Raw genomic sequence first — 72,089 nt, 5'->3', positions numbered from 1 at the left:
GTCTTGGGGTTTCAGAAGGTCTCAGAGGGTTAGGGTGGGAGCATCTGGCAGCATCTCCTATATCCTGGGTGGATCTGTGGGGTCATTGCCCTTATAATGTTCGATCCCCAATCAGAGATATTTCCCTACGTTTGCATCATCCTTCTCAGGTCAAGGGCGAATATCCCTTGGAAATCCTGTGGTTGGCCTCTCAGTATGATTTAGTTAAACCTAATTATTAAATTTCAACCCTTTCTTGGGATCCTCCCTGAAAAGCTTCGTCTGACTAAGGGGGAAAGAGGGGATCTAAGAGGAGCCCTGCAGGGCGCACAGGCATGGGCCCTGCTGTAAGAGCCTTTCAGCCCCTGTGAGGCATGTCCAGTAAGAGCAATTCCACACTTATTGAGAAGGTGTTGTTCACAAGGACTGGAGAACTGGGGAGTGGACGGGAGCGGTGGGGAGGGGACGGGAGCACGGGAGAGGGGACGACAGCGGTGGGGAAGGGACGGGACCACTGGGGAGGGGACTGGGTTAGTGAGGTGGCAGAACTCTCTGACCTGGAGGTCTGCAAGCTTCTCCCAGTTTAGGTAACAGGGGTTTCATCCATAGGCATGAACAGAAGTAGACAGGTCCGCCTGTTCTCAGGAGGGGCCATTAGCAGGGGTCTGTGCATTTACTGACCAGTGGGGACCAGCAATTCCGCTGATCCGTCCTGAGACAAGGGGCGTGGCTGGAGGGTCAGGGTCTGACCTTCCCCTAGGGAGGGCGGGCATCTCTCTGTCTCCTCTGAGTCATACAGGGCGAGGGCTCTTTGCAGGAAGTTGCGTTCTGCTCAGGAAAAGTGTAAGGGGTTCCTTACCTTTAGGTAAAATCAACATCCTCATGTGGGACTTTGTCCCATGTCACAGGTGGGGAAACTGAGGCTCAGAGAGGCTTATGAGTGAGTTGGGTCCCAGTGTGCACATAGGAGAGCCAGGGTGGCCTCCTCCTACGTGGTGGGGGAGAGGGGCCCCTGAACCAGTGCTCCCGAGCACTGTTGGGGGGCCCGGCTCTCCTTGGAAATGGGGGCATTGTGGCTTAAAAGTGATACACCTTCAGCGTTGGGGTGGAAAAGGCAAGCTGGTGGAAAGGGCAGCAGCTTTCTTAACCTTCCCCTCTCTGCCGAGGCCACTCCGGGACCACCAGCCTGTTACTGAGAGGGGGAGGGGACACTTGGAGACTCGGGGCTGCCCCTCTGGCCATGGGCCACCTCTCAGCGTCTCTGCGCAGCTGTATGACAGAAAATGGGAGAAGTGTATTCCTCCATGTCTTGTCCTTCCCAGGCCCGCGTAGAAGGACGGCTCCCTGCCTGGGCCTCCCTGCAGTACAGGGACGCCTGGTTTTCTCAAAAGAAGGAGACTGAGGCAAGCCAGTGGCCACTGGGGTCCACCCACTGCGTGTGGCTCCATGGGCTCTCAGGGGCCCTCCCTCCCGAGTCACTGCAGCACACCAAGGGCCACTGTGGATCTGACAGGACTCGGGGTCTAGGAGGGAGTATGTCTGGGAAGACAGAACTGCAGACAAAACCTCCAGCCAACCAGAGACGCTCCACAAAGGTGGGAGAAGGTAACCAGCCTCGCAGAGGTGGACAACCGCACCCTTGTCCGCAGCCAAGCAGTGACTTGATTCACAGCTCCTGTGTTCATGACTGATTTGTCTTATCTTTATGACCAGAGGTGACTTCGGACTTTCTTCTCCCGGGAACCAGCCATTTGTTGTGTTCTCTGATCACCGCGTTCCTCAGAGGTGGCTCCCAGGATACCCGCAGGAAACGTTCCTGAGCTGCGGACCTGGCCGAAGGCTCGCTCCGCCGGTAAGAGACTTAAGGACGTTTCAGAGGAAGAGCTTACGAGGGACCGAGTCACCCGAGGTAAATGCTTTGACAAGGAAGTCTGTTCCCTTAGTCTCGGCCGGGAGGACCGAGCCTCCTGTTTTCAGTTTCGACAGCCCTTGTCACCAACAGGCCAGGCTCGGCTTGTCCTCTAGCATTAAACAAATGACTGGAAAGTCCAGGAGTTTGTGCAAGGCTTAAAGGTTTATTCAGATGACCGGCATCTGGGGGTGACCAGGCTAAATTCATCCCCCCTTCTGATGCCTGTTCTGGGGTTTATAAAGGGGAAGAGGTGGGAAGATGAGGAGAGGGTCTTTGTTCTAAGAAAAAGTGGGGGAAGGGTCTGGGAGCAGCAGATGGTCTGAGTCAAATGTCAGGGTCCCGTGATGGATTGGAAACTTCAGTGTCACAGAGTCTGTGGTCAGCTTCAAGTCTTTGATGTCACCTCGAGGTTGGAGTCCTTATCTCCTCGGGAGAGCTCAGGGATAACAACCTTAGTCAGACATCAGAAATATACCTGACTTGGATTTCTAATGAGCATGAATGCAGTTTTCCTTTAAGTGAGAGGGGAGTTGACAACCAGCTCGGCTGTCTGCCTCTCTCTTATCTCTCCTTTGGGTAAGAAAAACAAGAAACCCAGTTTCAGTCCTTAATTGCAGGCGCACAACCTCTGACGTAAATCAGCATAAGGGGTGATCACATCTCCTGCAGCCTCTCGATTCTTCTGCTAACCTCAAGGAATTGATGATTATCAGTTGCCAAGTTAAGGGCTGACTGAAATTCTGCTGGATTTTAGTTACCCCAAAGATGGTTGTTGTTCTGGCTAAGGTCCCTTTCACCCTCACGTGCTGAATGTGCAGCCCAGGATGGGGTGTTCTTTGTACTTGAGGGCAAAACTCTCAAGCTCACTGTTTTAGTCACTCGCATTACAAGTGGACTTGTTTTTCTGTCTGTCTCGATGTGGATAAGGCCCAGAAATGATTTTACTTGGTTGGGGATTAAAATTGTAAAACTATATGCAATTAGTGGAACAATTTCCACCACGACCCGTGCTCCTGAGTCTGCTGTCACTAACGTCATTGTGAGCAGCGAGTTCGTTTGAGGCTGCTAGAAAAGTGCATGGGCCAAGGGGTCTGGAGAGGCTCAGGGAAGGGCAGCTGTTTCCCATTCTAAAAATTTACATCATACCTGGATTTTCCTGCAGGAGTCACACATACTACACATAAAAATTTCTGTGCACCTGTCAGGGTGGAAGAGCTGTTAACATGGACAGGCGCTTGTGACTGTGTCTGGGTGTGAGGTTTGTTTGTTCAACAAGTACAGGTTGAGGGTGTGGGGACGGAGAAAGCTCTTTTCCCCTGTTGGAAAAATAGGATAATTTAATCAGGACCCCTAGCCTTAGGTACAGTTGGGGGTGGTGTGGGCCATTCTTTGTAAGCAATTTGTGTGTGTGGGTGGGTGGAATTAGTGCGCAGCCATGCTCTCAAGCCTACGGCTCCAAGGACCTTTTGGCTGGTTATCTAGCTCATAGATCTGCGTTTGAGGGGTCTGGTGACCCAGCCTGGCATGTGAGGGGCCTGGGGACCCAGCCTAAGACTTGAGGGGTTTTTGACCCAGTCTGGACAACAGGCTTGAGGGGTCTGTGTGCTCCAGATCCAGACCTATCTTGACACTGGCCCAGTCGGCAGGATTACCAGCAGTTAAAACAGCCTGACATTCCTCCAGCCCTCTTAGGTTCTCAGGCTGAGGCCTTGTAAATTAGACTAACAAAAGGCAGATTATCCAGAACAAAACAAGTATGTTTATTAACACGCGAATACTCGCGAATCAATAACTCAAAGGGATGATAGAATTTGGGGTCTGCGCACCTACCTTAATACAGGAAAGAGAAGGGAGGGAAAAGACACTTATAGAAGAGCAGAGGATGCTTTTGGACAGGTAAAGGGCCCTCAGGAGAATGAGAGAGAGTGTAGTGGGGTGTGGCAGGGTCTGCTGGGGGTGGTGCTGAATTCTCTCTGTGCAGGGAAGACCTGCAGTGGCTCCTGGGAGTGTATTTATGACAACTGAGATTTTTTGGGAGGCTCTGCTTTCAGACAGGTATGGGAATTCAGGAACTCAAATGCCTCTGGTTCAAAATAACTCTTGTGCTAAAATGGCATATCTTGGGGTGGGTGGCATGTCCTGATCTTCCTCAAGGGTCAAGAAATACGTGTTGAGTGTGTACAGTCCAGCTACTAGGACAATGCTAGGTAGACAAGCCCCCTGTTTTGGGGGTGACTCCAGAATTTCTGTGTCGCTGGGGCTTAAGAGTCCCTCTGTGTGATGAGCTGCTGGGTGACCTGTTCATCTGTCCATTCACCTATCCATCCATGTATTCATGCATTCATCCAACTATCCATGAACACATCCGTTGAACAATCAACACCACCATTTATCCACCCATCCATCCATCCATCCATCCACCCACCTTTCCATCCATCCATCCATCCAACCATCCATCCATCCATCCATCCATCCACCCATCCACCCATCCACCCATCCACCCATCTACCCATCTACCTATCCATCCACCCATCTACCTATCCATCCACCCATCCACCCACCCTTCCTCCCATCCATCCACCTATCCACCTGCCCATCCATCCACCCATCCATCCACCCATCCATCCATCCATTCTGGAGTTTGAGAGATATCGTGGTTCACTTGAGTGACACCTTCTCTTCCAAGGATAATGGGGTTACTCCTGCACATAAATGTTCCTTAGCCGCAGTATTCTTGTTGACTTCTTATGCGATGGCCTTGGCTTTATCATGACAATGTTAAGACTGCCACTTGGACACCCATGTTTCCACTCCTACATCTAGCAGGATATATTTGAGGGGATCAGAATATGCCACTTTTGCATAAGGTATATTCTGAGCTGAAGGTATTGAGGAAGAGCTGTCACACAAGAGCTCTCTTGCCCACCCCTTTATGCCTAAAGACAGGACATACATTCCCTTTGTGAAGCTGACATACATTTCCATCTGTGAAGGTGTTACCCTCTCTGTTCCAGAAACACCAGAGACTGCACTGAGATGCATATGCAGAACAGTCTTACTAAACCACCCTTACCACTTTCTAGTCACCTTCCCACAATTTACCACTCCTAGGAGCCAGTCACTTCTGCACAATTTATTACTCTTTATTAAAATTGTTTTTGAGCCCCTGGATCTAGCTGCTCCTTTGGGTTTCTCACTTTTCTGTGAAGACCTTGTGCACGTGAAATAACATTTGCATGCCTTTTCTTCTGTTAATCTGTCTTTTGTCACTTTAATTTGCAGGCTGCAGTTACAGAACTTTAGAGGGTCAAGTTTTTTCCTCCCTTATACTCTGTTCACTGCCTATGTTGACATTTTTGCATACACAGAGGGGCCATTTTTATCCTGTTTTATCCTAGCAGCAAGTTGAAAATTGGAGGTGAAAGTTTGGAGAACCCCTGTCACCTTGATCCTCTGGTCTTTTTTGCAGTCTAATTGGTATTTCAGGTGAGACTTGCAGAGTGTGAGTGTTACCAAGGGCTAGGTGAAGGGCCTGCAGGCAGGGGTGTGCTGGTAAATGATCTAGAAGCAGCTCTCCAGGAAAAATGCATGCACACATACATAGTTTATTATGTAAGCTGATACAAAGGATGTGTACCACACAATTAACAAAGGAAAATACTATATTACTCTTATCTGATAGACTAATAATACACAAGAGTCTTACTGTAAGTGACTCTCCAAAGAAAGGAAGCATGCACAGATACATACATTTATATAAACTGATATGAGGGGTGTGTGCACACAGTTACCCCAAAATAATAATAGATGATACCCTTCATTGGAAATTTCACATAGCCAACTGAGTGTCATGATGCTTTTGTTCATTTTTGCTCAACTCTTGGATGATTAGCCAAGCTACGGTTGCCATCGACCAATGAGTGTATTTCCCACGTGATGAAGCTTGGTTGGTACTTCTATTCTTTTAATTTAATTAGTAAGACTACAAACCTGACTGTGAGAAAAACTCACTCATTCCTCAGTGATGGGTCAACCTCTTTGCTGAACTGGATAATTGTATTTAAATACCAAATTGTTTATGAATACTGCTATTTACTGTATAACAACCACACACACACACACACACACACACACACACACACACACACTTTTAAGTTTAATCTGCATTATTAACGTTTTCTCCATCACTTTCATAAGTCTAGGCAGTTAACAAAAGAATAAATCAAGGCCCGCCAATTTCTGTCGTGTAAATCTTCCCACCATGGACAATTTCAGGCTAGTTTGTTGACCATGGAGTTGCGGGGCGGAGGGCGATGGCTCACCGTTAGTGTTTCCACCGTGCCTATACTATGTAAATAACGGCAGGAGCAGAAATAACAGTAAAACGCAGTGCAATAACTAGAAGTGTTGAGTTTTGAGTATTCGTTAATATAACTTTGTTATTAATATTGCTTATTCAAGTGTAGGGTCTTAATTTAATTTCTGGTAATAGCTGCGTTGCACAACTGGTTCACGCAATTCCTGAAAATTTAACCCTGGGCTTTGGTGAAGGGATAATCGAGTACCTACCATTTGGGGGCACCAGCCTTCACAAGGGTTGGGGTGCAGGTGGTGTTTGAAGCTTGAGAGTCTTTTCCTCTGGAAACAAGATGGCAAGTTGATCCCTGTGAGATTCCCGGGCAGCCATGCAGACAAGCCTGTTCACAAAATTAGTCTGAGGGTCTCAGTCCCCGGACCATTGAAGCCTGACCTGTCCCATCTGGGACAGGACTGGAGAGGGGAAAGGGTTCCGTCAGTGCTGCAGCTGGATGTTAAAAGACGCAGCAGTCATTTGAGAATGAGTCTAATTGGACTAATAACCAACAGGTCACCCCCATGGGTCCTGAGGATGGGGTTCCAGGCTCTGAGCCCTGGCCCTGTCCCCAGGCACGTCAGATTCCGTGAGGGGGTGCCAGAGGCAGAGGCATCATCGTTGCTGATGGTGGGTGCTGGGTGAACCAGTTGCTGCGTGCCACCTGGCAGACTCCACCTGGACGATTGCTGCACGAATGTCACGGGGCGGCTTAAACAACAGACATTTATCTCTCACGGTCCTGGAGGCTGAAGTCTGAGATCAAGGCGTGGCAGGGCTGGTTTCTCCTGAGCCTTCTCTCTTCGGCTTGTAGATCCCGTCTTCTCCCTATGTCTTCACATGGTCGTCCCTCTGTGCATGTCTGTGTCCTCATCTCCTCTTTTTATAGCGACACCAGTCCTACAGGATTAGGACATACCCCAATGACTTCATTTTACCTTAATCACCTCCTTAAAGTCCCTGTCTCCAAACACAGTCACATTTGAGGTTCTGGGGGTCAGAGCTTCAACACAGGAGTTTTGAAAGGACACAGTTCAGCCAGTAACAGTGTCCCATTGGACACTGTAAGTCAGGGGACCTCATGGACAGGGTGGCTTTGGCATCAGATGGCCATGGGTGGAGGCTCTGGTCCTGCCCAGGCGTCCCCACCGAGCAGTGTGGACCTGATGCTCAGGCTGTGTCACCTGTGCAGGGCGTGGCTGGTAGTGCACAGTCACCTGCCTGCTTATCGTGAGAGCAAGTTGATGACTGTGCACAGGTATTTGGCACGCACATTGCAGATGTCCAAGGGCAGCAGCTGGGGTCACAGTTTAGCAGCACATGTCTCTTCCGGCTTCCTTCTGCCCTCAGTGTTTTGCGGGTTCTTTGAAGGAGACGTGTTTCTGTAAAAGGTCTGAGCAGGAAAAAGCCATCAGAGGTTGGAGAGTAAAGCAGAAAGAATGCAAATCCAAATTAACACTTCAATGTAAACCCAGTTTCAACCTAGTGAGAAGGTCCATAGTTAAAACTCATAGCCTATCTGGAAACTTGTTTCTAGCAAACAGAGGCAGGTGGGACATTTGCTCCAGGATTCTCTTAATCAAAGCAAAGAAAGATTTGGGGAAACCAAGATCTGGGCAAATACCCGGCATTATTTAGAAAAAGGCCCCAGTTTTTAACTCTTTACTTTTTTATTACCCAGATCCTCTTTTTTATAAGTCAGAAAGATTTCCTGCACCCGAGCCTGATATCCCAACAGATGGAGGCAGAGCAGCCACGGGGCCAGGCTGGGAGGTGTGGAGCCCACTGCTCCCCCAGGCAGGGCCCTGAAAGGCTGTGCCATAGCCAGGAGGGGGGACCCTACACCTGTGAGATGCTGCAGCTGGAAGACCCCGCACCCAGGAGACCCCACACGGGAGACCCTGCAGATTCACCGCTGCGCCCCTTTCCACAGTCCTGGATTGTGGGGTGGAGTTAGTGTGTGATCTGAGGGCAAGGGCTCCCCTGGAGGCAGGACACATGCTTCAGCCACTCCAGCAAAGGGGCTTTGTGGGCTCTTAGTGTGGGGGTGCCCCAGGTGGCTCTGGGCACCTCTCTTTCTCTCCCTCCCTCTCTCTCTCTCTCTATTCTGTGTGAAGACGAAGGGAAAAAAACCCTTTCTCTACCCTCTTAGGTTCTGTGAACAGGGTCCTGCAAAATAAACTGACAAAGGACAGATGAACAGGGGAAAAGGTTTATTTCATATGCATGTGGTGGCCTCACAGAATGAAATGAAAACCCCAAGAGATGGTCTCTTAAACAAAGGTTGACGTGTTTGTGGAGAGGGGACTAGACAAAGGAAGGAATCTGAGCTTCTCGGAGCCATAAATCATGTGTGTGTGTGTTGGGGGGGGGGGTAAGTATCTGGGGAAACTAAAGGGAGATGGGTCATTGTAGGAGGTTTGTTCAGTGGATTCCTCTCGGTGAGTCTCTGGGCTGCAGAGCGTGCAGGTCGCCTTGGTGACTGGGACCAGAGCTCCTCACGCCTCCACACACGGGGCGGTGTGGGCAGCTGTTTCTCAAGTGCTTTTGGCTCAGAACAGTCCTTATCTACCGTGGGTATTGGGGGGCACTTTCTGGTCCCCTGCATGTTTCTCAGGACCCCTCCTCGTCTCTCTCCCTCTCCCGTCCTCAGGAACCCATCTCCGATCTCCCCACAGCCCAGACCACCCTATCCTCCTCCGGGGAAGTCTGTTGATTCTTTTTTATTTCAAAGCCATGCTCCCTGTGTAACCAGTACAAGTTTTCACCCTAAAAAACCTCTTTTCTTTCCTCGGGTTGCACAGGGCTTGCTTGCAATGGGCGGCCAGGTGAGCGCTGCCAGCAGCTTCCCGAGCCTGCTCTGTGGGAACGCCAAGGCGGACTGGATGACGGGGCTGTGCCCCCAGCTGTGGGACGTGCCCCTCCACCACCTCTCCTTCCCAGGTGAGGGTGAGGTCTTCTCTGCATTCCCAAGCAGGGATGCCGGCTGCAGGATCAGTCCTGGGTGTGGGGAACCCCGCAAAACACACACACACGCGCACACACAGATGCACACATGTGCACACATCTGCACACATGCGTATGCACGCACACGCATGCACGTGAGCACACAAATACAGGCGTGTACACATGCATACATGCACACAAATGTGCTTATGCACAAGCATGTGCACGTACACACAGGTATGCGCATTTGCACACATCTCCACGCACATGTGTACACACATCTACATGTATGCAGAAGCATATGCATGCACAAGCATGTACACACATGCGTGCACATATACATACACCTGTCCTTCTCTGTCTCCTTCATCTTGATTTGGCTGCAGAGGGCACGTGGTGTACCCCAGGACAGCACAGCTTTGGCAGCCATTACGGCTGAGGCATTAGTGGCTATGATCCCTGTGACTAGTCTGTCCTTGCTTTGAGGACACCGATGGGAGTTCCAGGCCCCTCACTGGTGCATTCATCATCCCCGTCAAAGGTGCATTGAGCATCTTCTGTGCTTGGAGTTCCAGTGTCAGGTTTGGCCCACCAGCAGGGCAAACTTAAATGCTCAGGGACTTCTTAATCAAAAGAAGAATGCTTGACACGAGTCTATAGCAGCAAAGGCCACGGTGGCCACTGCAGGTATGGGGATCCCAGGGGGAGGGGCCATGGTGTCCCATCTGTGCCCATGAACTCGAGCACATGTGGTTCACCCTCCACCATGGTGTGGGTGAGCCTGGATCCCCACCGCCAGCACCGCCACTGACAGCCCCCACTGCACCTGCGTGAAGGTGGGATGCTTTCTGTGGTGCTGCGCATGTGGCCCTCCAGCTACGAGGGGGCCGAGCTTCTTCTCAGCAGAGCCTGCCTTTGTGCCTGGGCCTCTCCTGCTGTCTGCGACCCATTCACGTGAGCCTGGACACTCAGTCAAACACCATTTCTCTCCGAGATGCAGTTTTGTGTGCTGGGGTTTGTTGCCTTGATGCCTATTGGGTTTCTCTGCTCACCGCCCCAGGAGGCACTACAGCTCACAGGCTCAGCTGGGGGCCATTATGTTCTCTGGATCTGCACAGCACCCCCACTGTGGGAAGGGCCAGTGCACACCTCAAGGAAGAAAGGTCCTGTCAAGTACCCTGAACAGTGAGGCTCTGGGGTCCTCAATGCTCTGTAAACAAGGAAGCGGGCTCTTCGCTCACCTCCTGGCCAACCTCAGGCCCATCAAGGACGTGGGTCCAAGTAGCTCCAGCACCAGGTGTGGCCAGGTGCGGTTGGGGTAGGGCCACCTGAGGTGACCGGGAGGTGGGCCCAGCTGGGAGGAAGGCAGTTTGGAGGGGGAAGGGGGGACAAGCCTCCTCTGTAAAGGGGCCCAGTCTCGTCTCCCAGGAGACACTCCCCTACCAACCTTCAGACATCCTGGTGGCAGAGGACCAGGCCAAGGGTCAGGCCAGCTGACCTGTGGCCCTTGATGCTCCAGGGTGGTCTGTGGCTCAGCTCAGGACTTGGGTTTTCCCTACACCTGCAGAATCAGATCTCCCCTTCAGCAAGATATGCTGCTCATCAGACCTCTCCCGATGGCTGAGCCTCCTGTGGCAGGTTCTGGAAGGTGCCCAGCACGGATTCCCCATGCTGCCCTCGGTTGTCCCCGCTGCCCGCAGGGCCAGCCGAGTTGGGTCTGCCCTCCTGGCTCCCTACCTCGTTCAGCATGAGGGGGCTGGTCTTGAAATGCAACGTGGAGCAAGAGAGGGAGACAGGAAAGGGACGTAGTGGTGTCTCTTTCAAAGGAGCTCATAACCAGTGCGTTCAGGTGTGACATCTGCCCCTGCGCACTCTATTCTTCATGCTTTATCAAGATGTAATTCACACACCACACAAGTCACCCATTTAAGGTGAACAATTCAGGGACATCTAGTCCATCCACAATGTTGTACAACCACCACCTCTATCTAGTTCCAGAACATTCCCACCACCCCAAAAGGAGATCCCATCCCCATCAGCAGTCCCTCCCCCCTCCCCCCTCCATAGCCCCTGGTGACCACTAATCTGCTCCTGTCTCTGTGGATTTGCCTGTTCTGGACATTTCATGTAAATGGAATCACACACTGTGTGGTCTTCTGTGTCTGGCGTCTGTCACTGAGCATCATGTGTTCAAGGTTCATCCATGTTGCAGCAGGTGTCAGAGCTTCACTCTTTTCATGGCTGTGTAATATTCCACTGTGTGGGTGGACAACATTATGTTTATACGTCCGTCTGTTTTTGTTTCTGTTTTTTGGGTTTTTTTACCGTGGTTGTTGAATCGTGTGCATCCATCTGTCCCCTGAAACATTGCCAGTCAGCACTCTCCCCACCAAAGCAATCCATGTCCTGACTTCTTCCACTCCAGGTTCCTTTTGCCTCTTCTAGAACTTTCCACCGAGGAAATCCTACAGAATATACTCAGGTATCTGCTGCTTTCCCTCTGCAATGCTGTTGAGATTCCTCCATGTGTTTGCTGACCCTGTTGGTTCTCTTCCAGAATTCTATAACTTTAAAAAAGACATTTAAATATTTGATTCATGCACTTATTTTGGTGGAGCAGGATCTGATCTGTACTTTTTCTGGAGAGTTGCCAGTTGTTCTGCCACTTAGACTACTCCAATGGCCTCAATCCTACCACTCGAATGGCCTGGCCGTGCGGTGCTGTCAGGACTTCAGAGAGGAGAGACCTCCCTGGGTCAGGCCTGGGCATGAGGCACGACTAGGTGTAAGAACACCTGATGCAGTGGGGAGAATGGTGTCACCTGAGAATGGGACCTTATGTGGAAAGAGGGTCTTTGCAGGTGTAATTAGTTGAGATCATCCTGAATTAGGGTGGCCGTAAATCCAATGACAGGTGTCCTCATAAGAGACAGAATAGGAGACACAGACACAGAGGAGAAGCCATGTGAAGATGGAAGCAGGGACTGGAGTGAAGTGGCCACAAGCCCAGGGATGCCTGGAGCCATCGGGAGCTGGAAGAGGCAGGGAGGATCCTCCCCCAGAGCCTCTGGAGGGAGCACAGCCCTGCCACACCTGGATGTCACACTTCTGGACTCCAGACCGAGAGGTCATAAAGTCAGTTGTTTTAAGCCCCCAGTGTTTGGCTGTGTGCTGGTCTGTCATCCCTAATACGGAAGGCCCGAGTCCCTGCATGTGGGGACGTGCAGCGTCTGGCAGCCCGCCCGCTCCCAGCTCGGCATCCAATGCCCCTGGACACCTCAGGATCCCTCCCAGCTCTCCCGCCCACTGGCTGATTTTCATGAAGGGAGCGTGTTTTCACTCCATCACCTGATACGAGGCTGCTGTTCATCTCTTTAATGCCTCTGCCTTTTGGAAATCTCAGCTATACAACCAACGTTTTCAGTGTAAAGAGCTTATTTTCAGGTAGAATTCTGGAGCTGCAGCCCCTCACTAAACTGCTGTCCCTGTTATGAAGGGCGAGGAGGTCCCAGCTCCCCTTCCTCGCACTCCCCCTGCTGAGAGGGGGCATCTCAGATGGCACAGCACAGTATGGGGTGTGTGGGGTGGGCTGGTGACTGCAGCCCTGCTGGGAGACATCCATGGGATGCAGGTTTGCAGGAGCCGTGGTGTTGACGGCCCCGTCCCAAGGCAGCAGGAAAGGGTAAAAGTGAGTTTGTCTACAATGCTTAGAAATCACTATGATGCTGTATGGCTGCTAATAATTTTAAATATATGATTTGTATCAAAATTTACCAGTTAGAAAGCACAATGAAAAACTATCCCCTCCATTTACAACAGCAATAAAATATAAAATGCGTAGAAATAAGTTGAACAATTTGCCGCATGTAGATACAGAAAACAGGCGCCATCGGTAAGGAATGTGGAAGATGTGGATGGACAGAAAGACACGTCCAGACCCTGGGAGGGAGCTCCCCGTGGGCAGAGACCTCCCACCCCAGACTGTCCCCCAGCCCCACACAGGCCCTCCGGAGACGCTTCTCTCACCCGACGCAATAACCCTCAAGTTATCTGGATTTAAAAATGTTAAGACTATCTAGAAAACTTTGGGGGGGGGGGGAGGAGTAAGAAAGGAGATTTGCTGTGGGAGCCACTGCTATATATTAATAAAGCTGCAGCAATAATTAAAACACCATCACACTGATTCCGTAGGCCAAGGGATCAGAATGTGGAATTTAAAAGTGGATATAATTCTAAGAACTTAACACAGTCACAAGAAGACATTTCAGATCAGTGGACGGAAAGGCCAAGGGAGACGCTTGCCTTTTATTTTGCATCTAAATGTGTTACCGGATGTTTAAAGATCAAAATGGTAAAATAAGAGAGTTCTGTGACAGTATAGAGGCAAATCTGTGGTGAGCCTTTCTAAGGATGATAGTAAATGCAAAAGCCACAGAGGAAAAGACAGATTTGACTTTATAAACAAAAATTTAAATCTTCCTTCCTTAAGAAACTGTATACACAAAAGTTAGAGACAAAAGTTAGCTCTTACAGCAGAGGCCATGGGAAGTCCCTGCGGTCACTGAATAATGTCTTAAAGATGTTCGTGTCCTGATGCCTGGAGTCTGTGAACACATGACCCTGTGGCCGATGAGTCTGAAGTTGCAATCAAATAGAATAGCTGAGATGAGGGAGAGTCCTGGCTTTAACCGGCGGCCCGAGGTCCTCACAGGGTCCTCAGAGGAGGAGGCAGGAGGGTCAGACTCAAGAGAGATTAAAGATGGTGCACTACAGGCTTTGCAGATGGAGGAAAGTGCCACATGCCCTGATGCTGGGTCTCTGGAAGCTGGAAAAGGAGGAAATGGCCTCACCTGGAGCCTCCCAGCCCTGCCACAGCCTGACCCTAACCTTAGCCCTGCGATGCATTTTGAGTGTGTGGCCTCCGGAACCATAAGGTGATTCCTCTGTGCTGTTTTTTTTTTTTTTTTTTTTTTTTTTGTCTTTTTTCGTGACCGGCACTCAGCCAGTGAGTGCACCGGCCATTCCTATATAGGATCCGAACCCGCGGCGGGAGCGTCGCCGCGCTGCCAGCGCAGCACGCTACCGAGTGCGCCACGGGCTCGGCCCCTTCTGTGCTGTTTTAACCTGGTCACTGTGGTCATTTGCTGCAGCAGCCGCAGGACACTTGGCACCAGAAGGCCCCCTGAGGACCAGGCACTCCTGACGCTGTTGGCTTGCAGCTGAGTCCCTCCCCAGGGACTTCAGTCCCATCCCCAGGCAAGCTGCACCTGCAAGGGGCACAGAAGGGACCCAGGACACAGATCGTCCCTCTCTTGCTTCATGAGCAATTCCCACTACCCTATCCCTGGGAGCCCATCTCCACCCCAGGAAACCCAGCCCATGGCAGACTTGAAACAATACGTCTCCACTCGCACAACACGCCCAGGGATGCTGGCTTGGCACAGAAAGAGATTTTACAAACCCACACCAGGAATGAGGGCTCCGCAGGGCAATACGGGAGATTCGCTGGTAGAGGTGTGGCTGGGCCCGGGAGGTGGGGCGACGAGCAGCTCGTGCAGTGTGCAGAGTCGCCTCCCTGCCCCCAGATTAGGCTCGTCTCGCTGTTCTCAGTTCACGCTCTTACTTGCTGCGGGAGGAGCACTAGAGTCTCAGTAAAAGTCACCGTCCTGCCTGTGCCCTTGCTGTGGACCCAGGACCCTTGGGTCTGCAGGTGCCCTACCTGGGGCCCACTCTGTCCATACAGGCCCTGCTCACTCCCTGCAGCTTCCAGACCTCACACCTTTGCACAGGCAGCACCTTGTGTATGGCCATGTGTGAGCTCTTAGACACGTGCACACTGGCGCACACATGCACAGTCATAGACATGCATGAGCACACACACATGCACATGTACCTGGAAACACGCACAGACATGCACGCACACATGCCCACACACACATTCACACACATGTACATGCATGAGCAAATATGCAAACATGCACACAGACATACACACAGACATGCACACACAAATATACATATATACACATGCAGACATAATGCACATGTTCACACATGCAAATAGACGCATGTGCATACACAGACACATTCACACCCATGCACACTTATGCGCGTGTTCACATTTACATGGGAAAGACGTGTGAACAGAGAAACGTGCACACAGACACATACACATTCGCACACATGTACATGCATGCACAAACATGCACACATGCACACTTCTCCACCCAGAAGGCTCCTGCTCTACCCTTCTCCCGCTGTACTGCGCTCCCCCCGCCTCCTCCCTCAACCATGGAGCCCTAGCCAGATGGCCTGACTGTGGTTTCTGCTAGACCGTGTGCCTCATCTATTTCCTTGTACGTGATTTGGAACATCTGTGGAGCAAGTTTTGTTCTTGGAAGCCCCTCCACAGGGGGGAGTTTCCTTGTCTTCTTGGAGCCCCCGGGAATGTCTAAAGGACAGAGCCCCTCCCTTAGCCTCCCAGGACACGCTCACGGAGATCTCAGAGTGGCTGGAGAAGCACCCCCGGGAGGTGGTCCCCCTAGCCTGCAGGAACTTTCAGGGCCTGAGCACGGACCTGCACAAGTACCTGGTCACTTGCATCCAGAACATCTTTGGGGACATGCTGTGCCCACGGGGTGTGAGCGTCCCTCCCACATCTCTCCTGGCGAGGGTGGGGGGTGTCATCTGCAGACTAGACTAGCTCCCTGGCCCCCCCACCCAGGTGTGATCCCAAGATCATCCTGGTGCGTGTGGGGCTGTGTAGTGGGGTCTTCCTGCCTCCTACGTGCAGAGTGGGCCCAGCTGGCCTGGTGGGGACGGCTGCACATGGGAAGTTTGCTCGATGGCAGCAGCAGTGTTAGTGGAGTGTCACAGACAGCAGGGAGGGCCTCAAGGCGGGTTCACAGCTGTGTCTCCTACACCTCAGGCTGTGCCCGTTACTAGTTTAGAAGTAACTGCAGGGTCGTGATACTCTGCGTAACCTGCGGGGTGCTCTCTGTGTGGGTCTCCTGGGGCCTCCTGTGAACGGCAGGGATGTGTCTGCCTCGCAGCTGTGGACCCAGAGGCCTGAGATCAGAGGCCACAGGGCCACAGTCCCCAGACCGCGCTGAGAGAGGGGGCTCCAAGCCTTGCTCCAGCGTCTGGTGGCACCTGGCTTGTGGCAGGATCCCTCCAACTGGACACGACATTCTCCCCGTGTCCCCCTTCCTATAAAGACACCCCCACAGGACTTAGGGCCACCCTACTGCACAGCGATCTCAGCGAATCACATGTGCAATGGCCTTGCTTCCACATAAGGTCCCACTCTGAGATACCGAGGGTGAGGACTTCCAGTGTGAATGGGAGAGACAGCTCACTTGGCCACACAGTTCCATCATGTGCTGATTTTCCCCTTTTCCATGGTGGCGATGGGCGGATGCTCTCCCCTAGTCTCCAGAAAGCCTGAGAAGTTAAATCTATGTCCATTTTTGGTCGAGGTTACCATTCATTTCAAACCATTTTATGGGTGGCATTTCTCCAAGGACGTCTTTAAGGCCAAGGAGAGCATCCCAGCTCGCGTGTTTTGGTGATAAAATAGAGACGACGGTGGTGCCATGAGCCCGCAGGACGTTATGTTATGGAGAGTTCCCAGAGGAGGCGTGGGTTCCCTGCCCTCCCACCCTCTCTGCCTGGGGTCCTGACAGAGGACAGGCCTTGCTGTGGAGACCCCTCAGTAAAATGGGAGTCTCCGCCTCGGGAGACACTTTCTGTCCTTTGACAGGGACATCTGCAGCGGAAACCAACCTTCCCTGTTGTTGGAATCGCTAACAGAGGTCTCAGAGCGGGTCCTGGGGGCTTGGGGTGGGCATCGTGGGCTGGTCAGAGTGTGGGAGCCACGCACTGTGGGTGCCTCTCACTTGGCACCCAGAAACTCTGTCCCTTCCAGGAGGTGCCGACGCTGCGCCTGCTGTGGGCGCGGAGCCAGCAGGTGATCATCTTTTACGAGGACGAGGACACCATGAGCCGGCACAGGGAGCTGTCACCGGGGGTCTGCTACTGGTGGGGCAACAAAGTGAAGGTGCAGGAGCTGATCCGCTACCTGGAGGGCATGAAGAGCTGCGGCCGCCCATGTACCTGGAGCTACTCCTGAACAGGGCCAGACTGAGGCCAGTGACACACTTCTGCAGTCTTGGGGGCACGTTTGCTTTCAGTTTTGAGTGAAAGAATTTTAAAGGTGATACATGTCACTGTGTGTGTGTGTGTGTGTGTGTGTGTGTGTGTGTGTGTGTGTGTGTGTGTGTGTGTGTGTGTGTGTGTGTGTGTGTGTGTGTGTGTGGTGTGCACATATGTATATGCACATGTGCATGTCTACATATATGTGCACGTGTGTGTGGACACACATGCTCACACATGTACATACGCGTGTGTATACATGACAGTACTTCAAAAAATTCACAGATTCATATTGTCTTTCAATTCAGTTTTCCCAAGAACTTTTTGAAGTGTGATGTGTGCACACGTACACACATACACATCACACCAGTGCTGAGGCATGGGAAGCTCTCACTCCCTCAGTCCCACATGCCCGTTTCTGCTCGGCAGCTGCTAGTCTGCAGCTCCAGGGCACAAACACGAGCACTCCATATTGATCTGCAGTGTCAGAAACATGCCACAGACGCCATAGCACACACATGCTTACAAAGGACTGGTATTTGATGCACATGTGTATACACCACGCGCTTGCTAAGTCCTGTACAGACCTGAGCATGTTAGTCTCAAAGCATCCTGTGCAGGACGCAGTCCCTTTTGCAGGTGAGATGCGAGGCCCTGGCCCTGGCCCCTGACGGTGCCACCTCGGCTCACGCCCTCTGTCTCTCTCAGCTTATCTCCGTCTCTCTGTCTCTCTCAGTTTATCTCTGTCTCTCTGTCTCTCTGTGTTTATCTCCATCTCTCTGTCTCTCTCAGTTTATCTCCGTCTCTCTGTCTCTCACAGTTTTTTGTCTGTCTCTCTCAGTTTCTTTGTCTCTCTGTCTCTCTCGGTTTATCTCTGTCTCTCTTTCTCTCCGTCTCTCCATCTCTCTCTCTATCTCTCAGCCTCTCCCAGTTTGTCTCTCTCTATCTCAATCTCTGTGTGTCAACATCTCTCTTCTGCTATCAAGTTTAACATCTTATTTGGTTCTGACCTTCCTCGCTGCTCATCTGTGTGTAGCTCATGCATGTGACATGATTTGACGAAACCCCACCCAGAGTCCTGTTTTGCACCATGGTAGTTGACACGCATTGTGCAGAATCTTCCAGGCCCCCAGCCCCTCACACGCTCAGTGTCCCTACGTCCTTTCCCAGTGTCCGCGCCTGGCCTCTGCCCTGAGTGACGACTGGCATGGGATTCGCGTGTTTTTGTGCATTTCTTTTTCCATTTGCCTGTTTTATCCACTGCGTTTCCCTTTTTCTTAGTGGTTTGTCAGACTTCGCTGGACTTGTTGGGTCTCCAGGGACCTGGGGCACCATCATTCTCACTATGAACCAGTAGCAGGTGGCCTGGTGCCTTGTGTGCTGTTGCTTGGGCCACACTTAGCAAACACCTCTGGCCTTTTCCTCTGAGCCAGCGTGATCTACAACTGCATTTGAAACAAACCCAGCACTGACCTGTCATGCTAACACCATGCGAGTGTTATCCCTGTCTGCCCAAGCCAGTAATGTGACGGGCCAGAGGGGCTCCACAACTGGGTGCAAGGACACCTGACGGAGGGACAGAGGCACAGAGGGACCGGGGCTGGAGGGCTGTAGACGCCAGCCAGCATAGGCTTCCTGCAGCCGGCTCCACCTGCCCCAGTGTTTCCACTAAAAACGTTCACCTTGGTGGGTTTTGTGCTCAGTGCTGCCCTTCTGTGGTTCTTTGATCAGTGGTTTGTCTTTACAGAAAGGAGTTCCTGATGTTGTGGCCATTTTGGTCAGTGTTGTCAAGCACAGTGATGAGAAACTTTCCAGAGGATGGGATTTCGGGGGAGAGGAATGCAGTCCCAAACCTGGCTGGATGTTGGAATCGACTGGTCCTATGTCATGGGTGGGGCCCAGGACGTTTACAGGGATGAGTTACCCCAGGTGGCCCTTGGGGTTGAGTGAGTAGACAGTGTGCTGTATCCACACAGTGGAATACTATGCAGCCATGAAAAGGAACAGGGCTCTGACACCTGCTACAGCGTAGATGAACCTTGAACACATGATGCTCAGTGACAGACGTCAGACACAAAAGACCACACAGTGTAGGATTCTACTAACATTAAATGTCCAGATCAGGTAAATCCACATAAACAGAAAGCAGGTTGTCAGGGGCTGGGGAGCGGGAATGAGGACTGACTGCTAACGGGTACGGGGTCTCCTTTTCGGATGATGAGAATGTTCTGGAACTAGTGAGAGGTGGTGGTTGCACATATAGTGAATGCACTAAAACCCACCGAATTGGTCACTTTTAAATGGTGAATTTATAGTATGTAAATTTCACCTCAATTTTTAAAAAACCCACTGGGGTCCGTCTGGTGCAGCAGCTTTGCAAACCACATCTTGGGTCCTTCAGAGGCAGGAATCACAGGCCTGCAGCAATGAAGGGCCCCGCACAGCACAGGGTTAGGGTTGGGCTGGATCAGCCCCAACGTGCTGCTGTTCACACTGCAAAGCGTGACCCAGGAGAGATGGGTCCTGAGGGAACAGCACAAAACCAGGCACCACAGACCAGGAGCAGCTGTCTGCTGTTTTACTATCTCGCCCTCTCACGTGTATGTAATTGACAAGGTTCGAGACTTTGGAGATAAGAATGAAAAACCATTTGCAGAGAACTTTATTCTCTTAAGGTTCCAGAGGTCAGAAATCCACAAAAGGTGTCACAGGACTGGTTCTTTCAAGGCTCCAGGGAGAATGGGTTTCCTTGTCTTTCCAGCCTCTGGAGGCTACAGCAGGCCTTGGCCTAGGGCCCCACATCGAGTCTCCTTTTCTCCACCTATTTCCTTCTCCATGTCACCTACTCTTCTTCTGTATTCAAATCTTCCTGTCCCCCTCCTATAAAGACACTGTGATGACACTGGACCTGCCCAGATAATCCAGAACAATCTCCCATCTCAGGATCTTCAACTGAATCTCATCTGCAAAGTCTCCTTTGCCGAGTAAAGTCACATATTCATATGTTCCAAGTATTGAGACATGCACAACTTTGGGGACATAATTCTGTACACCACATGGGGATTAGGATGTGGACATCTTTGGGGACATTATTCTACCACATGGGGATTAGGACGTGGGCATCTTTGGGGACATTATTCTGTCTACCACATGGGGATTAGGATGTGGACATCTTTGAGGCCAATGGTCAGGCCAGCGTCCTCTGTAACAAAGTCCAACTAATATGAGGCCTCTGCTGAGCATTGTGCCGTCAGAACTCTAACTTCTGAAATGGGTAATGGGGAAGACAGGCGGGTGACGGTGGCAGTGTGAGACGGGACATAGGCAGCAGCGTGCGTGTGTCGCATAATTGCTCTGCCACTTCCTTATTTCAGGCGGGTTGTTTGTGGCTGGCATCAAACTTACGGAGAACCTGGAATACATCCTGGTGCATCCGTGTGAGTCCCTGCAGAAGATGACGGTGCCCGAAGTGCCGTACCTGAGCACCTGGGTCCGAGCGCAGTGCCCGGGGCTGGGCTCACGGTGCACCAACGTCATCGCGGGTGACTTCATCGGCGCGGACAGTTTCGTCAGTGACGTCATCAGACTCAACGAGAAGCTGCTTTGGTGCTGACGAAGCTCAGTACGGGGCGGCTCGAAGATTCAACCATAATCCTTCAAGTATCGCGCTCTTGTTTCGGCCAAGTACCGGTGAGAGCAGGGGTCTGGGAGTTTGGGGCGAGGCCAGCACGGCCTCCTGCCACCTGCCCTCGTTACCCTCCAGTTTCGACGCGGGATGGAGTCAACGTACATGCTGATGGCTAAAGATGACTACGCGGCAGCACCTTCAAAGGAAGACGCGACTCACCTGTAAACGTGGGCTTCTCCCACCACCGCGGCCGTGGCGTGGGTGCTAACGACAACCCTCAAGTGTGTCCTTCACCTGACCACTTTCGAGAGCACCACAGTGCAGTGACGTTTGAATAGTGACAAGGCGCTCCTTAAAGTGCTCACGACTGTGATGCTGGCGGAGTAGGACTAAGGGGGTTGAAACCCTACCGAGAAACACATTTTTTTTAAAGAGAACGAGGGTTACCTATTTTTAATTCTGATGAAATCACAGACTGTTCCCCTAGGCCAAGGGGATTCTTGGGTGCTCGCTGGTTTTGCTTTGGCTTTTCCAGCTGTTCATAGGAACAAATTTAATGAGATGTTTGAGGACTTACACAGATGGGGATGACGGGCCGTGTACGAGATCGGTGTCGAACACACGCTCCTCACGTGTCCCCCGGGCCTCCCTGTGCTGTTCTTATGTGCAGGAGTAAGAACACAGGTGTGAGCGGCACAGCACAGGTATTTTGGGCCCCCGTGCCACAGCCATGCTGTGACCTCGCTGTCACAGCTGTTTCTCACGTCTTCTCTCTCACCTGCCACTTCCAGTAACCTTCCTGGGCCTCCTCTGTCCACCCATCTCTCCCTCTAGGTGAGAGGCTGCGCTGCCTCCACCAGGTGTCCCCAGTTGCCGGCTGAGATGCAAGCCCACCTGTCCTTCCTGCAGTCCCACCCTCTCTGCCTGCCAGTAACTCTTCCCTTTCCTCCAAGGCCACGGTGGGTTTGTCAGTTTTCCAACGTTTCTGCCTGTTCTGTGTTTTCTTAGATTACATTTTTGTCTGCTTGGCACCTTTCATCACAGGGCCGGCTCTATTAACTACATTTTCCTATTTCAAATTCTGGATGCTCTGGCATTTGGGGGCCTTACAGATGAGAAAAGAGACTGCCCTTCCCAGGGCCAGCAAACTCCTGAAGGTAGCCAGCTTCCCGCTCAGGAGCACCCTGCTCCTGTGCAGCCCCTTTTCCTAATTGTCACACACCCAGCCAGTATCTCCCTGCCCTCAGTCACCTCAGGGCTGGGTATCAGGCCAGCAGAGGACCCACAGCAAGAAGCCCACTGTGGTTTTACAAACTCACCAGCCCCGAGCTGTCCACGCAGCCTGACTTCCCCTCCTGTGGAAGCTCCAGCAAAGGCTGTGACCCAGGCTCTCCGTCGCCCCTTCCTGCCTCCTGACACACACCAGGGCTTTCCCCACAGCCCCGTGTGCGGTGATGGGCCCATCCTCTTGATTAATGTAGTAATTTCTTCTTTCAGTGGCATTGGCCTGTGTTGGCAGTTGGTCACCTCCAAATTTAAAGGCCAATGGGTACAAATGATACTCCCCCACTGTGGCCTGCCGTCCTTGGGTGATGTGACATTTTCCAAGTGGGTTTTTGCTTCACTTCCCAATACTGAGGGGTCCAGGTTTCACAAACCCCAAAATCACAGAAATACCTCCTTCTGTACATCTAGTTTTTCAGAGCTGGTGGTTTGAATTCTCAGCCACATAATGGATACCAGACATAAGTTTTCTTCCAGTTCCCTCGTAAGAGGGTACCCAGCTAGGGATTCTTGTTTGTCCATGTTCTGGAACAAGACAGGTTTTCTTAGGATAGTCTTAAAAATAATTATTTAATCTACGTTAACGTGTGTTGTTTGGAATCCAATTAGTCGTTCTCCAGAGGAAAATCTGCTTATATTTTGGTATCCAGTTGCGATGATTCTATGAAGGTACCTGAAATCCAGGAGGACAAACACATGGGCCACCACCCACTGGCTACCTCAGACCCATGACTTTCCTGGATCCAACAGCCCAAAGCTTGATGCTCAGGAAGAGCACGATGGAGATGAAGGAACACGTTTAAGGATAAGTCTGTGACACTGGCCAGTGTTTCCACTAAACCCGTATCATGATTCCGTCGTCTGTGCTATTCAGCATGACTCGTTTAATTCCAGAGATTAAAAGAAATTAAAGTCAAATGTCTTTATGGGTTTTTGTGACCATGGAAACAGCCAAGACAATTTTGGTAGATTTCAGAATAATCCATGGGAAGAATCTAGAAAATGTTACCTTGATTGAACACTTTTTTCAGATCACAGAGTTAAAAGAAAACAATAAAATCTTGCCTCTCTCCTCCTCAGGTTACTTTTGTCATAGAAACTCAAGGATTGGGTCAAAGTTTTGAGTTTTGCATGATTTAAGCTCCGCCATGGGGACATTAAGTAAAGATTGTGTATTGAATTTTAAAGACGAACTTCTGAAGCTTTTGAGTTCAAAGAGACATGCTCTGTCAGAAAGAGCTTTCCGGCGGGGAGGGACTCCATTGCTCTGTGCACAGAACGCCAGCCCCGTGCAGGGCTGAGTCTGGCCCACCTTCCCGCCTACATAGCAGACAGTGCAGCTTCTGTGTCACTACCCGATAACGTTTGCAAGGGGACCTATGTGACACGGGTGCACCTCGGGCTCTCTCGCAACCCGTCACGTGACAGATCTGGGAGAGGGGCCCCCATGGGGATCAGCCCAACGCAGACCCCCTCCTCTGAGTCCTGCTTTCCTCCCACCCAACGGGGTTTGTTCTCAGGACCCCAGTGCTCTGGTACAGCCAGATTGAGGAACTGGGAAGGGACAGGCCCAGCAGCAAAGCAAGGAGACTGGAGACACTGGGAGCTGGGAAGGATGGGGTGCTACACCTGTGCCTATCCCACACGAAGCCCACACCCACTGTTCTGGGCTCCCTGAGACGCCCACCATCTCCTCTGGGCTGCATGAGACCCCCACCCTCTCCTCTGGGCTCCCTGAGACCCCCCTCTACCCTCTGGGCTCCCTGAGACACCCAACCCTGTCCCCTGGGTTCCCTGAGGCCCCCACCCTCCCCTCTGGGCTCCCTGAGACCCTCTCGCTTCCCACATGAAGGCCCCTGTGTTGCCGAGCTCCTTGCAGGGGGTCTCTCACTGGGCTGTGCCTGAGGAAGCAGTGGGGGCCACGCTCTCCCTCAGTGTCTGAGTCAGGGTAGAGACCACGAGAGTGGCCAGGTGGGTGCTGGAGGACAGCCAGGAGACCAGACCCCGTGCGGCCATTCCTGTGTCACCCAGACAGGGAAGACTTGGACAGGACCAGACACAGTCTGGAGCCAGACCTGGGAGGACAAGCTGGCCTTGCACATGAGGAGAGGTCTCGGGATCCATCTGGCCATGCAAATCCCAGGAGGGGGTGTCTGGGAGAGCTCCTAGGAGCACAGTGGGCACAGCCCCTGGATGGCCACAGGCTGGCAAGCGGTGGGCTGTACCCCACGAGCCCCCAGGAGGCACTGCCCAAGCACGATGCTTCACAGCCCACAGGAGAGTCTCCAAAGTTGCGGTGAAGTGACTCCTCCACAGCAGAGCCCAGTGAACCAGATGGGCTGGAGGAAGCACCCGTCTCCAGCCACCGAGTCCTGAGGCCTTCAGTGGTCTCCTCACCTACTGGTCCCTGTCCCAGACGAGGGGGCTGTTCTGCTCCACTTAGTAAAGCCTGGGCGACCTGCACGTGTCATCCACCCTGTGAGGCTGGGGGCAAAAGGCTAGACAGAGGGTGCAGCTGGGACCATGTGCAAGCTCTGTCCTCACCTGTGGGTCCCAGGACACGGCCCCAGCCCTGGAGCCTACTCTCCTCACCTGTGAGAGGTGTGGGAAGGACAGGTACTGAGCTGGGGGGAGTGGGAAGGAACAGGAGGGGCCGTGTGTCTGGCAGGGCTGTGTGTACAGCAGGGCCACCTGGCCCGCCATTGGAGAAGTTCACACACACCCCATTCACACACTCAGGAGAGGGGTACAGATTTCTTTTTGGTTTTTTTTTAACTTATCCCTGAATGCTGAATTCTGGAACTCAAAAACACTGACCACTATAAGTTGAATGTAAACCTAAGAAAAAAATACGATTTTTCCTTAGTGCCAAAAGGGAAAAAGGACACTACCCGACTTCTCTCAGGCATTTCCTTAGGAAAATGTGCCATCGCAGGGCTCCCTCAGTGTCTCCGACTCTGCAGATCACTTTAAAATCTGAATGAGCCTGGGGCCAGCTGTGCATCCCATGAATGTCTTTCCAGGAGACGAGAAGCCTCCTGTGCAACGTGAGCATTAAGTGGGGCCCTGTCTCCCTGCCTTTGCTGGAGTTTTGCTCTAAGAGTTAATTTCCCACTCCTTGAAAAGATGCAAGTAGTTTCACTTTTCTTTTGGGTAAAGACAATGGATGTGTATGTGATGGGCTGTATCCACCTGCATTTAGGAAGGTGAGATTCTCTCTGTCTCTGCGATCTCTTAGCGGTGTTCCTGGTTTGTTGCTTTTCCAATAATAAAACTGTTTTCTTTCTCTTTTACCTTTGTGGGGAGCTTTCTGGGCTGTGTCTCGACACCAGCAAGGGGACAGCAGGGCAGTCTCTGAGTCCGTGAACACCCGGTGCCCAGCACGCGCTGAAAGAACTAGAAATGCCAGTTGAGGCGCCTCAGAACAAAGCTTTTAATACCTCGTCACTGAAACATCCCAGAGGGAAACCAGTTCTTGCCACGCACTGATGGCTGGCCTGGATGGTTCAGAGCTGACACTCCAGCCGCCCACTCCGAGGTGACACCAGCCCCACCGTGGTGTCGTCATTGGCAGCAGACGCCCAGGCACACACAGGCGGAGGTGGCCTGCTCTGCTCTGATGCTGGAAAAATGCGATTTGCTGGCCGAGGGTGTCTTTTCATTCCAGAAAGAGCTTCCAGAATTTGCCATAGGTGGCGTTGCTGATGGTGACTGTAACATCGGCTGCCCCGTCCTCAGGTATCACGTCCACCTGCTGCACAGTTGCCTCCTTCTACAGCCAGCTGGGGACGGAGAAGCACGTTCCATGAAGACCGTGAGGACCCTCCACTCATTTGGTCAGTTTCAGCATAAATACCCTGGAGGACAGCCTAGCCACCCCCAAGCCCCTGCTCAGACCTCCTTGTGTTGCTCAGGGAGGTACAGCCTGTAGCCCAAGAATGTCCATGAGCACAGATTAGGCACCTGGTGTACGCAGGCTGAGTCATTAACACAGCTCAGGTCCTTTCAGAAACATCCCAGCTACTTGCAGAGTCAGAAAACAGACCTAGGGTTGCCAGGGTGGAGGGGGGCAGGGGGAGGGACGCTGGGGAGAGGTTGGGTGGGGACACAGGGAATAACTGCAATTTGTGGTGAGGGGCACACTGAGAGTATTGATCTGATCATCACATCTTGGGCACAGGAGGGGATAGCTCTGTGCTCCATGAATATGCATAATCAATTAAAAAAATAATCCCAGCTGATGCCTGCACATCTAAAGCTGGGGGTGCTCTGCCTGTTTTGTGGCTCTCCCCAAACACCCAAAGGCCCAGTTCTGGGCCTGGCGCTGGGACCCAGGTCATCACCCTTTCCCACCCGCCAAGGCCGCTCACCTGAGCTGGGCCCCTGCCAGGCGGACACGGAGGGTGAGGACCCATCTCCTGGTGGCTCTCAAAACCGCCTCTTCCAGCTCAGTTCTCAGTTCCTCCAGCCCATGCCCCAGGAGGGTGGACACAGCCAGGACGTTTGGTTCTGTGGGGCTGTACCTGCCAGGGTAGGACACAGACCCAGAGAGGACACAGACCCGGCTCAGCCTCAGGGATGACCTGTTGAGAAGAGGGTCCCCTTGTCACCCACCCACAGCCGGCTTGTGACACTTTAATTGGTGCAAGGTGAAGACACCAGCCCCACCGGATGGTTAGGACATGGAAGAGTGAAAAGAGGTGGCAGAGGCGGAGGCAAACCCCAGGCTGGGAACGAGGAACTGTCCTGAGATCACCCCTGCCCGCCTGCTGGCCACACCTGGGGAACGGGATGCTCAGCCGGCACTGGGTCCTTGGCTCACACAGGCACCAGGTCCACCTTGTTGTGCACTTCCACCATGGAGTCCAGGAGCGGGGCGGGCAGGCCTAGGCCCTGCAGGGCAGACAGCACGCTGGCTTTCTGCAGCTCCGTCTCGGGGTGGCTCACATCCCTCACATGGACAATCAGATCCTGCAGGACGGGCCACACGTCAGAGCTGAGGTGAGTCCGACCCCAACCCCACACCCGTGGATGGCCTGCACGGTCACTGCAGGCCGGTGGGGGCAGGAGCTGCCCCGCGTGCAGTCTCAGACGGGCACCTGAGGACGGGGGCTACTGAGGCCACCCATCGCCCCTGCGTCCGGATCCCACCCACTACCCGCCGTGACTCGCTTAGGCCACTGCTTGTGTGACACGGGGACCACCACTCGGTGCCTGACTGGTCTCCGGGGCCACAGGTACCTGCTCTGCCCCTCCAGATCCATGGACAAGGTGAGTGCCGGGTGTGACCACCCATCCACTGACACCTCATTCAAAGCTTCCAGCTGTTTAATCCTTCTGAAAAATCTTTAAAAAAAAAATTAAATGATTTCATGTTTTAAAGGATGCTTTTCTTCATTTTAAAAGTATCTGTACATAGGTTCCTTATGCAAAGTCTGGAAAACACAGAAGAGAGGAAAATAAAAGCCACGTGTAATCCTGCCACCAGAAACAGGTGCCACTTACAGATTAGGGTCTTCATGTCTAGGTTTTGGGGTTTGTTTGGATGTTACTTAAGCTTTTAAAAAATCTTTTCACTTTGGAAAACTTTAAGACTTTCAGAAAACTTGCAGATGTTGGAGTGGGTAGCCCCTGGCCCTTGGCCACCTTTTCCCACAGTCCACCCGTGATGTGAGTGTAGGCACCTGTCCCATTGGAGGGCCGACACTGTTACATGCTTGTCACTCCTCACCTCGTTTGATTTCACTAGCTTTCCCTGAAGGCCTCCTGCCCCAATGCCCAGAAGAAACAGATACGTAAAGTCCTCACGTCTCAGGCTCCTTGGCTTTGACTGCGTGTAGTTCTTCTGCTCCAATGGTTGTAGGATGTCCTCTGTCTGGAGATTTTCTCAGGTTGACACGGGGTTAAGGGTTTTGGGGGTAGACCACAGAGCAGGGTGTCCCCCTCAGCACCTCATGTCAAAGGCACTTGCTGCCAACCTGACCCTCCATTGGGGACGCCAATCCTGGCCACCTGGCTGCAGAGTGTTTGTCAGGTGTGTCCCTGTTCAGTGACTCTCTCCCCAATGATGTCCTTCTTGGAAGACGTCACTAAACACAGCCCACACTTGTGGGAAGGGTCCACCTCTTTGAGAGGTTGGAGCTACATCAGTCACTGTTTTCAGGAGATTTATCTCTTTTCCCCATTGCAGAAACATAATTGAGAAGGAGCTGGAAGTGGCAGGTAGGATCCTCCTCTGGAGCCACCCTAACCCTAACCCTCACCCTAACCCTAACCATTAACCTAACCCTAACCCTCACACTATCCCTCACCCTAAACGTAACCCTCACCCTCACCCTAACCTTCACCCTCACCGTAACCCACACCGTAACCCTAATCCTAACACTCACCCTAACAATAACCCTAACTCCTAACCCTAACCCTGACTCCTAACCCTAACCCTAACCCTAACCCTCACCCTCACCGTAACCCTTACCCGAACCCTAACACTCACCCTAACCCTAAACCTAACCCTAACCCTCACCATCACCCTAACCCTCACCATCACCCTAACCCTCACCCTAACCCTCACCCTAACCCTAACCCTAAACCTAACCCCCACCCTAACCCTCACCCTCACCCTAACTTTCACCCTCACCCTAACCCTAACCCTCACCCAAACCATAACTCCTAACCCTAACCCCTTTGAGATCCCCTGTGGACAGGACCGCGGGGCAAGGCTACGCTAGTGCTGAGAGCCAGATATGTGCCTCATGACAAGCCTGTAAGGCCGGTCACGACCTGAGAGACTGCTCTTCAGGACTCGAGGCTTCTTGACTGACGCATGCGCAGTACCCAGAGTGGCGAATGCCTGAGGTTTTGGGCAGGATCGTCCACCAGGCGGGAAAGAAGTGGTGCCTATTACTGACAGGTTTAGGTTCCGCCCTACTCCCTGCCCCTTTATCCCCTCCTGATCGCTTATTGGCGGGAGCTCGGATTGGCGGTTTGGTGGTACCGGCGGCTGCGTGGCCGTTTCAACGGTCGTCTCCCTCCTGAGAGGATCCGAGCGGGCGCCAGGCCAGGGTGGGCCGCGCGGCAGGAGAAAGCCAGGGAGACTGACAGGAACTCGGGAAGTCTTTGCCGTGCAGTAAGAAACCCTTGTAAACCTTCAGCCCAAGACCTTCAAATTTCAGCCTGGGAAACCCCAGATCCCCTGATCCCCAAGAGACCTCGAATCCGCTAACCTGGACTGACCTCAAACCCCCTCGGCCTGAGACACCGATGCACCTCAGCTTCAGACACCTTCAAATCTACCGTTCACCCACAGGAACGCCAAATCCTCTAATGCTTAGAGCCCAAACACCCTAAGCCTGAGGAAACACAATTCCCCTCAGCCTAAGGCACCCCAACCCCCTCAGCCTGGGAAACCCTAAATACCGCAGCCACAGAGAGACCAATTTTCCCCAACCTTAGAGATCCTGCTCAGCCTGGAAACGTCCTTCAGCTTCAAAGACCCCCAAATAACGTCAGTGTCAGAGAGCCTAATGCCCCCTAATGAGAGACCCCAAATCTCCTTAGCCTGAGAGACCCCGAGTTTCCTCAGCCTCAAAAATGCCACATCCTCTCATCCTGAGAGACCCCAAATTCACTTTACCTGATGAATCCCAAAGCCTCTCAACCTGAGCCTCCCAAATCTCTTCAGCACGAAAGACCCAAAATCTTGTCCTGAAAAACCCCAAATACTATCAGCCTGAGAGACCCCAAATCCCCTCGACCTGAGAAACCCCCAGAACCTCAGCCTGAGAGACCCCAAATCTCATTGGCCTTGGAGACCCCCAATCTCCTCAGCCTGAGGGATTGCTGCTCCTTAGAGATCCAGGCTGCTTTACTCCCAGACTTTTCCAGAATCTCCTGGTGGAGATCCCGGAAGCCTTCCTATGAGAAATGTTCATTTCCTCTCCCTGGAGGAGAGCCCCGCTGGTCAGTGTAACCTGAGTCCCACCAGTCAGGGGCCCTCAAGGTCTCCATGGGACTCCCCTAGCCCTCACACCTCAGGAATCCCCTTGAAGACGCCTAGCCTTGACCCTCAGTCACCTTTGCCACCCTTCCTCAGATGCATCAAGATGCAGGGGAACTGAAACAAAACAGCTTACATTAGGTGGTCTGTGATGGCCAGCAGAGACCCCCCCATCCTGTCAATAGCCCCCAGACCTCCCCAACGCCCTCCAGTCCTTGCAGGGTCCCCACATCTTCCTGGTCTGGACACCCTGGCCAAGTGGAGAAGACAGAGCCTGGCTCTGGGCAGTGGTCTGGGCTGTGGCCCCCTCTCAACAACCTCTCTTTCCACAGGAGCTTTGGACTTGCAGCTGGGAGACTCACGGGACCTTCTCTACCTTGGAGGTGGAGCAGGGCCTGCCATCCTGTCCCGGCATCATGAGCTCCAACAGCTCCCCGGAGGAGAACCCTGAGGGAGATGCAGGGAGAACAGGGCGGAAGCCCATGGTGAGAGGTGGGGGAAGTCGAGCGAAGCTCCAAGCAGGATTTGTACGAAGGATGGAGAGGGGGTACTAGTGACAAGCAGCTGGTGTCTGGAGGGCCACAGACTTGTGGCCTGCAACTCTGTGTGACCCTGGCTGTGCATGTGCATGCAATGGGGACAATTGGTCCTGTCTGGGACATGAGGGAGAAAAGGAGACAAGAATCAAACTCTCTGTGTTGGGGAGAGCTAGGAAAATGCTGTGTTCTCTCAAACAGAACACAATCTGGGGAGGGAGGTAACGAACATCTTTATCCTTGTTTCACAGAGACCACCCCAAGACCCCAGCCTATGTTCTGATTGTTAAGATTACAAGGCAGAAGAAAAGGCCCCACTCGATCTTGTGATGTGTGCAGTAAATCACTGATGAACTATGTTATTTTCTCTAGGCTAAAGATGCTTCCAAAGACATTCCCATATACTTCTCCAAGGAAGAATGGGCAGAGATGGGAGAATTGGAGAAAATTCACTATAGGAATGTGAGAAGGAACGATAATGTGCTGATTAATTTAGGTAACTTCTAGTGCTGGTTGCAGACCGGCCTGCGAAATATAAAACAGGTCTTCTGTCCCCGTGTTATTTTGGCTCTCTCTTAGGCAGCTGCATGGGCCCACAGTTCCCTTCTGTATGGAGAGAAATCTGGAGGGGAAATTTTGTTCTTCTTCATCTTTTTTTTTTTTTTTTTTTTGTCAGTGCACAGCCGAGTATCGGCACTAGTCATGCAGAGTTCACATCTTGACCTTGTTCAAGACTCTCCCAACACGCGCTGAGCCACACTGGCTTTGTGGTGCTTTCCATTGCCACCACCCTTTGTTCCTCCTCTCAACACTTCCCTTTTAGGACAAAGATTTGGCTTCTTTCCAGGTGTCGGAGCCTCTCAACCAGCTTTCCTGTGTCACCAAAGGCAGACCAAGCACCATGTGGATGACACTGAGGATTCTGATGAAGAATGGACACCTCGACAGAAAGGTGAGGGGCCAGGAGGAATTAGAGGTGACCTCCTGAAACCATCCTGGGTTGAGGTCTCGGCTTTATCTCAGGAGTTAACAAAGGAGACCATGTTCTCTCAAAAACGTAAATGTTCAACAAACAAGCAAGGTGCAATACATTATATACAGTAAGAGGCTATTCATATAAAGGTTTTAAACCTGTAAAATAATTACATATTTTATTTACAGATACAGTAATAAGTGCTAAACGTATAAAAATCTGAATGTGAGTAAGAAATACCAAACTCAGAAGTTATTATCACAAGAGAAGGAGGAAGGGCTGGCAGGTGGCTTCACTGCGTCATAGTTAGCTCTTTTGTCTGTTTTATGTCTATTTTTGAATTTTGAAATAAAAAGTCGAAATGAAAACATTTCCATCAGCTGTGTCCGAATGTTGGAATAGGACTGGATGGTGATGGATTTATAGGATTTCCAGCATTATTCTCCACACTGTTCTATATGTTTAAAGTTTATCATTCTTTAAAGTAATAAAAGAAAGACTGGTTTTGCTAGACATTGTTAATTAATCAGCGGGAAATTAACTAAACTTTCATTGAACTGTAAATCCACCAAAAAGCTTTCTAACCCTAATGTCTTAATAGGTCAGTCATTGGATCAACGGTCTTAGAAGAAGACATGACTAACCCCATGGTTTGTCATACATCGTTATCTGCACTCAGTTGATCCCCACCTTAGTCACTTTATCGTCTCTTATCGAGAAATCTTGTGGGATTTCTACAAGAATTTTTTTTTTTCCTTTTCAGATTTCTTATGAGAAATCACACAATGGCAACTTACCCTTTCTAACAATTTTTGAGTGTTTGATATTATTAACTAGATACACACTGATGTGCAAGGAACTGCTAGAACTTTTTCATCTTGCATGACTAAAGCTACACCTGTTGAACAACAACACACCATTTCCTCCTGCCCCAGTTCTTGGCAACAATTCTACTTTGTTTCTATGAATTTGATTACTTTAGATACCTCATATAAGTGAACCATGCCATATTTGTCTTATTGTGACTGGCTTCTTTAACTTATCAAAATGTCTTCAAGGTTTGTCCACGTCATAGCACTGGCAGGGTTTCTTTATGTTCTAAGGCTGAATAATAGCCCATTGTATTTATATACCACATTTTCTATATCTATTCACTTGTTGATGGATATTTAGGTTGCTTCCACCTCTTGGGGGGAATCTCTCTCTTCCTCTTCTTGTAAAAGCACTATTCCCATAATGAGGGCCCCACCCTCATGAACTAATCTAACCCTAATTACTTCCCCAAAGCTCCATCTCCCAATGTTATCACACCAGGAATTAGAATTTCAACATATGGATTTTGGAGGAGCAAAATCCAGTCATAGCACCCATTTTTTAACTGAGTTTTTTTTGTTGTTGTTGTTGAGTTGTAGGAGTTCTTTAGATATTCTAGGTATTAACCCTTTTTCAGACATATGGTTTGTAAATATTTTCTCTCATTCTGTAGGCCACCTTTTCACTCCACTGATTTTTTCTTTCAGTGCTCAGAAGTTTTCAGGCTTTACATAGTCTCTTTGTCTATTTTTGCTTTTGTCACTGATGCTTTTGGTGTCATTTCCAAGGAATCATGGCCAAATTCAATTTCTTGAAGCTTTCTCCTATGTCTTCTTCTTGGAGTTTTATACTTTTGGGTGTTAGATTAAGGTCTTTAATCTATTTTGATGTTATTCTTGTATGTAGTGTAAGATAAGGGTCAATCTCCATTCTTTTGCATATGGCGATCCAGTTTTCCCCATACCGTCTCTTGAAGAGACTGTCCTTTCCTCCATTGTGTGGTTTTGTTTAGCGTTTTTTCATGAAAGTTAAGCCAATTCATTTTTTAAAAGATAAATGTAATGGAAACCTTGTGAACACAAGAAGAAGCAGAGATGAGGTTTGGTGTTGTTTTCTTTGCTTTGTGGTGGGTGACCATTTACCTCAGTTGGTGAGAGTGTGGTGTTAACACCAAGATACAGGGTTCTATTTAAAAAAAAAAAAAACATTTTAAGAAAATTAGCAATGCCTCCAATAGAAGCAAAGGTCTTAATGTTACTTCAGAAACTGTTTTCAAATCACCCTTGGATAATACTTGGAATTGTCACTCTAGTTCAGAATTCTCTGTCCCTAATGAGAATCTTCTGAGCTGGGAAATATTTACCGACCAAAACACTGATTTCTCATCACCTTTTAGTCAAACCTCCTCGGGCGGCCTTCAGAGTGGGACAGAGTAAACACCAGAAGGTGAGTAACTGAAAAATCCTATCGACAAGTCAATCTTCCTAATGGAAGATCCAAACACATGGAAGGGAAGGAGAATGTGCAGAGTATCCTAGGACTGCTGCCTTCCTTTTCTGATCTCTTCAGCACAATGTCTGACATCATCATTTTAAGAGTTAATAAGAAGAGCAACAATAATCACTACCACTCGTTTTATTTTTGCAATATTTCAGACTTTATTTTAAGCATTTTACATGAATAAACTCACTCAAACCTTACAACTATAACTATAACCATTTTGTGGATGAAAAAACTGAGCTACAGAAATGTTTGAGATCACAGTCAGTAGTGGTTCAGTCTAATCCAATACTCCTTCATTCTCTAAAGTACTTACAAGCTCATTAAAACTTTCGTGTTTTGTAAAGTTCATGCTGACTTACCCGGACACCTTTACATTATTCATCAGACTGATTATTTCAACCTAATTCTTGTCTGCTGTGCTAAGTGAGAGATACGCTAAGACACTCTGAGGGAAACTTGCAAATATACAGTCAATTTGCACTGCACATGGTCCCAGAGGAAGACGGAGATAGTTCCTACTCTCTCACAAGGGATGTATTCAGATGTGAGAAAGTTGCTCCAGGCCCTGAGAAGTTTGAAGTTTGACTGAGAAACAACAGATAGGAAAATGACTTAGCACTTCATGTACTTTACACTATCCAGTAGAAATGCATCCTGGTACTGATTTTAAACTCTCCTCATTGTAGGAAGAAGTAACTACTCCTTTCTCTGGGCCCAAATTAGGCAAATGTCATGCTGTTTCGAATCATTTATTTAGCCTGCTGCTTCTGTATTGTGAGCTCTTTGAGAGCATGGTCCATACCCGATTTTTCTCAGGAGTCCCAGGCGAGGCTTAGAGCCCCTGAGGGCCCCCTGAATGTTTTCTGAATGATTCCAAGTTTTGCAAATTAAAATACGTGTAACAGGGTCAAGTAATGCTGAAGATAATATCTTTGAATTAGATTTCAACTGTAGAGATGGTTGAGGAGGTAAATCGATGTCAGGACTATAAGAGAAATTATTAATCTCATGTTTGCACTGTATTTAACAACTTGCAGAACACTTTGGTGAACATTATTGCATTTCATGTTCACTATACCATTAAGAATGAGAATGCATGCCAATTTGTGGATCAGAAAGCTGAGTAGAATTAACTAATAGTACACCCTTCCTTAAGTAGAATTGGTACAGGAACCAGTTCATTCAATTCCAAAGTTAAATATTCCTTCCAGGTTATGGCAATTTGCAACTCTTAGCATCACTTTCTTAGTTGTCTGCATACATTTATACCAACTGTTTCTTCTCCTCCCAACCTCACTGTTCATTTTCTAGATGTGTGTTGTACCCTCTGTGCTTTTCTACATTTCTCTTTCCATCAAATGTCTACTAGTTCATAGAAGATCCCCTCTTTTTCTCTATAAGCCCCTACCTCCTTCTTTCACAGACCTGGTTGAGTCTCCTGCTAGTATTCCAAAATATTCTCCCTCACTCACTCTCACGTATATAGAGAAAGTTGAAAGAAAAGAGCCTTAAGACATGGGTTCTAGTCCTGGAGTCACTACCCAATCAGGCCTTTCCTTTTCTCTCTGGTATTCAGAAGCTCCAGGTTTTTCAAGGGACTGTTGAACAAAACTCCTACATGTGAAAAAATGTTGCAAGCCCTAAGAAACTAAATAAATGTATGTTGGTTTTTAAAATGTGACTCTCACATTAAAGGGAATGTCCAGGGCACTGTTAAGTAATGAATCTAGTTTGAAGAAATTGCCCGGAACAACAGATTTCCTGAACACAAGTGACTCAGAGGAGGCCCAGAAACGAGTGTCCCCTCCTGCAGAAGCAAGTACCTCCAGACGGCACTCTAGACAAAAATTGGGTAAGAGAAAATAATTTGGGGACTTTATCCCCTCTAGGTCCTTTAGAAAGGTTGATGAGTATGGTCTAGATATGTGGCGTAGACTTTCAATAGGCCTGCATTTAAGCTGGACTATGCTGAGACCAGAAGTTAGGTACTGTACTGAATAGCATGTGGGAACACCAACTCTGAAGTCACACGCTTGTTTTAATCCACGCAGAATCATTAGGGCCTTGGGCAGACATTATAAATTCTCTGCACTCCTTAAAGCTAATCTGTAAAATGAAGATAAACACATATAGCTCATATATGTTTTAAAAGCATTAAATTAAATATAAAAGAACTGATACATACAACTGTGATAATAGAGACCACATTTTCTTATTGTACATCCATGCCTTTGTTCCATGCCTAATATATAATGCACCCTCAACAAATATTTTGTGGATAAATAAATGCATGAATGAACTGTTTTGTAAGTAGAAAGTTTGGGAGGTTCAATCTGATCATGGGAATCCAGAAACTAAAATTGACTTATGCATCTGTAGTCAGTGTGGAGTCTTAGTCTCTCTGAAATAATAGTTAAGAGGTACTGAAGGGGTGGGGAGCCAGAGTATGTAGAAGGATAGATAATAATTTGATGGTAAGAGATTTCACATCTTCTGAAAAAACAGAAACAAACACTCCAGACTCCTAACTTCACTCACTTACTCTTCTCCAATGTAGAACTCGAGAGAAAGGAGATTGAAGTGAAGGTGTACAGCCTGCGAGAAAGAAAGGTTCGGTCATACAAAGAGGTCGATGAGCCTCAGGATGATGACTACCTGTGTAAGTGACCCTTTTGGCCCACTCATGGAGAAGGCTATATCCCGGTAGAATAATTTTATCTTGTTGTTTGACCCCAAATCATTCCTTTACTCTGGTGGCTTGGGATACAGGATTGAGGCTAAATTATGTAACTGCTGGGCTCTTTCTGAAGCTCTTTATATCCAGGAACATGCACTATACTTTTCCAAACCCCTGCTTCTCTCGCCTCCAGATTGTGAGACATGCCAGGACTTCTTCATCGACAGCTGTGTGGCTCATGGTCCCCCTACATTTGTAAAGGACAGTGCAGTGGACAAGGGGCATCCCAACCGCTCAGCCCTCACTTTGCCCCCTGGGCTGAGAATTGGGCCGTCGGGCATCCCTGAGGCCGGGCTTGGAGTATGGAATGAGGGATCCGATCTTCCACTGGGTCTGCACTTTGGCCCCTTTGAGGGCCAGTTCACAGAAGATGAAGAGGCAGCCAACAGTGGCTACTCCTGGATGGTGAGAAGGGCCTATCTTACCCCATCTTCTGGCTTCCTATATCCCTTCTGTGCCTTTGGTGGGACATCACCTTCTACATGCTAGAACATGGATACTGGCAACATGGTTAGCTCTGTGTACTTAGTGGTCTTTACATGAACCTGGAACTCCTATTTAAAGGTCAGAGGGTGAGCGGGAGAAAAGTGGCACAGAGACAGAAAAAGTGCATTCTCCCTATGGGGCCTCTGCTCTGACTGGACAAATCAACTCAGATGTGTAGATGATGCTGAGGAGTACGCAGCATGTGTCACCATTGGCGGCTGAATCCATGCAGGCTCAAAATGCATCGATGACAGTACAATAAAATAATTCTGATTATTACCTGCCCCTCAACCCCAAAATGACTAACTTATTTTTCTGAAACTCAGATCACCAAGGGGAGAAACTGCTATGAGTATGTGGATGGAAAGGACCAATCTCTTGCCAACTGTTTGAGGTAAGGCCAATAGGTTTCGGGTTCCAGCAGGGACACTCATCTCTCTCAAGCTCGGCTTCTTTCCTCCTCAGCATGCCTCCCTCGATGGATTTTACACTCTCTGTTCTCCTTACAATGTTCTTTCATATTATGAACATCCAGGAAAAAATAGATAAAATATAAATATTGCCATTTCTTTTATGAAAAAACTAAATCTCTATGATAGAAAAAATTGGGGCACCAGAATAAACGCTGAGGAGCCTAGATTCATTGGGGATGCTGGATTCGCACTTTCATTGATCTAATCAGCATTTATTAAGCACTTACTATATTCTTGTTTAGAAAATGGAGTACATCACATGAACAGATCACACAACCCATGCCCTCGTGGAGGACTATTGCGCGGAGATGTGAAACATTTGATTATAGGAGAAGTACACAAGGCCAAGACAACCTAAAACAAGGGACCTTTAAACTGTGAGGGCAGGAAATCTTGCCAGCTTCAATGAAATTAAAACCTGAAGCCTGAGAAGTGAGCTGCAGGGTGGTCACGGGCCTCTGTGCTGCATGGACGAGCCCCTTTCTATGAGGGACTCTCATTTTATTAGAAGATAAGAATATGGACATGCTGTTATTATTCTGTATTTCCATGCTAGGACAAAGGGACCTCTAAGTTTCTATGGGAACCCAGGGAGGCAGGTGAATGGCACCTAGGTAAACTATGGGAGATTAGAGAAAGGTCTCTTAAAAGAAGATAGACTTGGGGTGAGTAAAGAATGATGTGTGCTAATCCAGAAGCGGAGTACATGATTGATCAAACACCAAATTCTGTGCTATGAGCAGAAATCGATTCAGAGTTTAGAGAAGTGAGAAGTCAGTGTTTTATGGCCAATCAAGGTGGAGGTAAGTCTGTAATTGGGCTTTGAAGAATGGATAAGTAGGCAAGGGGGGGAAAAGCATTCCAGGCAGGATGAGCACCATAAGCAGGACTTGGAGAAAGAGGCTTAGGTATGAACAGCAGGTTCCTGGAGGAGGGTAACGGCATGGTCCGTCACAGCATGGGGGCCTTGACCATCTGGTGACAAGCCCAACATGGCCCTGGCAGGTAGTGGAGACTCACTGCCTGTTATTTTCTGTCCCTTTGTCTGCCTCAACCCCAGGTATGTGAACTGTGCCCGGGATGATGAGGAGCAGAACCTGGTGGCCTTTCAATACCACGGGCAGATCTTCTATCGAACTTGCCAGGTCATCAGGCCGGGCTGTGAACTGCTGGTCTGGTATGGGGATGAATATGGCCAGGAGCTGGGTATCAAGCGGGACAGCAAGCGGAAGAAAGAGCTCACAGCAGGGAGAGGTGGGCACCACTATTATTCTTTAAATAGAATAGAACAGAAAGAATTCTCCTTGGGAATTTTCATGGTACAACTCTTAAGTAGAGTAAAATGCAGTCGAAAGATGGAAAAATTTCAAATCAGATGCTTCTGAAATTAAGGATTCATTTCATTTGCCTTTGACTCTTAGGGACAATTTATATTTTGAAATTTTTGTTCTTATTTTGTTTTTTTAACTTCTTTATATGAAAAATATATAACAACATATAGTCCTGACGGGCTTAGAGACAAAGAACAAGTCTCAAGCACCTACCAGCTCTTTTATCAAGGCAGTTTCATCTGGCTCTTTTAATTGTTTCTTAATTTCTTCCATATTCCTAAATAACATGCATATGTTGTTATTCATTCATTCATTATTTCAATTAGTTGTCACGTGAATTCCTACTCTGTGCCAGACGATGTTCCAGGAACAGGAAATACACACAGAACAGGATGATCAGAATATGTGCTCTTGAGCAGCTGACACGTGAATTAAGGAAACACACAGACACGCACAGGCATGTGCATATCAGACAGTGATTCGTGCTTTCAAGAAAACTAATCCAGAAAAGTGCCTAGAGATCATCATGAGGGGAGGGAGGGTGTGACAAGGGACGGTCAGGGAAGGTTCTTCTCAGGACATAACATTTGAGAGGTGCAGAGTTGTTGGCAAAGGACTCCAGGCAGAGGGAGCAGCTCGTGCAACAGCCCTGAGGCAGGAGAGAGTGAGGGTGTTTGAGGAATGGCTCAGACCACCCAGGTGAAGGAAGCAGAGAAGAGAGCAGAGGTCAGAGAGATACACAGAAGCCTGGACATGTAGTGCCCATGATTCCTGCCCAGAAACTGGGGATTTTCCTAAGATGGAAACAATTGGGGAGTTTTGGTTAATTTTCAGAAAATAAACTGCAGTGGGTAATCCCATCAGAGGCCACTTTAGACTCCAGGTAAGAGAGGATGGTGGGTTGGATAAAGGTGGGAGTCAGGAGGTAAGAAGTCTGATTAGGGATATAATTAAAACAGAACTTTCTAATAAATTTGAAATGGCCTAAGACTGAATGAAATAACTCAAGTAGGAATATTTGGCGTGTCACCCAAGGAAGGACATATTTTCATTTTATGATTTGTGGACAGAGAGAGAAGCAATTCACAATCTAGTTTAGGCAGCAGGAACCAGAGTCGTTTACTCAAGGGGGACTGGACCACTCTGAATCCCACTTCCTGATGGAGAACCAGGTACACAAGAGTCCTCAATTAAATGTCTTTGACGGGGGAAACTCAAATTCAGTGTTCTTTAACCACTACTCTACACTGCCTTCTACATTTGTGCATCTCCAGACGAAGTGGTTCCTGACTTTATAGATCCCTTTCCCCTCATAAGAAAAGTCACTAAGGATGAGTCCATCCATAACAGCCCCTTTTCGTGTTGCTATAACACAATACCTGCGACTGGATAGTTTATAAAGAACAGAGGTTTATTTGGCTTATGATACTGGGACAGCTGCATCTGGCATGAGCCTCAGGCTGCTTCTACTCATGGTGGAAATTGGCAGGCAGCTGGCAGGTACAAGCGGCAAGAGGAAGCATGAGAAAGAGAGATGGGGGAGGTGGTAGGGTCTTTTAAACAACCAGCTCTCGTGGAAACTAATAGAGTGAGAACTCACTCACTACTGCCACCTTCCAGGGAGAACATTAATTCATTCATGAGGGATCTTCCCCCCATGACTCAAACAGTTCCCAACACTGCCATATTGGGGATCAGAATTTCACATGAGTTTTGAGGGTTCAACACATCCAAAATCTATCACCATCTACGTAATCCAAAGTCAGTTATTATTTCTCAGTAGAATAAAATAGCTGCAGATGCTCTATCAGGAAAAGTACCCAGAGATTAGGGGGAGAAGACGATATGATATGACCCAGAAGATACTTGTAGTGTGTGTGGCAAAGTCACTGCAGTTCCTTCTGTATAAAGACTGAAGCTGCCTCTGATGCTACTGAAGGTCCCTGGTTTGGCTGATACATAGACAAGGCCCTTGACCTAGGATTTCTGGGTTTCTGAGGAAGATGTAGAGAACAAAAATGGAATGAAAAAAGACTGTAAAGGAACACTCGGTGGGAGACAGCAGGCGTTACCACATGAGGAATGATTAGGGGAGCAGGCCTTACCATACAACAAAGCAGATGTCCCAGACAGTGTTGTCTACACCTCCCCTAACCAAAAACTTCCTCTTTCAGCAGAACAAAAGCCAGAGATCCACGCATGTTCTTCAAGCCCTCTGGCCTTCTCCAGTCAGAAATTCCTCAGGCAACATGTGGAACACAATCACTCCTCTCAGACCTTCCCAGGGACATCTGCAAGAGAACTTCTCCAGCCAGGGAATCTCCATCCAGTTGGTCAGAATCAGGAGCAGCAACGTTCTGATCCACACAGCTGGAATGACAAGGCTGAAGGTCAAGAGGTCAAAGAAGGGTCCAACCCCTTATATAAAAGGACAAAGCAGAGGAGAATTTCAAACACATTTTCCAGCCCACCCAAAGGACTAATGGGGAGTTCTCAAGAAGAGTCCAGAACAGGCCAGTAAGTGCATCCAGAGGACACAGGCAAATTATTTGTGGGGTTAGGAATCTCAAGAATTGCAAAAGTCAAGTGTGGAGAGTGTGGGAGAGGCTTCAGTAACAAGTCAGGCCTCATCCTACACCAGAGGACACACACAAGGGAGAAGCCCCAGCAATAAAACCACATCTCAACAGAGAGAGAGGTGGCCACCACACACCTCCACGCCCCAGCACTGAGGGGGCTTCAGAGAACGTCTTTTGACCTCTTGCCTTCCCCAGGAGTGTCGAAAAAGATGTAAGCGATCAAACACACCCTCCACTTTCATGACCAGAGACGAGGCAGAAAATGTGGGGGGGCCGGGATTCCTTTAGGGCTCACGGGCTATGGACAGTTACAGATCCCCTCCATGTCCCACATGGCTCCCCTCTATGTTCTTCTGGCCTCCTTTTCCAATAAACGTTGTTCCCACACAAACCTGCAGCACGGGCTGTGTACCTCGTCCCCAGTTCCAAAGGTGAGAGAGTCCGGGAGGCCACGGGAACTCAGACTCTCAGCCGGGTCTCACGGGAACCAAGTCCCACTTAAATCACCTCCTGGGCCCAGGGAGAGAACCAGGGGAGGAGATGGAGACAGGGATGGGTCGGGAGGGGACCACCCCCACCAGCGCCCCATGGTCTCTCCCGTTACCCCCATCTCTGTAGCCTCAGAGGTGAAAGCCAGGCCCAGACACGAGTGGGAACTCAAGAGAAAAGGAAAAGGAGTCAGGAAACCAGTTGGCCAAGGCCCCAACTTCTTCTCTATGGGTCCAGTCATCAGGTTGGGTATCAGGTATCATAGCAGAGGGGGCAATTGCAGCCCCAGGATCTGGGGCACGTTTACAGAGCAGGGCTTCAGTGGTGGGGTGGTCCCAAACCCTTTAATGACAGAGCCCTCACCAGCTGTGGGCTCTTGGTCCCTCCTCCTCCAGCTCCGGGAAACAGTGAAAGGGGGGCGGGGGGAGACTGCTGGGATCTGGGTTTGAGGCTGCCCTACATATAATCAGGGTATGCTCCTGCGTAGGTCCTCTCCCCCAGTCCCAAAATTTCCACCTGTAAAATTAAGTCTCTGAAATGGGGGAGAGGGAGGCGGGGCCTAGAAAAGGGAAGGAGTCATGGGACAAGTCTGCCTGGGCGGGGACTCAGGAGGAGAATGCTCTAGGAGGTCGTAGATGGATGGAGTCATGGGAGTAACATTTTGGGGACTCCACTGTGACCTGTCTGAAGCTGGGGAACACAGGACGGGGTATAAAAGGCTGGTATCCAGGGCCAGGGTTCCACAGAAGAGCTGGGGGGAGATGGGGATGGCACTACACCCCCTGCTCCTCCTCCTGTCCCTGTCCCCTCTTGGGAGTGAGCCCTCACACAGAGAAGAAAACCAGGTCACTGCACAGACTGAGTGTGTCTTCAGCGGGAGGCCGGCGGGCACAGGGGAGAAAGCTGATGATCCTGTGCCAGGTGGGCTCTGAGCTTCGGGGGCACTGCCTGGCCTGGGTGCCCCACGTGACTCAAGGCCCTGTCTAGGCACAACTCAAGGGAGCTAGGTGGGCAGGACACAGACCCAGACTTGAAGTCCTGTGCCCCTTAGGGCTGTGACTGTCATACAGCATTCAACGTGGGAGCCAATTTCTGATCAGACTCTGGTGTTGAGAGAGAGACAGAGAGGCGGTGAGTTCACAGAAAAAGCCAGGCAGGCCTGGAGTTGGCAAGTGCATCACAAGCAATGAAGTTGTGATGAAACCCAGAGTCGCAAAAACAGCATTTAAGTCCTCTAAGAAAAGTGCCAAAAGTCATCCCTGCAGAAGTGTCGTGGCTGTCCTGCTGTGCTCAGAATGCTGAGGAAGGAAATCAAAGGTTACCGAAACATCCACTTGCTGGTTCAGGGTTACAGGATTTAAACAACATGCTGGAGACTGACTGCATTGGATACATCACAAGGTCATATGGGGAATCTTAAACAAAATGCTGGAGCCAATTCGGATCCTAGAAAAATGCGACTGAGTAGAGGAAGCGCTTGCCTGGGCCCTTTCAAGGTAAGGAAGTGTTTGAGGTAACCTGAGAAGCAACCCTAACCACAACCATGATATCCAGCCCTAAACCTCGAAGCGTAATCCTAACACTAACCCCTGCAATACTGGCCTCCCTGTCCCTGCAGTTCCCATCAACAGAACCCACCCCCTGGGGTCTTGGGGTGGGGCTCGGGGCCACACAGCTCTGGAGCTGAAACCATTTCTCAAAACTCCTGTATCTTGCTTTCCAACCGGGAATCACAACCCTGTCTACATTGCCTATTTCCTTTCAGTAGACAAGAGTGGAAGCCAGACTGAGAAGGGGCCTGCACATGGATCACAGGTAGCCCTGAACCCTATGAAGACCACATAAGAATTTCAAATCAACTTGCCAGAATGAAAAAAGAAGCATCCCCAGAGTGCTTGAAGTGCAGCCAGGGATGGCAGTCACAGGACCATGCCGGGTGTTGGGATTGAGGTGTCTGGGCACCCACATTCCCCTGGGTGGATCTTGTCACCACAATCTACCCGTTGTCCAATCTGACCCTCAGCAATGTACCCATGGTGCCCGGAGGTGGGCAGGAACCATCACACATCTCAGAATTCACCCCAGTGTCCCCCAGCTGATGACTTTCAGAGAGCTGACACTGAGCACATCTGCCTGACCTTGTCCTAAACTCCTCGTGTGTCAACCCACATAAACTCAGAAGCAGCCAGTGACATTGATAATACTGTGATAGATGGAAAAGAACAAGAGAGCAGAGTTTGATTGTGTGAGATATACAGTGATAGATATAAAGTGAGATATATATATATATAGTGAGGAATTCATATAGTGAGGGATATATAGTGAGAGATATATATAGTGAGAGAAATATATAGTGACATAGTTATAGTGAGATATTCATATGGCGAGAGATACATACAGTGAGCTATATGTGCTGAGATATTTATATAGTAAGATATTCATATAATGAGAGAATTATCCAGTGAGAGATACAGAGTGATATATTTGTACATAAGCACACTATTATAAAAATCTCCATTTCTTGGCAAATTACCCAAGAACTCAGCCAATATGTGGCAAAATTTAGTCACAGACCCTGGTGTATTAGCCCATTTTTGTGTTGCTATAACAGAAATACCTGAGACTGGGTAATTTATAAAGAACAGAGGTTTATTTGGCTCAGGATTCTGGGACAGCTGCATCTGACGCGGGCCTCATGCTGCTTCTACTCAAGGCGGAAAGTGGCAGGCAGCCGGTGGGTACAAGCAGATCACATGGCGAGAAGCAAGAGAGAGAGAGAGAGAGAGAGAGAGACAGACAGACAGACAGACTCTTTCTCTCTTCTTTTAAAGCCCTCAGAACCACACGCCTGACCACCATTATTAATCCATTCACTACTGCACGGTCCTACAATCCAATCACCTCTTTAAGGCTCCTCCTTTCAATTATCCTAATAGGATTTCTCACCCTCTTAACAGTCACAGTGGGGGCCAAGTTTCTAATACATAAAACTTGGGGGACACAATTCAAGCTGCAATGAGTTTTTGGGGGAGGCATGATTCAATCTGCTACACCTGGCGTCGTGGCTCAAGCTCTGCTCAGGTAGCCCCTGTCCAGTGATGGCAGATCCCCTGGACTGCTGACGCCCTGCACGCTCGGCTTCCCACCTGCTGACAGGCTCCATCTGGCTCGCGGAGAGGGTGAAGGATGCAGTCACAAGGGGGACACTCGGGAACCAGCTAAAGTAGGGGCAAACCTCCTGTCTGCCAGCTGCCCACTTCCTACACCTGCACCCCAGCTGTCACTCTGCGGCACCTACACCTGCCCCTCAGCTGTCGCTCTGCAGGACCTACACCTGCACCCCACCCTCAGGCTGCCATCTGAGCCAAATGCTGGGGGATGGGACCGAGCGGAGCCGAACGGTGGCGAGTAAAGTCGAGCGGTGGCGGGTAGAGCCGAGCGGTGGCGGGTGGGCCGGATGGAGCCGAGTGAAGCCGAGCGGTGACGGGTGTGGCGGGTGTGGCGGGTGTGGCGGGTGTGGCTGGTGGGCCGGGTGGCGCCGGCAGAGAGCTGGGCGTTGGACGGGGGGAGCGGCGCGGCTGCTGGGCCCCGGCGAGCAGGTGGCCCGGGGCGCGCGGTGGTGCCCGGGCGCTGGGAGGCTCACGGCGGCCGTCGCACAGCCTCTGGCAGAGCCTGGCCCTGGGCGGCACCCCGGTTGCCCCTTTCGCTACTTGGATCCCTCCCCGTCCTGATTCCCGCCCCGGACCGCGCCTGGCGCACGTCCCCAGGGCTCACGCTGCGGTGCGGCTGCGAGCCCCGGGCTCCCGGGCTCCAGGCTTCGCCGCCCCACAGCTGTGTGGACCCGGCCAGCAGGGTCCAGAGACGGGCCGCACGCACCGCGACCCAGGGTCCGCTGCTCCGCCCGTCGGTCAGGAGTGCTCTCGCGGACACCTGCTCTCTGCCGTGTGGCCACCCGAGTATGGATGGACACGACGCCCTCACAGCCGCGCTCCCTCTGGGACCATTAGTCCTACTCGCTGCTGCAGCCCGAGGGTCCCCTGGCCCTGGACAGCCCCGGGATGATCCCTCGCCAGGACGCCTTTCTGCTGCCTGCGCCATCCTGGGCTGGGGACTGACCTCCCTGGCCATGCCACTGACCCCTGCGAGCGCCCAGCCACGGCGCCTCGCAAGCTGCATGGCTTAAGGTTGGGGCCCAACCCAAGTGGGGCCCATCTAAGCCCATCTCTCAGTGCACCCGCCAGTATCTCTCTCTAAGGAATAATCTTTATTGTGGTGAAACATTCGTAACATAGAACTGACCATCATGACCATCTAAGTGTCCAGGTCAGGGGTATTGAGCACGTTCACACTGCTGTGCAAACATCACCACTGTCTCTCTCCAGAACTCTCTCATCTCCCAGACTGAGACTCTGCACCCACTACACACCAACTCCCACAGTGCTGGGCTGGCAGCAGCCAGTGGAAATCTGCCCCGTGGGAATCTGACCACCCTGGATCCCAGTCTCTCCGCAGCTGGACTTGTGGTGAGGCTGTCGCACGGAAAAGGAACCAGAACGCCCAAATGAGAATTTTAAAAGGGGGTCTTTACCGGCAACTGTCTCTCCAGATATTCTGGTAAGAGAAGAGCCCTGAGTTTAAATTGAAAGGGTCTATTAAAGGCACATAGTCACACAGGCAAGAAAATCATATAGTCACACACTTAAAGTTATCATATAGTCACACACGTTTCCTCCTAGTATGAGGAGGGAGAGGGTTTCGCGAGGCCTCCTGCCAGCTGGTTACAGAAGCCAAGACAAGCCAGTTAATCACTTAGGGACAGCAAAAACTTCCACAGGGTGGTTTCCTCCTCAGGTTGTCTAGATACATCCAGATACAGCTCTTGGTTTTATTAGTCAGGGACAGCATAGGCGGGAAACAGCAAAGGCAGGCAGAATTTAAAATTTGTGTAAGAACAGGGCAATTTTTAAGCTTCAATTTTCACCATAGGTGTTGGGGGGTGGGTTCAAACAAGGACACTTTTCGAACAGTAAAAATGGCATTAGCTAAATCAATCTACCTCGTCACAGACTGTGAGGTGTGGCACATGATCTGTGATGGGAGAAGAGCCAGGTCTTCCTCCGAGGGAGTAGGGGGAACAGGAGACAAAGCCTAGTGAATCCAGTCCGCACCCAGCTATCTCTGCGGCCAGCTCTGCCTCTCGCTCCTGGGCTTGGTCCTTCATTCATTCCACAACATATCCCATACTCCTCCGCCTCGTGCCCATTTGCTTAAAATGGTTGAAACGGGCTTTACCTCCACACTCACGCTCCTGCACACTGAGGGTGCACTGAGGAATCACATTTTTCCAGGGAGTCTAAGGAAGTGCAGCACAGCACCCCAGAGTGTGTGTGCTGCAGAGAGAGGCCTCGTTCCTGTCGGGTCCTGACCACATGAGCCAAGTCACTAAACCTCTCTTGAAACAGTAAGGCTAAGCCTGTGAACCAAACTGACTCCATTTTCCCTGCAGAAGACAATTTGTTACTTTTCCACTCCTCAGTCATGAGACCCCTCCATGCAAATGATTACCCCATGGGCTGCCCTGACAAAACAGACTGACATAAGACAGGAAACAGATATTTCCTGAGTGGCTTGTTTACTATAATTGTAAAAGTTACAGTTTAACCTAAGACCGCTTTAGGAATTCCCACCTGTGCACAAAGTATCAAGGTGACTGCTACAATGACCCTCCTGGGGTGACAATGATGAACAGCACTGCCTACTGAGCATGCACCCATGACACAACCAGGAAGAACAGAACGGACCACCTCCAGTGATGCTGCCTGCCACCCCTTAACTCCTTTCCTATAAAAAGACCCTGAGCAGCTCCCCTGGGGGGGCTAGCTTTACTGTTGCTACCCCCCTCATGCATAAGTCCATATCCTATTTTAATAAAGCGCTGCTTGCTTTACTGCTGGGTACATTGTTCATTTCTATGACTTTGGAATCCGAGAGCCTAATTTAATCACTGGCAAAAATTGGAAGGGCATTGGAGAGGACTCCAGCTGCAAGAGGCAAGTGGCCACTGGGACTATTTTGCTCCCATGTCTCTGCTGCTGGCAGATCTCTCCTGGAGTCCCTGGCCTAAGTTCTGACAAGGCAATGCTTTATTCTCTTTACGTTTATCTGACTTTCCCAGCCCTCTTCTGTTTGCTGGATTGTATCCACGTCTGTACAGGTGCACCGTGGAGGGCTCCTGGCTATGCTTTGTTTTTCTGATTTAAATCTAGTTGGTACTTTTCTTCTTTATGCTGAAAACAAAGGGGAGAACTGCTTTTATGAATTCTTGTTAATGGAGTAGGTTGGCCCCGCAGATTGGGACTAGGCTGAACTGGACCCCACTGCTCCTCTTTTCTCTGTGTTTGTTTGCTTGGTTAGAAATTTAGTTGAATACGTGTAATCTGAATAAACCTTCCAATCCTTGCATCAGCTTTTGGACTTCGAGTTCATTTGTTTAATGAGAGAGGGCAGGGCAAGCCTGGCCGGTTGGTAACACTCTGTGCCTCAGTTTCTTTGTCAGAAGAACAGGGAGAGTATATGTTGCTGCCTGTACGAGTTTGTCAGGGCTGCCATAACAAAATACCAAGAACAGGGCTTCAGCAGCAGAGCTCTATCCTCTCACAGTCCTGGAGGCTGGCAGGCCAAGATCGAGGTGTGGCAGGGCCAGTTTCTCGAGAGGCCCTCTTCTCCCTGTGTCCTCGCGTGGTATTTTCACTATGCACAAGCATCCCTTCTTTGTGCTCAAATTCCCTCTTCTTATAAGAACAGGACATTTAATTAGGGCCAGCCCTAACACACAACCTCATTTTATCACTGTGAGACCACATACAGTCACATTCTGAGCTACTGGCGGTTAGGGTTTCAACTTATGAACTGGGGTGGGGGAGCACAATTCAGCCCATAGTACTACCTCACAGAGCTGTTGCAGGGTTAATGAATGAGTGTAACGTGCTTAGCACCATATCTGGCACATGGTAAGTACTCAGTAAAAGTTAGCTATTGATATTATTATGTATGTCTGTGATTGCTTGTATATCTTTGAAAGGCAGACTGGTATGGCATGAATTGTGTTTCCCCCAAAAGTCATAATCCCCAGTACCTGTGAATATGACCTCGTTTGGAGATAGGGTCTTTACAGACGATCAGGGTAAGATGATGTCATTATCGTGGGCCTATAATCCAATACGACTGGTGTCTTTACGGAAAGAGGAAGTTTGGGTATAGGAAAGACGTGCACGGGGGAAGCCGGCCATCTACAAGCCAAGGCCGCTGCAGCCTCTGGAAGCTGGGAGAGAAGCATGGGGCAGGTTCTTCCCCACAGCCTCAGAAGGAGCCAGTCCTGCTGACACTCGATCTTGTGCTTGTGCCCCAGAACGGTGAGAGAGGACACCTTGCTGTTCAAGCTTCAGGTGTTCGAGCTGCCCGGCCCGTGGTCCTCTGTTGTGGCAGCCCCTGGAAACTCATGCGCAGACTGCCCTTTACACTCCTAAACACCTAGAGCCCAGTCTAGCCCTGGCGATGCCGCAGGCGTGCTGTAAGTAGGTTCTGAGTCTGCTGCGAAGTTTCACCGTCTCTCTGGGATGAAATCACGTGTCCTCATCAAGCACTCACTGCTGGTTCCCAGAAGTTCCTTCATGATATTTAAGGTGCTGGAGTCATGAACTAATTCTTTCATTTTTTTTGAAAGTATGATTTTCCTGATATTTTTCCCCTAAGTTCTCCCAAGAGGTCCTCCAAGGGAAAAAAAAAAAAAAAATTATGACTCTTTTATTCTGCAGGTGTCTGGGAAATGGAGGAGGGGTAGAGAATCTATCCCAGTTCTCCTGTCCCTGGAGATCAGGATTCCCCCCAAGCCTTGCTGAAGTCCTGTTGCAGCTGGGAACAGGTGAAAACCTGCTATTTAGTTTTTGGAGAGTCAGATAAACAGGCCGTTTGCGGCAGCACCGGTGTGGGCTCAGGGGCTGAGAAGAGGGCTGGGATCCAGCTGCTCCCCTGGATAGCTCAAGCAGCAGCTTCTCTGCCCTGCTTCTGTCATCCAAACAGGCCGTGGAAACCTTGGAGGTAGGGGGCGGCCTCCTCGATACACAGTGCCATGCAGAGTGGGAACCGTGGAAACCGCAGCATGTGCGGAAAGTCCCACAGCCAGGAGGCAGTGCTGACACCGCTAGACCCTCCCTAGGGCAGAGCGCATCTGCTGCCCCCCACCCCAGCGATGCACAGCAGAGCAGCCCTCTGAGCCACCAGCCTGCGCCATGGCAACTTCACAGCAGCTGGATTTAGAGGCGTGACGCGTCTGAACTGAGAGGCTCGAGCCACCGAGGCCGCTGCCGTGTGTAGCTCAGAACCGGCCTCAGCCAGGATGGCCCCTGACCACCCTCGGGGTCTGATGGTGACAGACGTCCCCTCGTCCCTTCCTTGTCATCGCTATGCTGATGACACATGCACTGCCGCCTCCAGCCTGGGCTCCTCTCCCCAGTGCCAGGTGCATCTATGCAGCCACCAAGTGGCCACCTCCCCTGGGGGCTAAGGGGTGTCCAGACAACAGAGATGGGGTCTGCTGTGCCTATACCGGGGCGTCACTCTGAGCCAGACATAGGGACTGTCCCCCACCCCCCACTCCCCTTCATGCCCCAGCTCTGCTCGTTAGTGCTCCTGACGGTTCCTCCTCCAGAATCTAATCCCACCACTCACATCACCTGAAGCCACAGCCCCATCAAGCCCCCACCTGTGTCACTGTCCAACACACTCCTCACCCCCAGCATCGCATACCCAGGCCCATGAGGCTTCCCGGATCAAATGTCAGACTAGAGCACCCCAACTCCCAGCTCCTGAGGGTCCCCATGTTTGCTGAGCGTCTGTTGGGGGGGATGTCACACGGCCCTGAGGTCCTCCTCAGGCTTCACCTTAGCTTGCTGACGCCAAGCACTCCTGGGCGGGTCACATGGGCACCCCAGTAGTTCAAGGTGACACAGCCTGATGGAAGACACCCCAGAACTGCTCAACTCAGGAGGGGACTGGCCCCCTCACCATGGGATTAGTAGTGTCAGTGGATTTCCCAGCTGGAACTCCAATCCCTGCACATGGAGTGTCCCCCAAGCCACCACATCACCCCATGGGACTTGAGGTGAGAGGGACTAGCACACATCTTAGCACTAAGAAGGGTGCATGGGCTACACCAAGTCTCCCCAAAGCTTATGTGTTGGAGTCCTGACCCCAGAATGTGACTCAGAATGCAACTGTGTTTGGAGATGGGGTCTTTAAAGAGGTGATTAAGATAAAATGAGGTCACAAGGGTGGGCCCTAATCCAATAGGATTGATGTCCTTATAAGAAGAGAAGATTAGGACACAGACACACATAGAGGGATGACCATGTGAGGACACAGGGAGATGACAGGTTCTACAAGGACAGAGGCCTCAGGAAGAACCGGCCCTGCCACATCTTGATCTCAGACTTCAAGCCTCCAGGACTGGAAGTGATACATATCTGTCGTTTAAGCTGCCCAGGCTGTAGGATATTGTTATGGTGGCCCTGGCAGGCTCACACAGAGTAAAATCAGATCCCAGAGTCAAGGAGCCCACGCACCCCCCTTGTATGTCCCCTGTAACTTTACAGGGTCCCCAGGGACCCGGGGGCGTCCTGAGCAGAGGGATGTGCCTTGATGTACATAACCTTCAGGAAGCAGCCTCTTGCTCCCTCTGTCACAGTCTGTCTGGCCTGGCTGCGACGTGTGCTCGATGTGTGAGTGCTCTCGACTACTTGACACTGTGCATAATTGACTGCACTGAGCGTCACAGCCATACTTAGACTGGGACTTTTCTAACCCTAACTGGCAGCCTCGCGGCTGTGCCGCTGAGCAGGGAGGGGCTGCCCTGGGTGCGCATGTAGCAGGGGGCCGCTGTCCCAGGGTGCACGCTGTCAATGGTGGAACTGGATCCTCCACACAACTCTGCCTCCAGCTCTATGCTCCCTGCAGTGCCCAGCGACATCTCCCACAAGATGAAGGGATTTCAGCCTTGGAGCAGGGATGCTGCTGTTCTCCAGGGGCAGCTGGTTCATTGGGGAGGGACGCTGGACTCATAGAACATCTGACATGTGGAGAACCAGGGTAGAAACCATTGTGCCCATGCCTCAGCTTTGGCCTGGTCCCGCGCCCAATTCACCACACAGGCATGGGACTCCAGGTGTCCTCACCTGAGTGTGCTCAGGCCCAGCTGTGCCCTTCTGGACAGTTGTATCCGTGCTACTAATTTCAACCATGACGCCAAACTCACTTTGGGCCTCATGGATCCAGTAGTGGTCCCCACTTGGGACTTCCAGGTGTGTCCCTTGGGCTCCAAAGATTAGTGTGTTCTCTGCCCAAGGCGGCCACTATCTGCTCAGACGTATGCTCTGTGTAGGGCCCTGACCGGGAATCTACCTGTCAGGCCATGAAGTGGTGCCTGGGGTCTGCTGGCATCTTTGGGCCTCAGTGACCTCCCTAGGGACAGTGAAACAGAATCAGTTCTGCAGATCTCATCAGAGATACCAGGCACCTCTAGCTGGCCTTCTGCATACACGGTGCCCTTTTGTAAAAGACTGTGTCACACATGTGGCCCCAGCCTGAAGCTGCCCCGTGAACACAAGGTGAGACCTTAATGCTGCCTGGGGAGCTAAGAGCAATTAATGCCTCTCAAATGATAGTGGTGGATATTTTCCGTGTAACAGAGACTTACGGCACCTGGGAGTTTTAACTATGCCGGTTGATGTCAGACATGCTATTGGCCATTCTCTACCAAGTGTCTGCAATTACAGTGAATTTGCTGATTTGTGCTGTTAAACAAGGCCGGCTTTCTGTAAGTACGGCTGTCCCACTCACAGGCTCCCTGGGAGGATGGGCTGCAGATAAAGTGCCACCCTCCCTCGTAAACCCTGAAAATGTTTACATTGCAAGCACATTCACCCGAGCGCTCTCTACAAAGCAGCGATGTACCACAAGCGCTCTGACACACCAAGAGAATGGCAACATCCCTGGGGGCCTAGACCCGACTGAGTGCGGAGCAGCCACTTGCTACAGCAGGGCCCAGCACGGTGGCCCACAGCCATCTGCATGGACTTAGCTGGATTATTCAACAGGATAGACAAGGGTGTGTAATATGCAGACAAATAGAGGAAGCAATAGGAGAAATTTTGTGCATAACACGACTGCATCCGTGTTGAACACAGCTATACACACTCTCAGAAGGCAAGTTTATTCCTGCAATCTTCTCCAGGGCACCCACTCGCACACTTGATGCAGAACTGCAGTTTGGCGTGATCACCTCCACTGTTAGCGTCAGGCTGGAAGCTGCCACACACCCCTCTAACAGGATTCCCACAGCCACTCTGCTTCGGGGTCTGGTCTGCACTGACCTGCAGCCCAGGCATCACCGTGGCCAGAGCCCAGCTCACCCCGCAGTGCTGGAGCCACCTGGCCGCCCGCCACAGTGTGCTTTCCTTTGTCCTGAGATTGTGTCCAAACAACGTCTCCCACCCGCCCTGCCCTGCAGCTTGGGCGCAATGTCCCAAGTTTCCAGTGGGAAGTGGGTGGAGGTGAGGTGTATCCGAGCTGGCCTGGTGTGAGGAGGAACGAAGGACGCTGTGCCTCGTGGTCACTCCACACCACCACCCACCTGCCCTGCTACTGGCCCTCCACCAAGGAGGAAAGTGAGAAGCCAGGAGGACACAGCCTGGGCCCGAGTCACCGCGGCAGCAGAGCTGTCCACTTGCATCCCTAGATGCTGACATGAGGGAACGGACGCCTCCTCCTTCCAGCCCCTGGTGCATCGGGACTCTTTGTAACCTCGACGTTTCCCTAAACACAAAGGTGCTTTGCAAACCCCTCCCCAGTGGTAACAGAAAATGAGACTTAATGTAGCTCACACTTCCTCAACCACAACCCACGCTGCAGAGATGTGTCTCAAGACCATTACTCACGCGACGGTGCTTAAAGGCATGCCCTCGGGAAGAACCCTCGGGTCCAGCCTCCCTCAACTCTGCTGTCTGCTTTCAGGAGAGGCTTCCCTGAAACCGTGCAGCCTGCTCAGTTTCCTGTACAGCCACTCTTTGCAACTGCCTGAGCTTTCCTTGTTTTAAACATCCATTTCAGTCCCATTGAGCCTAAGGCAGCAGTGCCATCATGTGTCTCGTACTGGCACAGCCTCGCTGCAGACAGGCTCATACTCTTCCAGTCCTTCTAGGTATTCTTTGGTGGCATTAGACCTTTACTGGTTAATATCAGAACTTTGTCACTTCTGTGTTAGAGTATTCACTGTTCCTACCACTTAAACTCTGCACTGGAACTAGTTTGTTGTCCTTTGCTTACTTCTGAAATGGGGGAACTTCCTGTGAGGACCAGCACTCGAGCTCTGTGGTTGAGCTAAATTGCTGCTTTGCTGCTGATTCTCTGGGGAAGGCTTTTTGTGCAGCTCAGGATTTAATTGTGGTTACAAGATGGTCTTGTAGGTGTCTGGGTGCCAGTGTGTGTGCGGCAGGGGGTATCTGCTTAAGCGTGGTGAGGTCACCTGACCCTCGCGGGGACATGCTTCGTGCGTGCGGCGTGAGGGCGCCCGATATTTTGGAGACCTGCTTAGTGCTTTTGAGGATTACAAACTTTATCGGTGTGACCTTGAGGCGTGCGTCCCTCCGTAGGGGAGATGGAAAAACAGTTAGTGGTTGTCAGAGATTTAGGCGGGGGACGTATTCCTGTGAGTAGAGGGAGGTCACGTGAACCGCAGTTGGGGATCATGCTCCATTAGGGTACAGGCCACATGGCCCGCGGGCATCCTGCTACCTGAGGGGTGATGTCCTTCGCTCAGATGGGGAAGACATGTACTTAAAGGGTGAAGGTGCTCGGCCTTCGGGGACGGACCTCGTCCGTGAAGTTTGAGGGCTCCAAATCTTATACGTGTCCTGGTGAGGGTGCGCGGCCCACGGTGCGGACCTGCGCCTTTCGAAGTGAGGTCTCTAGGCCTTACAGGTAGGTGTCCAGGGGAAGCGTGCGTCTCTACCGCGTAGGGACCTGCTCAGTGCAGAGGCAGGGCGTGCTTCCCGCGGTAGACGAGCACACTCCATTCGGAGGGGGGGCATACGGCCCGCGGGAGTCTTGTTCCCTGTGAAGTGAGATGATGTGACACTCGCGGGAACGTGGGCCAAGCGTATGGTCTGAAGGCTCTCGGCCCTTGTCGTGACGTTCTCAATGCGTCACGGTATAAGGCCAGCGCGGGGAACTGCTGCACCGTGTTGGGTGAGGGCATTCCACTGGCTTCTGGGACCTGCTCCGTCAGGGCTAAAGGCGCGGGACCCGCTTTGGTGACATCACGTGACCCTGGCGTGGACATGTTCCCTGCGTGCGGGGTGAGTGTGCGTGGCTGATTTGGATACCTGCTTACTGCGTTGGGGGACTAGAGACTTCATCGGTGTCCCCTTGAGGCACGCGTCCCACCCTAGGGACCTGTTAATGGTAGAATGAGGTTGCACGTCCCGCAGTGGGGTGTCATGCACCATTCGGCTGCAGGGCCCGCGTCCCCCGTGTGTCCTGCTCCCTGTGGGGTGAGATCCCGTGGTCCGCTGGGGGCGACCTGCTCCTGAGGGGTGAGGGCGCTCAACCCCAGGTGTTCTGCTCCCTGCGGGATGAGGTTCGGCGGTTCGCTGGGGACCACATACTCTAGTGGTGAGGGCGCCTGTCCCGCGGGGGTCCTGCTCCCTGTAGGGTGAGGTCCAACGTTCCGCTCTGGGCGACCTCCTCTTCAGGGGTTATGGAGCGGGACCCATGGGTTCCTGCGTTCTGTGGGGTGCAGTCTCGCTGTCCCCTAGGGGCGACATGCTCTTCAAGCGCGGGTCGCGTACCCCCCTGGGGTCCTGCTCCCTTTGGCCTGAGGTCCTGCGGTCAGCTTGGGGCGACCAGATCTTCAGAGGTGAAAACGCGCAACGGGTGTCCAGCATCCTGTGGGCTGAGGTCCCGCGGACGGCTGGAGGCGACATGTTCTTCAGGAGTGGGGCACGCATCCCGCTGGTGTCCTGCTGCCTGTGGGTGAGGTCCCACGGTCTATGGAGAGGACATGTTCTTGAAGGGTGAAGGCGCTCGGCCCGCGGGGACGGACCTGGTCCTTGAAGTGGGAGGGCTGCAAATCTTATACATGTCCGGGAGAGGGCGCCTGGCCAACGGTGCGGAGCTGTGCCTTTCGGAGTGAGGTCTCTAGTCCTTACAGGTGTCCAGGTGAGGCATGCATCCCATGGTAGGGACCCGGTCAGTACAGAGGGAAGAAGTGCTTCCCGTGGTAAGCGAGCATACTCCATTTAGTGGGATGGCATACGGCCCACGGGAGTCTTGTTCCCTGTCATGTGAGATCATGTGACACTCGCGGGAACGTGGGCCAAGCTTACGGGGATGAGCGCTCACGGCCCTTGGTGTGACGTTCTCAGCGCGCCATAAGGGGAAAAGGCCAGCGTGGGGAACTGCGCCATCTGGAGTGAGGGCATTCCACTGGCTTCTGGGACCTCCTGCGTGAGGGATAAAGGCGCAGCACCCCGTTGTCGACCTGCTCCTGTGCGCTGAGGGCATGCGGTCTGAGGCACAGCGGGGGACGTGTTCCTGTGAGTTGAGGGCCCGTGGACCGCGGGGGTATTTCCTTGGTTCTGGGTACGGGTGCGCATCACGCCGTGGTACATGCTCCGTGCGGATCGAGGTGTCTAAGTCTTGTAGGTGTCCGGGTGCCAGTGCGTGTGCGGCGGTGGTTATCTGCTTAAGCGTGGTGAGGTGACCTGACCCTCGCGGGGACGTGCTCAGCCCGTGCGGCGAGAGGGCGCCCGGCATTTTGGAGTCCTCCTTAGTGCTTTTGAGGACTACAGACTTTATCAGTGTGCCCTTGAGGCGTGCGTCCATCCGTAGGGACCCGCTTAGTGTAGAGGGAGGTCGCACGTCCCGCAGTTGGGGATCATGCTCCATTAGGGTGCAGGGCGCGTGGAACGCGGGCATCCTGCTCCCTGAGGGGTGATGTCCCTCGCTCTGATGGGGAAGACGTGATCTTGAAGGGTGAAGGCACTCGGTCCGCGGGGACGGATCTGGTCCGTGAAGTGTGAGGGCTCCAAATCATATACGTGTCCTGGTGAGGGCGCGCAGCCCACGGTGCGGACCTGCGCCTTTCGAAGTGAGGTCTCTAGGCCTTACAGGTAGGTGTCCAGGTGAGGCGTGAGTCCCTACCGCGTAGGGACCTGCTCAGTGCAGAGGCAGGGCGTGCTTCCTGCGGTAGACGAGCATACTCCATTCGGAAGGAGGTCATGCGACCCGCGGGAGTCTTGTTCCCTGTGAAGTGAGATGATGTGACACTCGCGGGAACGTGGGCCAAGCGTACGGTGTGAGGGTTCACGGCCCTTGGTGAGACGTTCTCAGTGCGCTATAACGGTATAAGGCCAGCGCGAGGAACTGCTGCTCCGTGTTGGGTGAGGGCATTCCACTGGCTTCTGGGACCTGCTCCGTCAGGGCTAAAGGCGTGGGACCCGCGTTGGTGACATCACGTGATCCTCGCGGGGACATGCTCCGTGCGTCCAGGGTGAGGACATGCAGCTGGTTGGGAGACATGCTTCGTGCTTTTGAAGACTACAGACTTTATCGGTGTCTGCTTGAAGTGCTCATTCCACAGAAGGGAACTGCTCAGTTTAGACTGAGTTCGCACTTCCCGCGGTGTGGGATCATACTCCATTCGGGTTCAGAGCACACGGCCCGCGTGGGTCCTGCTCCCTGTGAGGTGGGGGCCTGCGGTCCCCTGTCGGTGACCTGCTCTTGAGGGGTGTGGGCCCGCGTTCTGCGAGAGTGGGGAGGTGGTGATGTGCCCCTGCCGTGTGATGGTGCGAGGCCCACTGTGGGTACGTGCTCCATGAAGAGCGTGGCTTGCGTGTCGCCGGGCACGGCATCAGCTTCTTTTGGTTGGAGGGTGCGCGGCCTTCGGGAGTTCCTGCTTTGTGTGGGATAAGAGCGTGTTTGCCAAGTCAGGGTGACCTGCTCCGTGTGGGGCGAGAGCTCCAGACCTTATCCGTGTCAGGGTGTGGGCGTACGCCTCGCAGAGGTCCTGCTTGGTGCATAGTGAGGGCGCGCACCCCGCTGGGGGCCGTGCTTTGTGTGGGCTGAATGCTCCAGACTGTACTGGTGTCCCTGTTAGGGCTCTCAGTCGCGGGTTGGGCGGGATATCTGAGCACAGATAAAGGGGGTCATCCAGGAGTGCTTTCCTAGGGTATTCTGCAAATACTATGGTTGGTAAAATTCGTGTCCGAGGGACGTTGGTTTTAAAAATTCAGTTTATGGTGTTTGGCGTTTGCTTACTCGGAAAACTTCACTGCAGTTAAGCAAAGTGCAAAAAAATGTATTGGATCTCTACTTAACCCACCAGGTGGTGTATGTATTCTTTTCTGTTTTGCACCATATATTTTGTCTCGCGTGTTTTTAAATCTGAAACCTGAAATCCTTCCCCTGTCCCGGTTTTTCAGGTTTGGATTTTACACCACAGGTGCGCAAGCTGCTCTCCAGGTCCGAATCCGGCTTGCTGCTCATTTCCTATGGCCCATGAGCTAAGAGTGGGTGTACATCTTTAAATGTTTTTTTTTTTAAATCGAAAGAGGAATAGTATATGTTGCCATGTGACTGTCACATGACGTTTAATTGTCAGGGCCCATGAGTAAAGTTGATGGGAACGCAGCTATGCTGTGCGTTTGTGCGTTGTCTAGGGCTGCCTTTGCCCTGCAAATGCAAAGTTAAGTTCTGGACAGACAAAGCCAGAAATATTTACTATCTGGCCCTTTACAGAACAAGTTTGCCAACATCTGCTTTAAATTATAGGATGACACTTTTTACAGACATCTAAGCTAGATTTTGCCATTTTGTTTAACTTTTTATGTTGGAAAATTTCCAGCATATGTGAATGTAGTAAATGATATATAAATGAATAAAATAAATTCCTCTTACCCTTCATTCAGCTCATCTACACACCCCCTCATCCTCCTCACTGGATTAATTTTAAGCAAATTCCAGAACTTTTATCATTTCATCCCTACGGATTCCAGTGTACAGCTCTAGAAGACAAAGACTCTTAAACATATATAATCTTAATATCATTATCACTTTAAAATGATTAAAACCAATTCTTTAATGTCATCAGTGTATGTTTAGTTGTATCGTAAGTGTTTTTGTTGTTTTTTGTTTTTGTTTTGTACAATAGATTTCTTTGAATCGGGTCAAAATACTGTCCACACTGGCAATTGGGTGATAGGGGCTGACCATTTTGGAATCATGTATCTGCAGAATGTTTGTCCTTGAAGGCTGTTAGGTATTTGCTAACTGCCATCCATACCCCACCTTGTGCAAGTTTCTGGGCACAGGGCTGTGTGTCTAGGGCCCAGCTATTCTGTCCCCTTACCCACATTGCCAAAAACGTGACTGAAGGCGCTCAAGAAACTTGACTTCAAATAAATGCTTTGCAACCTCAAGTTACTTTATCAGACTTGAGGAATAAGACAGGGAAGCAATATTTCCTTTTTATTTGGCGTAAAATCACTTGCGTGCAGGCTAATTCAATCAAAACTGCTTTTCTTCCTGATTCTACTAAGTCGTTTTGGAAAAGCATCTTAATAGTAACTTAGTTTCTATAACTTGAATATCTGGAAGTAAATGTGTACCCAGACATCTTTTGAGGGTTAGTGAATTATTATGCGTACATCCTTTCGCCTTAGAAAGGGTGGTGGATAGTGTTGTGAGGAAATGAGGAGAAAGCAGAAGTCAGAAGAAAGCTGGTGACCTGTCCCCTTACAGAAAAATAAGAAATACGATGCCTACCTCATTGGGCTTTTATTGAGCTCAAAGGAGTGCTATGTGCCAAAAATTATGTACAGAAGAAAGGCATTATTTTTATTAGCAGTGGCTTGATAATGAGAAATAGTATGTCTTCGTGTCCCCAGTTCTCCTTTAGTAGTGTATTACATAGTATATGTTTAAACAAAGGGTATTGTATTACCTAATGAAAAAAGCATAATATGTACCGTAAGTGTGTGTGCTGTTTTAAGTAGCATTAGATATTTGGGTCTAATAACAAGGGAAACTCACAAATAACAAATGTAAAAAGCAAATTATTGAGAGCTAATTTGTGAAAATCTTAAATGTATTTTTTATTAAAAAGAATGAAGGATTTATATATTCAAACTTCCAAACTGTGCTTTATGAATAATTCATTTTCAAATGAGGTATAATTAACATGGACATTAATATTGCAGCTGAGAAATACAGATTGCTCTTCACAACATCACGTTGCAATGCCAAGCAAACAATAAAAAAAAAAAAAAAAAAAAATAGGGATGAGACTGTAGCCAAAGATGGTTCAATTTGAAATCAAAGTGCATGGGATTGCCTTGCTATCATAAGAGTTATTTCCTGAGTAATGCAGTATATTTTCTTTCTCTCTCTCTGCACACTCCAATATGTGTAGATTTTTCTAACTTCCTTCAATTCCCTTCTCTTCCCTTCCATCCTCTCCCCTCCCCTATCCCTCTCTTCCTCCCTTCCTTTCTATCATCTATCTCTATGTGTCATGCTTATCTTCTATCTAGCATATCTACCTAGCTTCCTTACTATCATATCTGTTGTCTGTCTGTCTGTCTGTCTGTTAATCTATCTGTCTGTCTGTCTGTCTGTCTATATCTATATCTGTCCATGTATCTATCTGTTATCTGTACAAAGCAACTAAAGTCAGCTTTAGATTTGAATTAGAACCAGACACCAAGCATCATTTAATTCTCACGTAGGTATCATAATACGTTCTTCGGTATTGTTAGGACTACCAGATTTCGTTGAGAACATCTCCGTTGTGAACGGAACAGACATCTGGCCTGCCTCTTTCTGCATGGGGAGTGCGGTAGGTGCGCCCACCTTTGTTCCCCTCTCCACCCTACTTGCGTTCTTGTCACACTGCTGTCCTCGAAGTGCAGCCCCAGCAGCCCCTGGGCATCTGCTAGAAATGCAAAGTCTCAGGCCATGCCCCAGACCTACTGATCAGGAACTCTGACACGAGCCCTGCCAGGTCTATGTTTTAATAAACCCTCCAGAGGATGCTAATGCACACTCAAGTGTGGCTTCTCCACCCGCAGCCCTGGAAGCACAAGTGTGTGCCCTTACCATACTTACCCTAAACGGAGCCACAAGCACACAACAATATTATCAATTAAGTTAAGGAAATATATTTAAATATACATAATGGTAACATATAAACATTTTATATTTAACTTATATCACACAAACATTTAATATTCAAACATATTATGTTACATATAATAATAACATATACTAAACATATTCATGGTTTATAAACCATGAAATAAATAAATATGTATAATACACATGCACACGTTATGCTCTGTTCACCAAGTGGATGCTCAAGGGAGTGATGTAAAGCTTACCCAGGTGGTGCTGATTCTCTGTCCTGGAGCAGAATTGCCCGCTTCCTTCCTTCCCTTCCATGGCCTCCTGATGAAGCATCTGTCTCAGCCCCTAACGGCAAGGCTTACTGATCTTCCAACACCCTGAGCCCCCTTCCATCCCCTTGTATTTGGAACGACTTTCTGAGTCTTTTCTGCCTGAACTCATTCTTTCCCAGAGAAAAAGCTTCTACTTCCTAGCCCCTAGAACCCTCATGGCAGTTTAAACTGCACTTCTTAGAGCCTTGTCTACTGTGCCTGCAAGTGTGCCAGAAAGTGGGTTTGTCAGTCAGGTCCAGCTGAGCAGACAGAGGATAGAGGCCACAGCCTGCCCTCAGTTCCAGACCTACGCCAAATGTGTGCCAGGAGCTTTCCTGTGTTGCCTGTCATCTCACGGATGGGCTGGACATCTCATGCCTGTGTGCGGGAGCTTTGATGCTGGGCTCTTCCTGGTTGCAGATGTGGATCCAGCTGCTGTACAGCGCCTGCTTCTGGTGGCTGTTCTGCTACGCAGTGGATGCCTACCTGGTGATATGGAGATGGGCAGGACTGAGGAATGTGCTGCCAGAATGAGCTGGGATTTCTGCCCTAGTTCCATCTCATGAGGGAAGTGTGGAGCTACCACCGAGCATTTGAAAGTGTTAAGGCAGTTGCCCTCAGTCAAACTATCATTTGGCCCCTCCACCCAGAAATATCTAGGATAGCTCATTTGTGTCAGAGGCCAAAGGCAGATTCAAAATATTGAGGCGTTCAAAACCTTGAAAATAAGTAATTCAAGAAATTAAATATTTGGAACTGAAGAAATACTAAAAAACGATTAGTGCAAATATAAGCAATTTTTGATTGTATATAAAGGTCGGAGGAAAAATATTCTTCTGATAATATATTGACACTTTATGCTAAACACAGAATTGAGACACTGGAGTTTCAGGTGGCTGTCTGGATGGGATCACACAGTGGCTAATAAGTTGGGCACTGGTGGCTTTGAACTCCTGCCCAAGTGCTCGGCAGCTGTGTGACTGTTGGCAAATTGCTTAACCTCTCTAGACCTCTGTTTTCTCAGCTGTTAAATGGTACCCACCTCATAAGGCCACTGGCAGGAGCAAGTAAATGCAGTGAAATATGTACATGGACAGTGCCTGGCACGTAGTAGGCTCTCCGTAGGAGTCGCTGCTACTGTAGCTGGGATGTGAATGTGTGTTGAGGAAACAGCAACACACAAGAGAACTTGTGTGACAGACATGCTGGACGCAGAAGGGCAGGGCGAGCATCCAGGTCTTCTGGCTCCAAGTCCAGGAAGCATTTGTCCCCCACCAAGTTCAGGGTCTGCTCGAATCATTGCCCCTTTGGATGGAGCCCCTGCGTGCTTTCTATCAACAATTTTACAAAGTTCACACGTTAAAAAGGGTAAAATCCAGCACTTTTTAGTATATTCCCACAGTTATGCAACCATCACCATCATTTAATTTTATGATGTTCTAAACATCACCAGAAGAATCACTGTGCCAGTTACCAGTCACTCACCATTCTACCAACCTTCCAGCCTCTGGCAACCACAAATCTACTATCTGTCTCCACGGATTTGCATGTTCTGGACATTTCATTTAAATAGAATCATAAAATATGTGACCTTGTGTGTGTGGCTTTTTAAACAGCATAATATTTTCAAGGTTTATCCATGTTGTAGCAAGTGTCAGTACTTTATTCCTACTATGGTCTGAATATTTGTGTCCCCCCAAATTTGTATGTTGAAATGGTGTTAGGAGGTGGGGCTTTTTGGGAGGTGATTAGATCAGGAAGGTGGAGTCCTTGTGAATGTGGTTAGTGCTTTTATAAACGAGACCCCAGAGAGTAGTCTTGTCCCTACCACTGTGTGAGGAGACAGAAAGTGTCATCTGTGATCCAGAATGGTCCCTCAGCAGACACTGAATCTGCCAGCACCTTGATTTTGCACCTCCAGCCTCCAGAACTGTGATAAATATAACATCTGTTGTTGATAAGCCACCCAGTTTTTGGTATTTTGTTACAGCAGCCCAAATAGGCTAAGACAATTCCTTTTTATTGCTGAATAGCATTCCGGTGTATGAATATGCTATATTTTGTTTTTTTCATTTATCAGTTGATGAGCATTTAGGGTGTTTCCATTGTGCTTAGTATTAGGAATACTGCTTCAATGAACATTTGTATACTAGTGTTTGTGTGAACATGTTTTCATCATATACTCCTGGATATACACCTGGGAGTGGAGTTGCTGAACCACATGGTAACTCTAGGTATAATCTTGTAAGAAACTGCTAAACTGCCCTCCAAAGTGACTGCGCCATTTTGCCCGCAGTGTATGAGAGATCCAGTTTCTCCCCAGCCTCGCTAACACTTCTTATCTGTTCATTTGTTTTAATTTTAGCTGTCCTAGGGTGGGTGAGGTGGTAACTCATTGTGCTTTTGATTTCAGCAGTTCCTAATAATGTTGATCATCTTTTTGTGTGCTTGCTGGCCATTTGCATACCTTCTTGTAGAAATGTCTATTCAACTGCTTTGCCCATTTTTAAATTGGATTATTTGTCTTTTTATTATGGAGTTGTAAGGGTCCATTATATATTCTAGATACAAGTACCTTATTAGATGTGTGATTTGCAAAGTTTTTCTCCCATTCTGTGTGTTGTTTTTCCACTTACTTCATGGTATCGTTTGAAGCACAAGAGCTTTTCATTTTCATGAAGTCCAATTTAAAATTGTTTTTCTTAAGTTTATTATGCTCTTGCGGTCGTATTTAAGAAACCATTGCCTAACCCAAGGTCACAAAGAGTTATACCTATGTTTTCTTATGGTTCAAACACTTCCATTCGGTCTGCATTAGTCTATTTCTGCTGCTTATAACAAAATCCACAGAACTGGGCAATTTATAAAAAACACGAAATTTATTGCTTACAGTTTCTGAGCCTGGGACATCCAAAGTCCAGGGAACACATCTGGTGAGGATCATGGTGGTGACTTCAGTGACGTGGGGTATCAACTTGTGGAATAGCAGAGCAGAGAAAACAAGAGACAGAGACCAACTTCCTCATTCTCTCTCCTTTTAAAGCCCTCAGAACCACGTCTCTGACCACCATTACTAATGCATTCAATACTGCACGGTCCTACAATCTAATAACCTCTTCAAGTCCCCACCTTCCAATTACCATAATAGGACTTCCTACTGCATAACGGTCACAGTGGGCGCCAAGTTTCTAATACATGAAACTTGGGGGACACATTTCAAGCTTCAGTGAATTTTGGGGGGACATAATTCAATGCATTACAAAGTCTATTTAGGTCCATTTTGAGTTAATTTTTGTGTACAAGTGAGGAATGGGTACATCGTTATTCTATTGCATATGGGTTTCCCTTTGTTCCAGCACCATTTTTTGGATAAATTCACTTTTAAAACAAACATCAGTAAACAAATAGAGATTATATGCAGATTGTAGAATATATTGAGTAGTCTAGCTAGATCCCTGTTCTAAAATCATTGACGTCACTTATATGTGTCACATCATCATTATCTTTGATCTCTCTCGCCTTTCTTTTAGTACTTACTTCATTATTTATGGTTTTTCCTTCCTTTTTTTTTTTTTTTAACTTATATACCAAATTCTTACACATCTGTATAGAACACAGATATGCCTGGCTGTGAAAATCCTCCAGAGAAGATGGTCAAAACCAAAGGCAGCCAACCAGGTGGATCAGTGAGGATCCACAATTTTCTTTTGTGTGTGTGTCCTTGTCTGGTTTTCGATCAGAGTAATGCTGGCCTCATAAAATGCGTTCGGAAGTATTCCTCCTCAATGTCTAGAATAATCTGAAGATAAGTGGTATCAACTCTTCTTCAAAAGCTTGGTAGAATTCAGCAGTGAAGAAATCAGGTACTGAACTTCCTTTTAATGGACGAACTTTTTTATAACTGGTTCCATTTCCTCACTTGTTTTTGGTCTGTTCAGATTTTCTATTTCTTCATAATTGTATTTCTTCAGGAATTTATTCATTTCCTCTGTTATCATATTTGTTGCTGTATAGTTATTCATAATAGACCCTTATGATCTTTTGAATTTTTGTGGCATCACCTATAATGTGTTATTTTTTATTTCTCATTTTATTTATTTGAATCTTCTCTTTTTTTCTTGGTTAATCTGGCTAAAGTTGGGCCAAGTTTGTTTATATTTGGAAAAAACAACTCTTCGTTTAATTGACCTTTTCAATTGTTTAAATTTCTATTTCATTTATTTCTACTCTGAGCTTACTAACTTCTTTCCTTCTGCCAATTTCGGGTTTAATTTGTTGTTCTTTCTCTAGTGCCTTTAGGTTGTTTATTAGAAAACTTTCTTTTTCTATAAAGGAATTTAGTGCTGTAAACTTTCCTCTCCGAACTGCTTTTGCTGTGTCCCATAGGTATTTGTATGATATGTTTCCATTCTCATGTGTGTCATAAAACTTTTTAATTTCCCTTTTAATTTCTTCATTAACCCATTGGTTGTTTAGGAGGGTATTGTTTAATTTCAAAGTATTTGTATAGTTTCTAAGTTTTTCTTGTTCATTCTAGCAAATGCTGTTGAGAAGGGTATGGATAGGGCCAGAGGCAAGGTAGTGATCCAGCTGGATGAACAGAAAATGGGGGTGTCACAGAGCAGCTGCACAGCATGTCCTCAATATGCCCGCTAGTGGGTGGATAAGGGGCATGGTTTTTTAACTAATTTAGCCTGTGTTCCCGTGCTGGGCTAACCAATGACATAGTCAAAGGAATCCTTGGAGCCTGACTTTGCTCAGATCCTTATCCATATCTCCACACAGTTATGTGTCACTTAATGTTGAGGATCTGTTCCATGAAATGTGTCATTAGGTGGTGTCATCACTGCGTGAACATCATAGAGAGTACCTACACGAACGTAGATGGTATAGCCTAGTACACACTTAGGCTATAGGGTATAGTCAATATAATCTGATGGGACCGCTGTCGTGTATGCTGCTCATTGTTGGCTGAAATGTTGTTATGCAGAGCATGAATATACGTGTGTGTTTATGCATTTTTTCCTTTTTGCAAAAATTGTTGCAGCATGCATTGAGGTCACAAGACACCCAGGTATAAAATAGAAAAGACAGACACGATTTTCTCAGGACCCTGTGGACAGATCAGCCATGTGACATTTCCTTTCACATCAAGATTAAGTATCCCTTTCATTCAGAAGAGCTGTTCCAGAAAGCATCTGGATTTGGACTTTTGGAGTAACAAAGCTGCAGATGCACTTAGAGCACCCTGTGACCTTGGTATCTGGGTTGCCCAGGGGTCTCTGATAGTTGTTGCTGTACCTTCTTAATCTCGCCTTGAGCATTCTCTCCAACCTGATGAGGTACAGCTCCACCTCTCATTCTAGAAGCAGAGAGTCTAGATACTTGCTTTTGCATCCTCTCTTGCAGCTAGAGCAGGGTGTATGACTTGACAGTGCCAGTCAGATATGTCTCCCAAGTCTCTGAGTTAGAAGTGAGTGCCCAACGGAATGGGTGGCAGAGTAACGGTTCTGAAGGAGCAGTGGCAGCAGTAGTGGCAGCAGGCAGGTCTGTGCTGGGAGGTGCATTGAGTGTGCTTTGAGGGGAGGGCCCAGGGTCGAGTTTCAGGGTGTGGGCAGTATCCACTGCTTTCTTTGGCATCCTTTTGGCCAAGTTTTGCAGCCTGATGTTGGCAGTTCTGTGTTGCTGCAATATTGGTTCCCAGAGATTCTCAGGCTGCCGCAATCCCTCTCAATACTTTTTGGTTTACGTTAGCCAGTCTTTTTCTGCAGCTTGCAAATCAGAATCCCGACTTATCTGATTATGCATTGAAAGGGACCCCTCCAAGACAGGACACTGAGCATCACCAGCGTACACCCAGAGCATGATGGTTTTGATTGGGGTGAGCTGTGAGAGGAAGATGGTGAGCGGACACCTTCTCACAGCAACTCGACACTCACTGGGCATGGAGAAATGCACATCAGAGACGTCGTGTACAAAGTCGATCTAGGGAACAAGGAGACAATGATTGAGCAAGCAAAGGAAGAAATGAGATAATTGGCTTGGGGCCATTTCTGTGGAAGCCTCGTTGCTGCAGGGGCTGTAAAGTCACAGGAGGCTTGTTTTGTTATTGTTTTCACGATGACCGACGTTAGAGCACGTTGAGATGCTGAGGGGAATGATCCCGTGGAGGGAACACGATGATGATAGTGGGATGGAGGGACAACTGCAGGAGGGACGTTCTCTCTTCAGGGAGAGCAGGAAGTGGGACATATAGCCAGGAGTCTGGGCTGGTCTGTGAGGATGAGGCTGTGACAGAGGGGAGTCTGGCTCTAAAGATGAAACTGTGACCATGAGACAGCTCCCATCTGACTTTAATTTACTGGCCATTTTATCAGCCAGTTTAGTTGTCACACCATCAAAAGCTTTAAGTCTACTCATCTCCCCCAGTACAGAGTAAGATATCACCATCATCGTCACCGTCTACGACTGTGCAGTGATGGTAGGATATATACACTCAGCTACTGTCCTGAGTGTCTCTGAATAAGTACCTTCTGCTTGAGGACAACTATATTCCTAACCAAGGCCTCAATCTTCAGAGCGTTAACATCAAGTCAGGTCACTGCAAACACAGCATTCGGTCTCAGAATCTCTTTAGCTTCTTCTTCTAAGAGTTCTTCCTGAAATAACGGGAGTGGAACATTCTACTCTTAACTTGGTCTGGGGAGCTTCTGGCAAAATAATGCTCTTGAATGAAGCCTAAAGCCACGTGGTTTGTGGGAGGCCACCTTTGTCACTTATAACCCCTCTTCCCAATTCTGGCGGTGACTGGCTGGCCACTCCACTCCCTCCGAAGCTGGTGTCTTAGGGGACTCACTATATACAATGTCAGGTCAAGTCTGGCTGTGGCTGGGGGAACCTTTATCCCTGCTTGAAATTCCTGCCCATGTAAGCCCTGAGTTGAATGAATAAACCAAGCCCAAGGTCCAAGGTGAACTCTTTCCCTTTCCTTTCTCTGCTGTCAGGAAAACCTTCAGCAAAACCAAGTGCCTGAAGCCATCTCAACACGTGCCTTCTCCCAGTCTCACTTAAAAGTTCTATCTCGGCCCCTTCAAAAGGGAGCTACAACGTTCAATGCTCCAGCAAAACGTCCTGTTCTCTCTGCGTATGAGGAAGTTCTGCTGCTGTGCTGCTGCCTCAGTGACAGCGGGCCAGGCTGAGTTCAGGAGCCGAGGCTGGGCTGTGCAGGCGTCCTGTCCTTACCTCGCCAGCATGATGTTGAAGTTGGGGTTGCTGGTGGCCTGCCTGGTGGGACTCCACTTGATGGTGTATGTCTCTTTGCTGTGAGCTTGCAGGTCGTGCACACACGTGTCCTGCTTCATGCTCCAGATCTAGAGAACACAGTGGTAACAATATGAGCAAGCTATGTCCCTCCAGTGAGCCAAGAGACTGCTGGCTGTGAACCGTACACAAGCCATTGGAGTGTCCCACTGGAAAAAACTGCAGGTCATTGCCCAGGAAGGGCTGGGACTCCTAGCAGGACCCTTGACTGGTACATCAGAGTTCACTGGGCGAGAGCTAATCTGACAGTCAGTAATGGGACAAATTATAGAGGAAGGAAGAGGACTCAGTACAGATAACCCCCACATGTGAGACTTGCGTTCAGTACTGTGGGCTGTTTAGGGTAAAAGAGCTCATCCCTACAGATGCCAACTTTACCTTTAATGTCATGTCATCAGAGTAGGATGCTAGCAACATTCAAGAAGGATCTCATTTAATAGCATTGACCTCATTCTGAAAGATAGAACGGGTTTGGAAAGGTAATCAAGGCCTGAGAACAGACCCAGTGGATGTCCACCAGGGGGCAGTAGCACACTGTCATCATGGTGGCCGTCCACCAGGGGGCAGTAGCACTCTGTCACCCTGCCGTCCACCAGGAGGCAACAGTGCTCTGTCATCCGGACGACCATCCACTAGGGGCAATAGTGCTCTGTTATCCCAGCAGCTGTCCACAAGTGGGCAGCAGTACTTTCTCATCCTGCTTACCGTCCAGCAGGGGGCAGAAGCCCTCTGTCATCTGGCCGACCATCCACCAGGGGGCAATAGTGCTCTGTCATCCCAGCCGCTGTCCACCAGGGGCAATAGTGCTCTGTAACCACTCTGGCTGTCCTCATGGGAGCAGTAGCACTCTCTCATCCTGCCTACTGTCCACCAGGGGGCAGTAGTGCTCTGTCATCCCAGGGGCTGTCCACAAGGGGGCAGTAGGACCCTCTCTTCCTGGCTACCCTCCACCAGGGGGCAGTAGCACTATCTCAACTTCCCTATGGTCAACCGGGGGCAATAGTGCTCTGTAATCCCAGCAGCTGTCCACAAGTGGGCAGCAGTAGTTTCTCATCCTGCTAACCATCCAGCAGGGGGCAGAAGCGCTCTGTCATCTGGCCGACCATCCACCACAGGGCAATCGTGCTTTGTCATCCCAGCCACTGTCCACCAGGGGGCAATAGTGCTCTATAATCCCAGTGGCTGTCCTCAAGGAGGCAGTAGCATTCTCTCATCCCGCCTACCGTTAACCAGGGATCATTAGCGCTCTGTCATCATGGTGGCCGTCCACCAGGGGGCAGTAGCACTCTGTCACCCTGCCATCCAGCAGGGGGCAGTAGCACGCTCTCACCCAGCCATCCACCAGGGGGCAACAGTGCTCTGTCACCCGGCCAACCATCCACCAGGGGCTATGTTGCTCTGTAACCCCCCTGCCTATCCTCAAGGGAGCAGTAGCACTCTCTCATCCTGCCTACCGTCCATCAGGGGCAGTAGTGTGATGTCATCCCAGTGACTGTCCACAGGGAGGCAGTAGCACACTCTCTTCCTGCCTAGCGTCCACCAGGGGGCAGTAGTGCGATGTCATCCCAGTGACTGTCCTCAAGGTGGCAGTAGCACTCTCTCATCCTGACTACGGTTCACCAGGGGCCAGTAGTGCTCTGTCATCCTGCCATCCACCACGGGGCAATAGTGCTCTGTCATCCCAGTGGCTGTCCACAAGGGGGTAGTAGCACCCTGTCACCCCAGCAGCTGTACACAAGTGGGCAGTAGCACTCTCTCATCCTGCCTACCGTCCACCAGAGACTGCTGTTGGGGGCAGTAGCGTTCTGTCATCCTGCTGGCCATCCTCCAGGGGAAGCAAGATTCTGTCATCCTGCTGACCGGCCACCTGGGACTTTCCCCAAAAGCAAAGCAAAGAGCCTGGGAGGCCATGCGTTTTCCTTTTTTGTCACTTTGCCTTGTTCATTTATATAAAAGCACAGCCATATACCACAAATGAGCAGCCACCCTCATCAATATTTCTTGAAGGGAAAAAATTCCATACTAGGAAGGAAGCAAATGAAGAATTCACATACAGTATAGGTAGCAGATAAAAACACCAAAACCACAGCTGTTTTAAAACTGGACATGGAAATCACTTCCCTGTGCATTTTTAATGCTACAGCTACTGCTTCTATCTAAATCTGCTACCTTTTTCTGGCGAGTGGCAGTGGCCGGGGGTCAATGCAGACAAATGAAACCCCTCAGCCACGGTGCGGTTCCACGGGGAACAGGAGGCCCGTGTGCCCCAAGTGCACGAGCACACGCCAGAGCCCAGAGGGTGGCTCTGTAAGAACACACAGGAGAAACAAAACCCACCCAAGGGGCTTGCCCTCCAGTGCAAACAGCCTGGAAATACAAAGGGCAGGGGAGTTCTACCAGGCAGCTCAGCATGCTGGGTGCACAAAGGAACAGGACTGTTCCTGAGGGCCACCAGGGCCCCGAGATCCCGAGGCTAAGCCCCGGGGGACAAAGGCAAATGTACCCAGCAGGGAAGGGAGAGGGGGACACAGAGGGAACACGGTTCTACAAAGGAATAGCCTGTGGCAGAGGAACACTGTGCCGCACATGGAGACCAAGGAGACGGTGCACCCACAAGGGTCTTTTCCTTAGGGTAACTGTAGGGCCCCATCTGCTCAGGACAATCCCACAATATTATGCCTGCTGTCCAGCCCAACAATTAACTAACTTCACACTCATAATTCATTTTCTAAATAATTTCACACTCCTAAGAACTCTGGTTTGGAGGATAAATTATATGGTCACACTACTTTTCAAGGAAACTGAGTTGTGAAGGGTGTGAAGCAAAGAAGTGACAGGGCCACATCAGTGTTCCACATGGCACGGATGGCCTGGAAAAAGGGAGGAAGAAAGCCTGGAGTCCAGGGAGTGGGCTCCTGTGTGAGCAAGGGGAGGATGAAAGGGTCAGATTGGAGAGTGGCATGTGCACAGAGGTGCCTGTGAGTGCCCAGGGGTGTGTAAGTGTGCAGACGTGTGTACGTGCATGGATGTGTATGAATACATGGACATGTGT

The 72,089-nt window shown here is 49.9% G+C and overlaps 1 pseudogene; it reads left to right on the top strand.

The window, feature by feature from the left end:
- The first annotated feature begins 30,666 nt into the window (after window positions 1–30,666).
- LOC134369097 (histone-lysine N-methyltransferase PRDM7-like) lies at window positions 30,667–46,353 on the top strand (annotated as a pseudogene).
- Window positions 46,354–72,089: the final 25,736 nt, after the last annotated feature.

The sequence above is a fragment of the Cynocephalus volans genome, unplaced genomic scaffold, assembly GCF_027409185.1.
Source record: "Cynocephalus volans isolate mCynVol1 unplaced genomic scaffold, mCynVol1.pri scaffold_35, whole genome shotgun sequence".
NCBI lineage: Eukaryota > Metazoa > Chordata > Mammalia > Dermoptera > Cynocephalidae > Cynocephalus > Cynocephalus volans.
The sequence above is the reverse complement of the archived record's forward strand: the minus strand, read 5'-3'. Positions and strand labels throughout refer to the sequence as shown.